Source organism: Populus nigra, chromosome 13 (assembly GCF_951802175.1).
Source record: "Populus nigra chromosome 13, ddPopNigr1.1, whole genome shotgun sequence".
NCBI classification, from domain to species: Eukaryota; Viridiplantae; Streptophyta; class Magnoliopsida; order Malpighiales; family Salicaceae; genus Populus; species Populus nigra.
In genome coordinates, this window is record NC_084864.1 from 1 (window position 1) to 71128 (window position 71128).

A 71128-nucleotide genomic window follows, 5' to 3' on the forward strand; every position below is an offset into this window, starting at 1 on the left:
ACTCACATAATAATATTAACCGGAAAAAAGTGTTTTTTCCTTATTTTTTTTAATTTATTTTTTATGAGATTATTTTATATTCATGACTCAAACTGCCATTATAATAGGTTGATTCAAGTTGCTGTCTCCATGTTAATTAAAAATATCTCATCTTAAATATTTAATTTAAATTAAACTATATTTTTAATTGTTTTTTGTGTTATCTTTGGACCCGCAAAAATAAACGAGTTATATTAAATTAATTCCCACACGATTAAATTTTTTTTTTTACTAGAAATATATTATCAACGCCTAGATATTTTTTTTTTTCGTTGAAAAAAAAAATTCAAGCCGCTACATAATGCAAACCAATATTCTAGTCTATGTCTTATACATCTATCTATCTACATGTATAATAATAATGAAAATGAAGGACAAGATTATACAAAGAGCTTATAATTCTTCCAGCCAAATTTGTTTAGTACAATTATTTATTTAAGGATATCAATTATGTTGTCAAAATTTGATGAGAACATCAACATTAGATCGAACACATAGAGGTTCTTGGAATCTTAAGATTTTCCTCCATACGAAACCTCCACATGTAGTTAAAGCTTGTATAGATATATTTGCAATATTTTTTTGCATTATATAAAATTTATTCTTAAATTTAAATTAGTTGTTTAATTACATTGTGAAATTGTTTGATAACATTTTTTTTTAGAAAAACCAATTTGTTTAAAAACCGATGAAAATCCATTGATCAGTGATTAACATTTTCATTAGAGAATTACAGAGAGTTATTTAACTATTTTGGTGAATACTGATAAAAATTCCATCGGTAAATAATCAATTTTTTTTTGGAGAATTACAGAGAGTTGTTGAGTGTTCCAATACACACCCCGATAGAATCACTGACCAAATATGTTGTCAATTATTGTATCGGCAAACTCGTTGATGAGACAGATATATTGACAATGGGCTTATCTGTCAGAAATCCAATGGCAATATATTGGTGATTTTTAAACCAACAAAATTAGTGTTTCTACACTGACAAAATATTCCATCTGTTATGCTTATTTTTGTGGTGGAAGTTGTGAAAACCTCATATTGAATTTAGGCTTTCCATGACAGTGACTTCGGTTGAAGGTGACTATCCTGCAAAAGGTTAACCGGAGATAGTATAAGAAATGTTGTTTATTGGAGAGAGAGGGTTGCGTAGATGCAGGGTTCGGTTGGACCGAAGCTGGAGAGGGTTCGGTTTGACATGCCCTGGAAGGGGTTCGGTGATTGAATTTTCTCCCCCCTCCTTTATTTCCTACCTTCGGTTGTGTTTGGCCAAGAGAGGATTAGGTTGGACATTGAGAAGAGAGGGTTTGGTTGGAAGATGAGGAGATGGTTAGGTTGGGCTAAGGAGATGAGGTTTTGGTCCTTCTTTCTTACCTTGTTTAGGCATCAGTTGGGCCATTAACAAGCACTCTCAGTTGGGCTTTTTAGAATTTTTTCTTGGTGCAGCATCAATTTGGAACTGGTCACCCTCGTAGATATGTAAATTAATAACTCTTAGTTAATTACAACCTGAATTTACTTTAATATGCAAATATATTTTGGTGATTATTCCCTCCATATTAGTTTTTGATAGCTAGGCTGTTGTTCATTGTTGTAGATACACAACTTCTGAAATTATGGCTCCGCTAGTTCCATGACCAAGTTAAAAAAAAACAACACAGAGTATTAGTGCTACTTGCCAGAACCCATCATTCATCATATTTTCTCCTTCCTTGAAATAAATGACGTTGCTCGAATTGGTGCAGTATCAAAAAGGTTCAGACAACTTTTATCTCTCGATAATCCTTTAATTTTGTGCAAGCAATTTAAATAAATGCGGTTTCAAAATATTATTTATATTATTTTTTTAATAAATATAATTTGACATGAAACTTTCTGATTTAGTCTTTACCTAGCCTATATTTAATATTAAATCATGTGAGAATTGATTCTAAGTAATATTATTTACCTGGCCGGTACAAAGGCATCCCGACTGCCCAGAAAAAAATATAAGGATAAAAATAAGAAAAAAAAATAAAATTAATAAAAAAGACCTTTCAAATTATTTTTTTATCTAGCTTAAGTTTAAAATTAAACTATATAAGAATTGTTTCAACGTAACTCATTCAACTTGGCTAGTACAAAGATAGCCCAGGCAAGCAATAAAGAAATTTGAAAATGAAAATAAGAAAAAATTGATAAAATTAATTGGAAAAAACTTAATTTAAATTAAATATGTAGAAGTTGTCTTGATATGATTTAGTTGACTTTGCTTGTGCAGAGGCAACACAAATGGCATGGCTTCATCAGAACTGTCATACCGTCAAAATAATCCATCTTGACATTAGCTCAAAATGCATATTACTTGATCAGAACTTCCAGCCCAAGTTATCAAATTTTGGAGAGGCAATGCTCATGAGTTCGACCTGCGCTTCCTCCGTAAATAGTGAGTTTTGGGAGATGGCATTTGTGAAGGAAGATGTGCATGGATTTGGAGTTGTGCTTCTTGAGATGATTACTGGGGTGGATCCTAGCAACATGACTGGTCCCTCAAACAATGTTCTTAATGAATGGATTGGTCATCTTTTGAGCAGTTCGGATTTTCATGGCGCGATAGACAAGTCTCTGATCGGGCAAGGATTTGACGCTGAGATCGTTCAGCTGCTTAAAGTTGCATGTACCTGTGTTGATCCCATTCCAGATCGAAGACCGATAATGCTTCAAGTGTACGAAGACATAAAAGCAATAAGGGAGAGATGTGACCTAGTAGATGATTCATCGATGCTAATGCAACCTGAGATTTGCCCTGCTAGCTACTTCAGAAAAATCTGTGGAGATTGAAATGGCAGAATTCCAATGAAAACAACAGGACAAACAAAAAGCAAGTCTGCATTTTCTAGTTTCTATCATGCTTTGGTATAATTAACCAATATTGTACACAATATGATAGCTTTTGAGAATAAATCTCCAGAAATGTTACAGTGGTTGATTAACGATTTCAAGCAGAAGTTCAAAATATTATATTTGAGAATAAATTACAGTAGCAATAATATTTAATCACTAAAATATAACAACAGATAGGGACGAATTTTTAACATTAAATCATATGGAAGCATGCACCCAATCTCGCTAGTAGAGACCTGCTGTGTGTTCCATGAACTTGGATTACAGGAGACTTGCTTTTTGACTTGAAGAAACAGGCTGTCTAATCTTTATTTATTTCCAAACTTGTCGTTTATTGAAGAAAAGGGCTTTCAATTGTTTTTAAATATTATTCTATTCTTTAAAACACGTTGTGATTGCTGTGTATATAAATTTATTGTAGTTTGTACTCTGAACAACGTTGTAAATATTATTTTTTCTATTTTTTATTCTAAAAATAAAAAGGGCTTTCTTGTTTTTAAATATATTATATATGATTTCCCTAGTCGATTCTGCTTAAATTGCATCTTTTTTTCATGGAATATTCAGCTAAAATTATTATACAAAAATCTCATTTAATGTTTGCTAAGCAGTGGTCAAGTTAAGAAATATTGAGTGCAAGTTTTTTTAGTGTAACAGTTTATCATAAATGAGGTGTTCTCACCCTAACAATTTTTTCTCTAATTCTAAATCATTAAAATTTTATTTATTATTAATGACTTATTTATTTATTTATATATATAATTCTTTATTTATTTAATTAGATACTTGTATAATTTTTTTATTTACACTTGAAACTTTCTATGTAAGAAAATACATTGAAAAGCTTCATAACCAATTATTTTGTTGGAAGAAAAAATATATGAGCCGCGGAGGATTGCGAGTGAAATAACTAATCAATTTTTTGTGGGCTCTAATTTATTTCAATGGCAATATAATTGTAAGGCATTTTGAAGTTTTGAGATTCAAAATTATATAATCCATACCCATCACTACTTTAAGACTCTTAAATTAAATACAGGGAACGTTTTTATAACTAGAGGGACTAAAATGAATTTCTGCCACCTTTAACCTCTATGCTCCAGATCCATGAATAGTACCCAAAACAGGTTTTGAAGCTGTGGGTTTTGGTTTCGAAGCCCCAAAATTCTTTCCAAAACATAGAGCACAACATGTCATGGATGAAAAGAATTGGGTCATTTTAGACCTGGAGGGGAAAGTTTTAATACCCATCAAGTTTGCATACTTTATTAATCGACTCCCAAAACTTATTTTTCATTCAATTAAGTCCTGAAAACTAAGTTTTCACAGAATCTATGTTTATGTACATATAAGAAAGAAAAAGTTACTTGTATGATACTATAAATGGAATAAATTAATCTAATATAAGAATTAATGGTTGGTAAACCAAGACTTCCTATGGCTCAACAATTGAAATTAATTAGCATAAAAATAAAATAAAATTGAGGTTTCAATTTAAAAAGCTTATAACTGAAGGGCTGCGTGTATCATTTAGCCCCATTTTCAAGAAAATGTATACTTTTATTTCTAATCAAATTTATATCATTCTCAATTTCCATCTTTGCTTCCATTTATTTATTTTTTTTCTAAAAAAACAATTTATCTTTCAATTACTGGGATTAATTGTGTTATACGTGACATGAAATGCCATGGTTTTTCTAAGAATACACGCAACACTTGTTTAATTTCCCATTTTATTTCTCAAGAAAACCAAAATCACATCTGAGATGTCATGATTTCTTGGTAAAGAAACTTTTTTTTTATACTGATAATATTACATTAATTTAGATTAACACAAAAAAAAAATTGAATCTAAAAAAATAGAAGGTTAGAATTCTTACAAATTTATTTACTTTAAAGTGCTAAATTAATCTAAATATAAAAAAATATAGAAATTAAACTAAAAATATTATTTTACATTTAATAAAAAAATATTATTTAACAATATTATAATTAAAATCACTTGTTGTTGGGATTCTTTCAACGTCAGCTCTCAATTTTATATCTCTTTTCTTTGACAGTATTTGGTAATACCATTAGAATTATATTTTTTTAAAATTTAATTTTTTTATTTTAAATTAATTATTTTTTAGATAATTTTTATGTAATGATATGAAAAATATTTTTTAAAAAAATAAAAAAATATTTTTTTAATTTATTTCAAACAAAAAAAAACAATTTCAACCACCACTAACATGCTTCCAAACATCCAATAATTAAATAAATTAGATCTGACGCGTTTTCGAGTCCTTAATTCCAACTATTCCTTCTTGAAACACTACAAGTCAACTTAGACTGGAATTGTCCACTGGGACAGGATGACAAAGACTTTGCAACTTTGGACGCGGTGCGTAGTTAATAGTCAAATATAACTTTGAACGATCTCTTGTTATTTGCTGCTGTTTTGCTATCCACAAATGGCTCTTGATGCAAAACTTGCTCTTCTTTTGATTCATATCCTTAGTGTAGCCGGCAATGGATACAGTTCTTTACAAGAGAACAACTACGGGAGTGAAGATGAACACAGGAAAAAGTTGGCTTCTTCTTTCAAAAGTGGGTTTGCAACAGGTTATGCATTTTCTTCAGTTTCCATTTTAACTATTTTCATGTCCTGTTGTGTGCCTTGGGCTCGTCTTAACAAGAGGAAGAGGAACAAGATGATGATGAAGACACCAATGATGACTTCTTTGATGGAAAGGCGAGAGAAGAGGATAAAAGAAGCCAACGAGCAGGTATCCCCATAAGACTTTCATTCCAACAATTTTTTTTTTATCTTTTTGATGAAGAAGACGATAGAGTTGCTTTTATTAAGGATATATCCATATTCTTCAGTTGCCAAGACCATGAAGAAGATGGATCATCGCAAACTGAATTAAATAGACCACAAACCAAAACATTAATTCATTACAGAAATTAACAAGCAGAAAAGAAGAGACCTCGAGTTCATGTCCTTAAAGTAGTACCTAAGCCTCAAATTAAAACCAAGCTATGAGATGTTCAACTCCTTGCTTTGACAATTGACCAGCAACGAGAGACGTTTCTCTAGCTGAATGAATAATGAAAATGACTGCACTAAATAAGAAATCAGCATGCTAATAGAACTCATAGTAGAGCTACACTAGCTACATCTCGACAGCATTAGAAGTTTATTACAAGAATGCAGTAAATAAAGCAACTGGCAGTGATCCCACTCTGGATCTCCTGCGGGAAGCAACGAAAGAGTTGCTTCCTCATGTGAAGAATCCGTTCCTTTTTAATATCGGGTTTTTATATATATATAATATTGTTTCATTTCTTCATCTTCCACAGATTTGTATGTTGGGGAATATTGTTAAGAGATTGAGTTTCGCAGGCATCAGCAAGGCAACAGCAAATTTTAGCCAAGCCAACAAAATTGGATTGGGACGAATGGGAACCATGTATATGGCTATCCTTCCTGATGGTAGGTTCCTTTCAGTGAAGAGGATAGTTGACTCTCAACAGTTTGAGGAACAGATAGTTTCTGAATTGAAAACATTGGGTACATTAAAGCATAAGAACTTACTGCCCCTGTTCGGATTCTGCGTAGAATCAAATACAAGGCTTCTGGTGTACAAGTATATGTCTAATGGAAACCTTTTTGATTGGATACATCCAGTGAAGCACCGGAGGAAGACTCTGCAATGGCCTTTGAGGTTGAAAATTGCGGTTGGGGTAGCAAGAGGCCTGGCAAGGCTCCACCATGGCTGCAGAGGTCAAGTGGTGCATCTCAACATAAGCTCAAAGTGTATTTTGCTTGATAAGAATTTCGAACCCAAGCTATCGAATTTCGGAAAGGCGATGCTGATCATGAGTATGAGTAACAGTCCAGGAGTGCATAATGAGTTTTGTGAGATGGCGCTTGTTAAGGAAGATGTGCACGGATTTGGAGTTGTACTGCTTGAGCTGATTACTGGGATGGATTGTAGCAAAATGAATTTTTCCTCAAACAGCATTCTTAATGAATGGATTGGTCATCTCTTGAGCACTTCTTATTTTAATGATGCCATGGATAGGTTTCTGATTGGGCAAGGATTTGACGATGAGATCTTTCAGCTGCTTAAAGTTGCATGTAACTGTCTTGATTGCACTCCAGATCGAAGGCCGACAATGCTTCAAGTGTACAAGGACATAAAGGCAATAACCAAGAGATGTGAAGTGGTTGATGATTCAGAGATCCAAATGCAGCCTGAAATTTGCCCTGCTACTTCTCAAGACTAATCTGTTGCCAGCAAAAACGGGACCGAAGTTATCATATCTATATTTTCCTGTTTCTATCATGTTCATAAACCAGTATGTGAGAAGCAATATTGTATAGAATATAAAATAAGTCGCCAGCATTTGACGTTTTTATTCAAACAGAAGATCAATCTGATCAAAATACTCCGATGAGTGAAAATGGTTTGGATAATACTTCCTGGTCTTGTGTTGTATGTCAAGATCAATGGATTCAATTCTTCCAGCTTAGAATAACCAATTGAATTTGTGTTTAAATGTATATTATACAAATATTATCAGAGCTCTGTGTCAGATGGTATCACCATGCTTCTTAAGAAGAGATTGTTGTTGCATCTCTTGTATGTAGAAAAGTCTCAAGTAAAAAACATAAGCTTATCAAGATCAACTATCTATCTCATGCAAATAAAATAATTGCCGTAGGTGACGGGTAGCAGTAGAGTCACAAACCTTTACTACAATTGTCTACTGCCTTACTTTTAGCTTGTGTTGATGGTCAATATTAACTGCGAGGAAGCATCATCCATAATCCATTTTCACTTGAATTTTTTTCTTACTAGAAAATTGTGATCTATTGGTCATATATATATATATATAAAATCCCAATTCAAATTAATGTGTTATCTGTTGCTTTCCCTTTCTTCTGAGACACGGCTTTCAAGTTTAATAATTTCCAACCTAGGTAGCTTGAAAACTTCAAAGCAGCCTCAAGAGTCAGAACAGAACTCTCTCATTGAATTTTGTGATACCCTTCACTCATTTCCACCTATTGATGTGGCTTCTACTTTGTTTTTCTGTTCCTTTTCATTTTACCTTAAGTAAGATCAGTGCTAGCTACAAGCTCTCCAAGAATGGCCACTAGTCAGAACAGAGCTCATTCAGTACTGATCTTTGTCTTGTTTTGTATATTTAGTGTAAGCAGTGCAACTGATCCTGATGCTTATTGCTTGAAATCTATTAAAGATTCCTTGGAAGACCCTTACAATCACTTCTCTTCATGGGACTTCGCCAATCAGACTGAGGGTTTCATCTGTAGGTTTGCGGGAGTCGACTGCTGGAAGCCTGAGGAGAGCAGAGTCATAAATCTAGCACTTTCTAACATGGGGCTCAAGGGCCAGTTCCCTCCTGGCATCGAAAACTGCACAAGCTTAACTGGTTTGGACCTTTCAAGAAATGAGCTTCAGGGACCGATTCCATCTGACATCTCTAAAAGGCTACCATACATCACTTACCTTGACCTATCCTTCAACAACTTTTCTGGTGAAATCCCATCAAGTATTGCCAATTTATCTTACTTAAATGTTCTAAAACTAGACCATAACCAACTAAAAGGAAATATCCCACCACAAATTGAATCGACTCAGGAACTTCAGTGTTGCGGACAATCTGTTGTCAGGTCCAGTGCCAGAATTTGTTAAAGCAAATTCTACAAATGTGAATTATACAAACAACCCTGGCCTATGTGGAGGGCCTTTAGATCCTTGCAAAGGGCAGAGCAACGAATTTTATTCTTCTTTCAGAACTGGGTTTGCAGCTGGTTATACCGTTTTATCCAATGGAAGGCCAGGCAAAGATCATGGAATGGACTGTGAGGTTTAAAGTTGCAATCGGGTTGGCAAGAGGCTTGGCATGGCTTCATCAGGACTGCAGTAGTACTATCCGAGTTTTCCATCTTAACATAAGCTCAAAGTGCATCTTACTTGATCAGGATTTCGAGCCAAAGTTGTCGAATTTTGGGGAGGCGATAATCGTAAATCCAACTAACACTTCCCCTTTGAATGGTGAGTTTTGGGATACAGCATTTGCTAAGGAAGATGTGTATGTATTTGGAGTTGTGCTCCTTGAGCTGATTACCGGGGTGGATTCTAGCAGAATGACTGATTCCTCGAACAGTCTTCTTAATGAATGGATTAGTCATCTTTTGACTAGTTCCAAGATTTATGATGCCATTGATAAGTCTCTGGTTGGGCAAGGATTTGATGATGAGATATTTCAGCTGCTTAAAGTTGCATGCCACCGTGTTGATTCCATTCCAGATCGAAGACCAACAATGCTTCAAGTGTACAAAGACATAAGAGCAATGAGGGAGAGATGTGACCAAATTGATGATTCTGAGATTCTAGTGCAGCAGCATGAAATTTACCCTCCCAGCTCAAAGGGCAAATCTGTTGAGAATGAAATGGCATAGAGTCAATGAAAACAGGAAAAACAGGACAAATTAAGGCAACTCTATCATGTTTTGGTATAATAAACAAGTATGTAAGAAGCAACGGTGCTGTTTGAGAATAAGCTTGAACTATCTATCCAAATTCAAGGTACTGCAAAAGTAACTACAAATATTTCAAACTAGTCTCTTTTCTGGGGACTTGAAAAAAACCTCAGGATACTGCTTAAAGTTTTGTATACAACTACGTCCAAATCGTCCCAAAAGTCTTGTATGAGGTTTTCTCACCTTTTCCCTAAATTTAAATAATTAAAGTTCTTATTTTAATTATCATCATCAAATTAAATAAAATAAATCTTCAAAACATAGATGTAAGAACTTATAAATCAGGACTACATATTGTGTATTCAATTGACTCTTCAACAAGGGCATATTGCAACCTTGTAGACCAACAGCAACATTTTTCAACCATTTTGTTTAACAATAAATTAATTTAAGAACGTTAGCAAAAAACATGGCTAGTGATCATAGAGTTGGTGGTGAGGAAGTGATGAGCAAGAAGCAAGTGATTCTCAAGTGATGAGCAAGAAGCAAGTGATTCTCAAGGACTATATATATGTGAGTGGCTTTCCAAAAGAATCAAACCCGTACGTACGTACGTGACGACAAGTAGCTAGCATCAAACTAGAAGCACCAGAAGAAGAAAGTGGAGAAGATGCTGTGGTGGTTTACAATGTCTGCTTGTCTTGTGATCCTTTCATGCGTGGAGGCATGCAGAAAGATCTACCACCTGGTAAACAACCTCATGTTTTGAGTTCCAGCCAGCGCTGAAACTGCACCGATCTGTTGATCAGCAAGGTTCCTAAGAATTTGGATTTGTTTTCAAATAATTAAGAAAACAAGTAGCAAATTGACGCGGATGAAAACAAAACCAAGGAAAACAACAAGCACAAGCAACACCAGCCAATATTTTATCTGCAGGCAGTCAAGGTTGCCCAGGAGTGATCCGTCTTTCATTGCATATCTTCTGGCCAATGCCATTTTGTGTCATTAGCACTAGCTGTAAAACTAACAATATCCCTGTGTAGGAAACCAGTACAGATATATGGCGGCCTCATTGCTAAGAGAGGAATAACGTGGTCTGTTGATAATTCAGAGATTCTCCTCGAGAAGAATCTGTTGTGTGAAATAGCAGACAAACAGGATAAACATCTTCGATGCAGATTGCAGTATGAAAATATTTTGTCGGTTAAACACGAAGGAAGGGGTACTGGACTCCTACAACCATTTGATATGACAGGTCCATCTTTATAATCTGTAAGTCTCGATTTATTTGATAGGCCCATGTTCTCAAAATTTTGAGGCCCACCTTTCAAATCGATAATATTCATCTCATAAATTTTTTTGATATTGTTTTTATAATTGTTCTGATTTTTTTTATCAAGATAAATTTTTTTATTTTTTTATTGACATATATCTTGTTTATCTTAATATGAATACTAGTTTTATAACTTGAATAATTGTTTTTATTAAAAAAAAATTTAATGTTTATTAAAATAAGTTAATAAAAAAGTATTAAAATAATATGTTCATATTTTATGTGTGATTCAAAGTTAAAAAATCCTTAAATGTGATAAATCATGTTTAAAATCTATTTATAAAATTTAAGAATAATTTTTTTTGAATCTATTAGTATTATTAATAATAAAAAAAAAAGACTGACAAAGCTTTTTTTGACTTGAATAAAAAGACTAACAAATCAATGCATCTTTAATTTCTTTGTGGACTCAAGGTGTTCAATAACGAAATGAAAAATAAAGGTTATGAAAATTTTACTTGATTTTTAAGAATTTTCTCACCCTAACATGTTTTCCCTAAATTTAAATCATTAAAGTTCTTATTAATACTTATTTTAATTATCATCATCAAATTAAATACAAATAATTCTTCAAAACATAGATAAAACATAGATGTGAAAACCGACAGAGTTTTTACTTTAAATTATATGGAAGCAATCATTAAAAGGAGAATGGAAGTTGAGGAAGTTTTCCTTCCTTCTTTGTTTTTTTTTTTTTTTAGTTTAAACTTCGAAACTACAATGGAAAAGAATTATTAAATATACTAAGTATTATTAAAATTGCTCGGATTAAAAATTTAATCTCAATTAACTGACGTGCAAATACTTCTATTGAAAAAAAGAAAAAGAAAAATAAGGCTAGACAAAGAAGTTATAAAGCAGGACTTAACCTTTTTTTTTTTTACAAATATTTTGTTTTCCCACACTTTCGTGGAAATTGTAGTCCTATAGGGCCATCCATTCTCTCTTGACGTACTGTCCCATCATGAACTTGGAATTTGATGCAGGAGACTTGGCTTCTTGACTTGAAGAAATAGACTAACAAATCAATGCATCTCCTCAACGTGTTCAATTAATGATCATCTCTTTTTATCTAACAAAATGCTGTAGAAAATTAAGAGCTTCTAGACTTTATTGTTAGCTTAAACTTTGAATGATCTCTTGTTATTTGCTGCTGTTTTGCTATCTACAAAATGGCTGTGGGTGCTGCAAAACTTGCTCTTCTTTTGATTCATATCCTCAGTGTTGCCGGCAAGGATACAGTTCTTTACAAGAGAATGACTACGGGAGTGATGATCATGAACATCGGAAAAAGTTGATATCTTCACTCAAAAGTGCGTTTTTAATAGGTTATGTCTTCTCTTCGGTTTCCATTTTAACTATTTTCATGTCCTATTGTGTGCCTTGGGCTCGTCTCATGAAGAGGAAAGGGAATGAGGTGATGATGAAGACACTACTGATGACATCTTTGATGGAAAGGCAAGAGAAGAAGAGAAAAGAAGCCAACGTGCAGGTATCTCCATAAGATTTTCATTTCATATAAAAAAAAATCTATGAAACAAAAGTAGAAAATAATTAAATTAATATAAGAATCAAATATTTATTACAAATTTAAATATTTATAAGTTCAAATACAATTAATCTAAAATAAAGACGTTGGAGGAGAAGGAGGAAACGAGTCTTCTTCGGGACTATGGGGCTAATAAAATGGAGCATATGTACCACCCATATGTGATTTTATCTCCATTACCAATTGATGGAGTTCAGTTGTCTCAGCACTAAGTCGTGCATAATCAGTAGTAAGATTGGTTGTTTGAGCTTGTACTCATTGGTCTAAAATCACCTCGAACTTTAGAGTTTAAGTGCTTAGAACCGAGTGCGAGCATCTAACGATTGAAACACTGTAAGCCATTTGCAAGTCTTTGGTCATAGTGTTAAAGAGACCATACACCTGATTTTTATCGGTTCCACTGGACAATCCTGCTTTCAATCAAAAATCTGGATCAAGATCCAGATGGTTTGAAGGATCGTCTCTGTATCTTTTTTCAACCAGATGTTATATGTATCTTGAAAAAAAGTTAGCAAATTAAAAAAAATAATAACTTAAGAAAAAAATAGTTGAGAACCAACATCCACAAAGTGCTAAGCTTGACTATCGACGAGCTGCTGCACCCTTTTTTGATGATCATCACTCTGCACGTGCATTTCCACAAAAAGCTCCATCGAGCTTGACTCGCGTCCAAGAACCGTAGCCGATAAGAGAAAAGTGTTGTTGGTTAAATATATTTATAAAAAATAACAATTAAAAAAAATAGATATAATAAAAGAAGAATCTTACCATGAGCTTTGAATGCGAAAAAAAAAGGGAATGGAATCGCCGGTGTGCGTGGTAACGAAATCGTGAACATGTTTGTTTCGGTTCTCCACATTGGACTATGATTGCCCTACAAAATGCTCTCACATCATGTGCTCAATATATATATTTCGCCCATACAGCCTCCGAGACATACGATAATCTGGCATCCTTCCAAACCGCCATGTCCTTCCAGCCTGAAAGCTCTCTTTCTTTCGCATATTTTTTTGGCTTTCTTTTGTACCTCGTACCAAAAATCACGCAGCCTATATAGTACAAATGAATTATCTGTTAGTAAATAAAAAATAAAATTGAAGAAAAGAATTAAAAAAATTTATTTTGATTTCAATTTTACCTATTAGCAACGTGATTCTCCTAAACCCTCATGGCAATGAAGTTGTCAGCTCTATCCCATTCAAATTTTTTTGTGCAGTTAAAATTTGTAAGAGAAAAGTTTCATTAATATTAATAAACTAACAGAATTAACATAATAATAATAATAATATTTAAGTTAATACTAACCTTAAACCTTCCACTCCATGCATAAATCATAGGTTTCCATTCATGATGTTTGGAAACCTGACTCTATTGAAACAATGGAATTTTCATTGACGATTTCATCATCGATGTTATGGTTCTAACAGTCTCTATGTTTGTAAACTTGAAATTACATTCGTTAATTGAAATTAATTTTTTAAAAAAATCATTAACATGTCGTTGTGAAAGGAAAACAAACTTAGATTGAAAGGTCATTTTTCCACTGAGCCTGGTACTTCTGGATAAATGGATCCCGTTATGAAGGGACCACCCTAACTTGTCTGTAATTCTGTATGTAAAAGTGACACGTCATTGTATTTTTTTATTTTTTTTCAATTGTTTTATTTTTCACTATAATTCCTTCGATATATACCAAGAGAATATTTCTGTCAGTGTTTATCGATTGATACGAGGGAATAGCCTGTCGGTAAAGTTCATTGCAATCTATCAACAAAATTTTTTTGTTAGTGTTTTTATTTGTACTTGTTAATTTTTTGGTAGTGCTAAAAAAATATTTTAAATTCTAAACAGTAACTTCAAGTTAGGTGGAAATCAACCCTGGACTTAGTGGTAGGCCTTCAAAACCCTGCCAAGGACACATAAAAGAATTTTGTTCCCGTTCAAAAGTGGATTTGTGGTTGGTTATGCATTATCTGCTGTTTCAATCGTAATTGTTTTTGTATCGTATTGTTTGCCTTCGATCCATCTAAAATAAGGGTAACGCAATGCCAATGAAGATAGCTGATAAATCAAGAGATTTATAGGAATGTCATGTCGGTGATATGATAGTCTAGGTGCTTACTCTTGTAATTTGGAAAAGGATGAGCAGATTTTTTATAGGAAAGTTCTCGAGACATTTTCATGAGGCTTCTAGATCTAGGGAGAAAGGCAGTGATGATAGAAAAATCTGGATTGTAGCTTTTAACATTACCAGCTGTGGAGCTCAGATATGGAGGCAGCAAAGTGGTCAACTCTCTCATTCTGTGCATGTAAACTGTACGTTGAGATCATTTTGCACTTTGTTATGGCTCATTGACAAATGACAATCTTACGAATAATTCTAATTAGCAAATTTTGTGTAAAATAGCGTTGTTCATCTTTCACTAATTCTCATCGGTGATTTCATCAACAGAATTCGGAGTTGGAGAAGAAGGTTACAAGAACAAGTTTCGCGGCACTCAATATTGCCACTCGCAGTTTTGACCAAGACAATGTCATCGGAGTCGGAAAGATGGGGACAATGTACAGGGCAGCGCACCCTTATGATTGTTTCACTGCAGTTAAGAGATTACATGACTCTCAACCTTTAGGGAAACAGTTCAGGTCTGAGCTAACAATTCTAGCCAAGTTCATACACATGAACATAATTCCACTACTGGGATTCTGCATAGAATCCGGGGAAAGGCTTTTGGTGTCCAAATATATGCCAAATGGGAACCTTCATGATTGGTTACATCCTGTGAAATGCAAGGCTGAAAAACTGGATTGGCATGTCAGGGTTAAAATCGCCATCGGAGTAGCCCGAGGCTTGGCATGGCTTCATGATTTTAACAACTTCCTAATAGTTCATCTTGACATATGCTCAAGGAGCATCTTGCTGGATAAATATTTTGAACCGAAGATATCAAATTTTGGAGGGGCAATGCACAGGAGCTCAAATGACAAGGGCTTAATTGCAAGTAGTAAGATAGGTGAACTAGAATTGATCAAGCAGGATGTCTATCAATTTGGTATTCTTCTTCTTGAGCTAATTGCAATTCATGATCTTGACCATAACAGTAAATCATCTCACACTCTAGAGGAGAATTTGTTTGAACGAATCGCTCATCTATCGAGCAGTTCTTCTGGCCTCTATCATGCTGTTGATAAATATCTTCTTGGTCAAGGATTTGATGGTGAAATACTTCATTTTCTGAATATCGCATCTAGCTGTATTCATCCCATTCTAGATCGAAGGCCAACGATGCTTCAAGCATTCCAAATGTTAATGGTTCTCAGGGAGGGAGGGAGAGATTCATCGAAAATCCTAAGCTATTGGCTCAACTGACTAGTCGCTACTAATTAAGGTGATGATAGCATTGAGCTGGAGTCAGCAGAAACAAAGTGAGACAGCAGATGTGTGTATGCTATATAATATCGTTGTTTCTGGTTTTGGAAGTGAAACAATACAGATATGGCCTCATTGCTAAAGCACTCTTTGGGAGTGTTATTGGAAGGCATTTTTTCAAATTCGTAATTTTTTTTTATATAAAAATTTCAAATTAATATTTTTTTATTATTTTAATATATTAACATTAAAAATAATATATAAAAAATTATTTTAATATATTTTTAAACAACGTAACACCAACTTTACCATTATCTCTGTCAAGCTATAAGATAGCAAATCTATATTTTCCTGTTTCTATCATGTTCATTTGCTGCTGTTTTTCTATCTACAAAAACTTGCCCTTCTTTCGATTCATATCCTTAGTGTTGCCGGCAATGGATACAGTTCTTTGTACGATAAATAAAAGAAAACATTTTATAATTATTAAAACAAGTTAATAAATTTGTGGACTTTTTCTTTTGTGGACTAACAAATCAATGCATCTTTTATTCGTGGACTCAACTTGCTCAATAAAGAAATGAAAAATAAAGGTTATGAATATTTTAATTGATTTTTAAGAATTTAATTCCTAAATCAGTGATAAGGAATTAAATTTAATGACTTTGCACACAATCTTTTATCTCCCATTTAATGGAATATTCAGCTTAAATTAATACACAAAACTCCCATTTAATGTTTGCTAAGCATATCGTCAATAAATAAAAAACAAATTGAGAGGAAAATCATCTTTCTCATTATCATTGGAGCCTTAAGCTACATTTTTATCTAGAGAAAAAAGTACTCATCTAGTAAACTTTTTAATTTTTTTTCCCTTATGACTAAGAACATCATGTCTACTAATGAGTTCTTTACTTAATTTATTTATCTTTTTTATTAAAGCTTTCATTATTACCTTCAACTTATCTCATCTTTTTACAAGATCTCTTATAAATCCATAAGACCGATATATAACCTAATATTAAAAAAATAAAATAATTATGAAGCACGATTCTCAAAACAGAAGGATAAAATTAGCCCAAAAAAACAAAAAAATATAAAATTGGGATGGTGAAGTGTGAAATAAAAAAAAGAAAACACTATCAAAATGAATAGTGTTATGTAGGTGTAGCTAAATAAGTGTTTTGTTAATAAAATGAGCCATTTCATGATTTGGAGTAATCATTTAGGGATCTAATTCTAAGAACCTTTTTTTTATTATAAGGACTAAACTATAGATTTAATAAGAAACAAGAATAAAAGAAAATAAAATAAATACCAATTAGTAAATGAAAATAAAATATAGAAGCTAAAATAATTTTTAAAGAAATTACAAGAACTAAAATGAAACCTTATTTTTTAAGAAATTTTACAAGAACTAAAATCAATTTTATATCACTTTTCTTTGACAGTGTTTGGTAATGCTATTGAAATTATATTTTCTAAAAATTTAAAATTTATTTTAAAAAAAAAATAATTATTTTTTTCAGATTATTTTAACGTGATAATATTAAAAATAATTTTTTTAAAATAAAAAAATATTATTTTAATTTATTTTAAAAAAACACTTTAAACCGCAACGTTAGTGTATTTTAAAACATCCTATAATAAATAAATTATATCTGACGCGGTTTTGGAGTCACTAATTCCAACTAATCCTTCTTGAAGTTAACTTAGACTAGACTTGTCCACTAGGATAAGGATGACAAAGACTTTGGAACTGTGGACGCGATACATAGTTAATAGTCAGTCAGATATATCCTTGTCATTTGCTGCTGTTTTTCCATCTTCAAAACTTGCTCTTCTTTCTATTCATATCCTAGAAGAAAACATTTTATTTTATAATTATTAAAACAAATCAATAAATAATTATAATTACGCGACCCATAAACTTGGAATTTGACGCAGGAAGACTTGGCTTCTTGAATTGAAGAAATAGACTAACAAGTCAATGCATCTTTTCCCTGTGGTTTCTTTATTTCCATAGCAATATATAATCCATACCAATCACTTTTAGATAAATCTTGAATTAAATACAGGGAACAAAGAAGATGTTTCTATAACTACAGGGACTAAAATGTGTTTCTGCCACCTTCGACCTCTACGCTCCACATCCATGAATACTACCCAAAACAAGTTTTTAATCAGTGCAGGTTAGTTTTTCTTAAAAAAAAGAAGAAAAAAAACTATTTTTTTGTAAGTTTTTTCATTTTAAAAGTTTTTAAAATTAATTTTGTTTTATATGAGTTAGTATATTTGTTTCAAATTGATTTCTAATGTATGTCTGTATAATATAGTGTTTGTTAGTAACTTGTCCCTTTATTTAAAAAATTCTGGCTCTGCCACTGCTCATCTAATAGACATTTTAATTTATTTTCTCTTACAACTAGGAATATCATGTTTACTAATCATTTTATTACTCAATTTATCTATCTTTCTCATCAAAACCTTTATTATTATCTCCAACCTATCTTGTCTTTTTAGAAGATCCTTTTTACAAATATATAAGACCAATATATAACCTAATATATATAAAAACAATTATGATGTACAATTCTCAAAATAGAAGGAACTAAAAAAAAGAAGAAGATTGGGATGGTGAAGGATTAAATTAAAAAAAAAACTAAATAGAAAAAACAAAAAAAAAAAACACCATCAAAAAAATAAATGGTGTTTTGTGGGTGGGGCTAAATAAGTGTTTTGTTAATAAAATGAGCTATTTCATGATTTGGAGTGATCATTTAGGGATCTAATTCTAAGGACTAAACTATAGATATAATAAGAAACAACAATAAAAGAAAATCAAATAAAAACTAATTTGTAAATGAAAATAAAATATAGAAGATAAAATAATTTTGAAAGAAATTACAAGAACTAAAATGAAACCTTATTTTTTAAGAAATTTTACAAGAACTAAAATCAATTTTATATTACTTTTCTTTGACAGTGTTTGGTAATGCTATTGAAATTATATTTTCTAAAAATTTAAAATTTATTTTTTTTAGAAAAATAATTATTTTTTCAGATTAGTTTAATGTGATAATATCAAAAATAATTTTTTTTAAAATTTAAATTATTAAAGTTGTTAATTGTTAATACTTATTTTAATTATCATCATCAAATTAAATAAAAATAAATCTTCAAAATATACTAAGTATTATTAAAATTGCTCGGATTGAAAATTTAATCTCAATTAACATTTAGGTTGACTGACGTGCAAATAATTCTATTGAAAAAAAAAAGAAAAAAAGAAGAAAAATAAGCCTACATTAATTGACAAAAACTTATAAATCAGGGCATAATTAACCTTTTTCGTGGAAATTATAGTCCTATAGGGCCATATTCCATTAATTCTCTCTTTAATTACGTGTCCCATAAACTTGGAATTTGATGCAGGAAGACTTGGCCTCTTGAGTTGAAGAAATAGACTACCAAGCCAATGCATCTTTTCTTTGTGGCTTCTTTATTTCCATACCAATCACTTTAAGATAAATCTTGAATTAAATACAGGGAACAAATAAGATGTTTCTATAACTACAGGGACTAAAATGAGTTTCTGCCACCTTCGACCTCTACGCTCAAGAATAAATGTTCTCTATGGAGATTTCAGAAACAAAAAGAGATTTCAATTCAAATATCCTTTTAAGTAGGTATTTATGATTCTTATTTCTCATTTTTGGTCATTCCAACCATTCCATTGTAGTCTTACTCTGATGAACTCTCAAATCCAAATGGCTAATTTATTTTTTATCTACTCTTTTATGTTCTCCTTGTTAGCTACTTTCACCGTAACTAGTGCTACCGAGACTGATATTTCTTGCTTGAAATCTATTAGGGATTCTATGATAGACCCTAATAATTACTTAAACACCACATGGAATTTCGACAACAAAACAGAAGGTTTCATCTGTAGATTTATGGGAGTCGAATGCTGGCATCCTGATGAGAACAGAGTCTTAAACATCAGACTCTCTGACCTGGGGCTCATGGGCCAGTTCCCTCTTGGATTGGAGAACTGCACGAGCTTAACTGGTTTGGACCTTTCACATAATGAGCTTCAGGGACCAATTCCATCTAACATGTCTAAAAGGGTACCACCATTCATCACTAACCTTGACCTATCCTTCAACAACTTTTCTGGTGAAATCCCATCAAGTATTGGCAATTTATCTTTCTTAAACGGTCTAAAACTCGACAACAACAATCTAGCAGGTCATATCCCACTAGAAATTAGCCTTCTCGATCGGATCAAGGTCTTTACTGTTACTAACAATCGATTATCAGGGCCAGTGCCAAATTTTACAAGTTCTAATATTCCAGCAGACAGCTTTGCGAACAACACAGGACTCTGTGGGAAGCCTTTGGAAAGCTGCTCAATTCATCAAATGAAGTTTGGTTACGCATTCAAAAGTGGTTTTGTGATTGGTTATACAGTTTTTTCAACTTCAGTTGCAATTTTTTTTACATCCTGCTGTGTACCATGGGTGTATATTGGGGAGAAGAAAAAAAAAATCACAATATCAGAAATGATGATGTTGATGGTGAAGAGGAAGCATAAGATAACAGATGATGATCAAGCAGGCAGCTCCCCAACAAGAGGTCTCTTGGAGGAAGGAATTAAAGAGGTACTACTCTTTAAGATTGATATCTTTTTTGTTTTAGTTTTGTTAGTTTTTATTTTTTAATTCCTTATTCAAGTTTTGAGCGAGAGCAGTTCAGTTTTTACTTCCAATTACAGGATGCTTATCTACACAAGACCCTGAACTCTTGAAGCTGGTTCAATTGCAATGTATATGTATGTTCTTCAGTACTAATATATTTAGAGTTGTGTCCACAGATTTCCATGTTGGAGAAGAGGGTTACAAGAATGAGCTACGCAGATCTTAATGATGCCACCGATAATTTCAGTGAGAACAATGTCATCGGACAGGGAAAGATGGGGATGCTGTACAAGGCATCATTGCCTAATGGTTATGTCGTTGCAGTGAAGAAGTTGCATGACTCTCAGTTCCTTGAAGAACAATTTATATCCGAGTTGAAGATACTTGGTTCATTGAGACATATCAACGTACTTCCACTGTTGGGGTTTTGCGTTGAGTCAAACCAAAGGTTTCTGGTTTACAAATATATGCCAAATGGTAACCTTTATGATTGGCTACATTCCATGGAAGAAGGTCAGGAAAAAGCTATGGGATGGGGTGTGAGGGTTAAAGTCGCCGTCGGATTAGCAAGAGGCTTGGCATGGCTTCATCAGAACTGTCATACCGTCAAAATAATCCATCTTGACATTAGCTCAAAATGCATATTACTTGATCAGAACTTCCAGCCCAAGTTATCAAATTTTGGAGAGGCAATGCTCATGAGTTCGACCTGCGCTTCCTCCGTAAATAGTGAGTTTTGGGAGATGGCATTTGTGAAGGAAGATGTGCATGGATTTGGAGTTGTGCTTCTTGAGATGATTACTGGGGTGGATCCTAGCAACATGACTGGTTCCTCAAACAATGTTCTTAATGAATGGATTGGTCATCTTTTGAGCAGTTCGGATTTTCATGGCGCGATAGACAAGTCTCTGATCGGGCAAGGATTTGACGCTGAGATCGTTCAGCTGCTTAAAGTTGCATGTACCTGTGTTGATCCCATTCCAGATCGAAGACCGATAATGGTTCAAGTGTACGAAGACATAAAAGCAATAAGGGAGAGATGTGACCTAGTAGATGATTCATCGATGCTAACGCAACCTGAAATTTGCCCTGCTACCTACTTCAGAAAAATCTGTGGAGATTGAAATGGCAGAATTCCAATGAAAACAACAGGACAAACAAAAAGCAAGTCTGCATCTTCTAGTTTCTATCATGCTTTGGTATAATTAACCAATATTGTACACAATATGATAGCTTTTGAGAATAAATCTCCAGAAATGTTACAGTGGTTGATTAACGATTTCAACAGAAGTTCAAAATATTATATTTCATGGTAAATTACAGTAGCAATAATATTTAATCACTAAAATATAACAACAGATAGGGACGAATTTTTAACGTTAAATCATATGGAAGCATGCACCCAATTTCGCTAGTAGAGACCTGCTGTGTGTTCCATGAACTTGGATTACAGGAGACTTGCTTTTTGACTTGAAGAAACAGACTGTCTAATCTTTATTTATTTCCAAACTTGTCGTTTCTTGAAGAAAAGGGCTTTCAATTGTTTTTAAATATTATTCTATTCTTTAAAACACGTTGTGATTACTGTGTATATAAATTTATCGTAGTTTGTACTCTGAACAACATTGTAAATATTATTTTTTCTATTTTTTATTCTAAAAATAAAAAGGGCTTTCTTGTTTTTAAATATATTATATATGATTTCCCTAGTCGATTCTGCTTAAATTGCATCTTTTTTTCATGGAATATTCAGCTAAAATTATTATACAAAAATCTCATTTAATGTTTGCTAAGCAGTGGTCAAGTTAAGAAATATTGAGTGCAAGTTTTTTTAGTGTAACAGTTTATCATAAATGAGGTTTTCTCACCCTAACATATTGTTTTTCTCTAATTCTAAATCATTAAAATTTTATTTATTATTAATGACTTATTTATTTATTTATATATATATTTATTTATTTATTTAATTAGATACTTGTATAATTTTTTTTTAATTTACACTTGAAATTGTCTATGTAAGAAAATACATTGAAAAGCTTCATAACCAATTTTTTTGTTGGAAGAAAAAATATATGAGCCGCGGAGGATTGCGAGTGAAATAACTAATCAATTTTTTGTGGGCTCTAATTTATTTCAATGGCAATATAATTGTAAGGCATTTTGAAGTTTTGAGATTCAAAATTATATAATCCATACCCATCACTACTTTAAGACTCTTAAATTAAATAGAGGGAACGTTTTTATAACTAGAGGGACTAAAATGAATTTCTGCCACCTTTAACCTCTATGCTCCAGATCCATGAATAGTACCCAAAACAGGTTTTGAAGCTGTGGGTTTTGGTTTCGAAGCCCCAAAATTCTTTCCAAAACATAGAGCACAACATGTCATGGATGAAAAGAATTGGGTCATTTTAGACCTGGAGGGGAAAGTTTTAATACCCATCAAGTCTGCATACTTTATTAATCGACTCCCAAAACTTATTTTTCATTCAATTAAGTCCTGAAAACTAAGTTTTCACAGAATCTATGTTTATGTACATATAAGAAAGAAAAAGTTACTTGTATGATACTAAAAATGGAATAGATTACTCTAATATAAGAATTAATGGCAATCAAGACTTCCTATGGCTCAACAATTGAAATTAATTAGCATAAAAATAAAATAAAATTGAGGTTTCAATTTAAAAAGCTTATAACTGAAGGGCTGCGTGTATCATTTAGCCCCATTTTCAAGAAAATGTATACTTTTATTTCTAATCAAATTTATATCATTCTCAATTTCCATCTTTGCTTCCATTTATTTATTTTTTTTCTAAAAAAACAATTTATCTTTCAATTACTGGGATTAATTGTGTTATACGTGACATGAAATGCCATGGTTTTTCTAAGAATACACGCAACACTTGTTTAATTTCCCATTTTATTTCTCAAGAAAACCAAAATCACATCTGAGATGTCATGATTTCTTGGTAAAGAAACTTTTTTTTTATACTGATAATATTACATTAATTTAGATTAACACAAAAAAAATTTGAATCTAAAAAAATAGAAGGTTAGAATTCTTACAAATTTATTTACTTTAAAGTGCTAAATTAATCTAAATATAAAAAAATATAGAAATTAAACTAAAAATATTATTTTACAATTAATAAAAAAAATATTATTTAACAATATTATAATTAAAATTACTTGTTTTTGGGATTCTTTCGTCAGCTCTCAATTTTATATCTCTTTTCTTTGACAATATTTGGTAATACCATTAAAATTATATATTTTAAAAATTTAATTTTTTTATTTTAAATTAATTATTTTTTAGATAATTTTTATGTAATAATATGAAAAATATTTTTTAAAAAATAAAAAATATATTTTTTAAATATATTTCAAACAAAATAAACAATTTCAACCACCAATACTAACATGCTTCCAAACATCCAATAATTAAATAAATTAGATCTGACGCGTTTTCGAGTCCTTAATTCCAACTATTCCTTCTTGAAACACTACAAGTCAACTTAGACTGGAATTGTCCACTGGAACAGGATGACAAAGACTTTGCAACTTTGGACGCGGTGCGTAGTTAATAGTCAAATATAACTTTGAACGATCTCTTGTTATTTGCTGCTGTTTTGCTATCCACAAATGGCTCTTGATGCAAAACTTGCTCTTCTTTTGATTCATATCCTTAGTGTTGCCGGCAATGGATACAGTTCTTTACAAGAGAACAACTACGGGAGTGAAGATGAACACAGGAAAAAGTTGGATTCTTCTTTCAAAAGTGGGTTTGCAACAGGTTATGCATTTTCTTCAGTTTCCATTTTAGCTATTTTCATGTCCTGTTGTGTGCCTTGGGCTCGTCTTAACAAGAGGAAGAGGAACAGGAAAATGATGAAGACACCAATGATGACATCTTTGATGGAAAGGCGAGAGAGGAAGATAAAAGAAGCCAACGAGCAGGTATCCCCATAAGACTTTCATTCCGTCATTTTTTTTTCTTTTTGATGAAGAAGACGATAGAGTTGCTTTTATTAAGGATATATCCATATTCTTCAGTTGCCAAGACCATGAAGAAGATGGATCATTGCAAACTGACCACAAACCAAAACATTAATTCATTACAGAAACAAGCAGAAAAGGAGAGACCTCGAGTTCATGTCCTTAAAGTAGCACCTAAGCCTCAAATTTAAACCAAGCTATCAGATGTTCAACGAGAGACGTTTCTCTAGCTGAATGACTAATGAAGATGACTGCACTAAATAAGAAGTCAGCATGCTAATAGAACTCATAATAGAACTACACTAGCTAGATCTCGACAGCATTAGAAGTTTATTACAAGAATGCAGTAAATAAAGCAACCGGCAGTGATCCCACTCTGGATCTCCTGCGGGAAGCAACGAAAGAGTTGCTTCCTCATGTGAAGAATCTGTTGCTTTTTAATATTGCATCAATTAATTAGTCTTTCCAGAACTTAGAATGCCTTTTCATTTGATGCAGCCGTTAAGGGTTTTATATATATAATATTGTTTCATTTCTTCATCTTCCACAGATTTGTATGTTGGGGAATATTGTTAAGAGATTGAGTTTCGCAGGCATCAGCAAGGCAACAGCAAATTTTAGCCAAGCCAACAAAATTGGATTGGGACGAATGGGAACCATGTATATGGCTATCCTTCCTGATGGTAGGTTCCTTTCAGTGAAGAGGATAGTTGACTCTCAACAGTTTGAGGAACAGATAGTTTCTGAATTGAAAACATTGGGTACATTAAAGCATAAGAACTTACTGCCCCTGTTCGGATTCTGCGTAGAATCAAATACAAGGCTTCTGGTGTACAAGTATATGTCTAATGGAAACCTTTTTGATTGGATACATCCAGTGAAGCACCGGAGGAAGACTCTGCAATGGCCTTTGAGGTTGAAAATTGCGGTTGGGGTAGCAAGAGGCCTGGCAAGGCTCCACCATGGCTGCAGAGGTCAAGTGGTGCATCTCAACATAAGCTCAAAGTGTATTTTGCTTGATAAGAATTTCGAACCCAAGCTATCGAATTTCGGAAAGGCGATGCTGATCATGAGTATGAGTAACAGTCCAGGAGTGCATAATGAGTTTTGTGAGATGGCGCTTGTTAAGGAAGATGTGCACGGATTTGGAGTTGTACTGCTTGAGCTGATTACTGGGATGGATTGTAGCAAAATGAATTTTTCCTCAAACAGTATTCTTAATGAATGGATTGGTCATCTCTTGAGCACTTCTTATTTTAATGATGCCATGGATAGGTTTCTGATTGGGCAAGGATTTGACGATGAGATCTTTCAGCTGCTTAAAGTTGCATGTAACTGTCTTGATTGCACTCCAGATCGAAGGCCGACAATGCTTCAAGTGTACAAGGACATAAAGGCAATAACCAAGAGATGTGAAGTGGTTGATGATTCAGAGATCCAAATGCAGCCTGAAATTTGCCCTGCTACTTCTCAAGACTAATCTGTTGCCAGCAAAAACGGGACCGAAGTTATCATATCTATATTTTCCTGTTTCTATCATGTTCATAAACCAGTATGTGAGAAGCAATATTGTATAGAATATAAAATAAGTCGCCAGCATTTGACGTTTTTATTCAAACAGAAGATCAATCTGATCAAAATACTCCGATGAGTGAAAATGGTTTGGATAATACTTCCTGGTCTTGTGTTGTATGTCAAGATCAATGGATTCAATTCTTCCAGCTTAGAATAACCAATTGAATTTGTGTTTAAATGTATATTATACAAATATTATCAGAGCTCTGTGTCAGATGGTATCACCATGCTTCTTAAGAAGAGATTGTTGTTGCATCTCTTGTATGTAGAAAAGTCTCAAGTAAAAAACATAAGCTTATCAAGATCAACTATCTATCTCATGCAAATAAAATAATTGCCGTAGGTGACGGGTAGCAGTAGAGTCACAAACCTATACTACAATTGTCTACTGCCTTACTTTTAGCTTGTGCTGATGGTCAATATTAACTGCGAGGAAGCATCATCCATATTCCATTTTCACTTGAATTTTTTTCTTACTTGAAAATTGTGATCTATTGGTCATATATATATATATATATATATATAAAATCCCAATTCAAATTAATGTGTTATCTGTTGCTTTCCCTTTCTTCTGCGACACGGCTTTCAAGTTTAATAATTTCCAACCTAGGTAGCTTGAAAACTTCAAAGCAGCCTCAAGAGTCAGAACAGAACTCTCTCATTGAATTTTGTGATACCCTTCACTCATTTCCACCTATTGATGTGGCTTCTACTTTGTTTTTCTGTTCCTTTTCATTTTACATTTAAGTAAGATCAGTGCTAGCTACAAGCTCTCCAAGAATGGCCACTAGTCAGAACAGAGCTCATTCAGTACTGATCTTTGTCTTGTTTTGTATATTTAGTGTAAGCAGTGCAACTGATCCTGATGCTTATTGCCTGAAATATATTAAAGATTCCTTGGAAGACCCGTACAATCACTTCTCTTCATGGGACTTCGCCAATCAGACTGAGGGTTTCATCTGTAGGTTTGCGGGAGTCGACTGCTGGAAGCCTGAGGAGAGCAGAGTCATAAATCTAGCACTTTCTAACATGGGGCTCAAGGGCCAGTTCCCTCCTGGCATCGAAAACTGCACAAGCTTAACTGGTTTGGACCTTTCAAGAAATGAGCTTCAGGGACCGATTCCATCTGACATCTCTAAAAGGCTACCATACATCACTTACCTTGACCTATCCTTCAACAACTTTTCTGGTGAAATCCCATCAAGTATTGCCAATTTATCTTACTTAAATGTTCTAAAACTAGACCATAACCAACTAATAGGAAATATCCCACCACAAATTGAATCGACTCAGGTACTTCAGTGTTGCGGACAATCTGTTGTCAGGTCCAGTGCTAGAATTTGTTAAAGCAAATTCTACATGTGGTGTTTTTTGCCCAATCGGTGGTTTTTCTTCATCCACAAATGTGAATTATGCAAACAACCCTGGCCTATGTGGAGGGCCTTTAGATCCTTGCAAAGGGCATAGCAACGAATTTTATTCTTCTTTCAGAACTGGGTTTGCAGCTGGTTATACGGTTTTTTCCGTTTCAGCCATTGTTGGTTTTGTGTCTTGCTGTGTGCCATGGGTACATGTCAAAAAAAGAAATAAGAAACAAACGATGGTAATGCTGATTTTGAGGAAGAACAGGAAAGAAGCTGATCATTTAAGTGCTTCGCCATCGGTTGAGAACATACATGGAGGAGGCAAAGAGGTACTGACTATATGATTACGTGCATGTCAGCTTTGAGTGGTTTGCTTTTGAAATTGATTGCAGGACTTTTTGCTTTTCTTTTTGTCCTGTTCTTAGACATTTCTAATTATCTCTTATGAGTTAACTATACAACTGCAGTTACATGATGTCTTAATTTACAGATAGTCCTAAATTCTTTAACCTGCTTCAATTTCAAGGTAAATACTTGTGTTTCTTCAACAATTAGTGAGTAATGGATTGGGAATCTCTGTCCTCAGATTTCTATGTTGGAGAAGAAGGTTCCAAGAATGAGCTATACAGATCTTAAAGATGCAACAAATAATTTCAGCGAGAACAATGTCATCGGGCAGAGGAAGATTGGGATGCTGTACAAGGCAGCGTTGCCTAGTGGTTATCTCTTTGCAGTGAAGAAATTACACAACTGTCGAATCCTCGAGGAGCAATTCGTGTTAGAATTGAAGACACTTTGTTCATTGAGGCATGTCAACTTACTTCAACTTTTGGGATTTTCAATCACATCAAAACAGTGGCTTCTGGTTTACAAATACATGCCAAATGGTAACCTTTATGATTGGCTACATCCAATGGAAGGCCAGGCAAAGATCATGGAATGGACTGTGAGGTTTAAAGTTGCAATCGGGTTAGCAAGAGGCTTGGCATGGCTTCATCAGGACTGCAGTGGTACTATCCGAGTTTTCCATCTTAACATAAGCTCAAAGTGCATCTTACTTGATCAGGATTTCGAGCCAAAGTTGTCGAATTTTGGGGAGGCGATAATCGTAAAGCCAACGAACACTTCCCCTTTGAATGGTGAGTTTTGGGATACAGCATTTGCTATGGAAGATGCGTATGGATTTGGAGTTGTGCTCCTTGAGCTGATTACGGGGGTGGATTCTAGCAGAATGACTGGTTCCTCGAACAGTCTTCTTAATGAATGGATTAGTCATCTTTTCACTATTTCTAAGATTTATGATGCCATTGATAAATCTCTGGTTGGGCAAGGATTTGATGATGAAATATCTCAGCTGCTTAAAGTTGCATGCCACTGTGTTGATTCCATTCCAGATCGAATACCAACAATGCATCAAGTGTACAAAGACATAAGAGCAATGAGGGAGAGATGTGGCCAAATTGATGATTCAGAGATTCTAGTGCAGCAGCATGAAATTTACCCTCCCAGCTCAAAGGGCAAATCTGTTGAGATTGAAATGGCATAGAGTCAATGGAAACAGGAAAAACAGGACAAATTGAGGCAACTCTATCATGTTTTGGTATAATAAACAAGTATGTAAGAAGCAACGGTGCTGTTTGAGAACAAGCTTCAACTATCTATCCAAATTCAAGGTACTGCAAAAGTAACTACAAATATTTCAAACTAGTCTCCTCTCTGGGGACTTGAAAAAAACCTCAGGATACAGCTTAAAGTTTTGTATACAACTACGTCCAAATCGTCCCAAAAGTCTTTTATGAGGTTTTCTCACCTTTTCCCTAAATTTAAACCATTAAAGTTCTTATTTTAATTATCATCATCAAATTAAATAAAAATAAATCTTCAAAACATAGATGTAAGAACTTATAAATCAGGACTTAACCTTTTTCTTTTTTTTTGACTAATTTGTTTTCCCGCACTTTCGTGGAAATTGTAGTCCTATAGGGCCATCCATTATTCTCTCTTTAATTACGGGTCCCATAAACTTGGATTTTGATGCTGTAGACTTGGCCTTCTGACTTGAAGAAATAGACTAACAAATCAATGCATCTTTTCTTTATTTATTTCCATAGTAAGTTCACTTTTAAAATCTTATGATTTTATAAGTTAAAAGGTATCTAATATAATTTTATAAGTTAAAATGTATCTAATATATTAAATTAGATTAAAATTAAAAAGTTAGTAAAATTAATCAAACTCAATAAAATCAAATCAATTTTACAAGTTTTAAAAAATTATAAAATTATGTATTCTAGTAAATATATCTTAACATGTTCATTGTTTGAAATTTATATCTTGCAAAATTTATGTAATTTAATAATTAAGGACTTGATTTTAACTATAATTATTATAATTTTTTTAAGATACAAATTATTTATGGATTTTATTTTTGTAAAATTAAAATACTTATTCATTCTTCACTATTAGTATATAAACTATTAACATATCAACATATAAACTATTTAAGTGTGTTTTATATTAAGGTGGTTTTTATGGTTGTGATTCAAAAATATGATTTTTTTAAAAAATTATTTTTAATTATGTTTTTGAAAAAAGATAATTTAAATCATTAAACTTCTTATTAACACTAAATTTAAATCATTAAAGTTCTTATTAACACTTATTATAATCATCAAATTAGCGTGGCAGAGCTTTTAAACCCTTAGTTTCAGAAAAGGTTAGCATTTCGTCGATAAAAATGAATCTTCAAAACATAGATGTGAAAATTGATAAGGTTTTTATTTTAAATTATATGAAAGCAATCATTAAAAGAAGTTGATATAAAAGTTGAGGAAGTTTTCCTTTTTTGTTTTTTTCTATTTTAGTTTAAACTTCGAAATCACAATAAAAAGGAATTATTAAATATACTAAATATTATTAAAATTCCTTGGATTAAAAATTTAATCTCAATTAACATTTAAGTTGACTGACTTGAAAATACTTCTATTGGAGAAAAAACAAAAAAGAAAAAAAAGAAGAAAAATAAGTCTAGACAAAGAAGTTATAAATTAGGACTTAACTTTTTTGACTAATTTGTTTTCCCACACTTTCGTGGAAATTGTACTGTCTCATCATGAACTTGGAATTTGATGCAGGAGACTTGGCTTCTTGACTTGAAGAAATAGACTAACAAATCAATGCATCTCCTCAACGTGTTCAATTAATGATCATCTCTTTTTATCTAACAAAATGCTGTAGAAAATTAAGAGCTTCTAAACTTTATTGTTAGCTTAAACTTTGAATGATCTCTTGTTATTTGCTGCTGTTTGTTGTATATCTACAAAATGGCCGTGGGTGGTGCAAAACGTGCTCTTCTTTTGATTCATATACTCAGTGTTGCCGGCAATGGATACAGTTCTGTACAAGAGAACAACCACGGGAATGATGATCATGAACATCGGAAAAAGTTGATATTTTCACTCAAAAGTGGGTTTGTAATAGGTTATGTCTTCTCTTCGGTTTCCATTATAACTATTTTCATGTCCTATTGTGTGCCTTGGGCTCGTCTCATCAAGAGGAAAGGGAAAGAGGTGACGATGAAGACACCAATGATGACATCTTTGATGGAAAGGCAAGAGATGAAGAGAAAAGAAGCCAACGTGCAGGTATCCCCATAAGATTTTCATTTCATCATCATATTTTTAGTTTCTTGCTAGCTTTATTATTATTATGAAGACGATATATGTAGCTGCTTTTATTAAGGATAAATCAATATTCTTCAGTTGCCAAGACCATGGATTGTTGCAAACTTAATTGAATAGATCACAGACCAAAACATTAACTGATCATTACAGAAATACCCAAAAAAAGAGAAACCTCTAGCTAGTTCATGTCCTTAATCAAAGTAGCACACAAGTGACACAAACAAAACAACACAATACTGTATAAATAGCAAGCACAGGAAACATAAAATTTTGTTGAATAAGGTTACCATACAAAAAATTTAATTTGAATTTTTATTACTCAATAATTTTTTCTAATCAAAACTCCATATTATACCTTTTCTCTAAATTGCTTATAGACTAGGAAAAACATACTGAATATAACTGAAAAAAATAAAATAAAAATTATAAATTAAATAGGATAAAAAAATCATAAATCAACCACACTACTAGAATTTTTAAATTCATTGATGGAATTTTCGGTTGGTATTTATACTCTCAATCTGCCGGTATGGATTTTACTGACAGTCTCATGGATGAAAACATTTCGTTGAAAATACTTTCGTCGGTGATTTGTTGTATGTAGGTAATATCATTACCAATGGGTTTATTGAAGGCAAAAGCACGCAAAAATTTAAAATTACCCGTTTCATTCCGTTAGTATTTCTATTGGTGAATACGACATATCACTGATAGAAAAACCGTATATAATTTCATCGGTGCTGTTTTTTCATTGTCGGTATTTCTCTAGGCGAAATTTATATGTAACTGATAAAACGATCATATGCAATTCTGTCGGTGATTAAACAGTGGTAGTTACATTTGCAATATTTTTTTTCAAACTTTTTGGAGTATACCGATAGACTTAATACGTTAGTAACACCATCAGTAATAATTTAATTTTTTTTAAAAAAATTATGAAACAAAAGGAGAAAATAATTAAAATAATATAAGAATAAAATATTTATTATCAATTTAAACATTTATAAGTTCAAATACAATTAATCTAAAATAAAGGTGTTGGAGGAGGAGGAGGAGGCGAGTCTTCTCTGGGATCGTGGGGCTAATAAGGGGGGGCACATAGACCATTCATGTGTGATTTCATCTTCATTATCAATCGATGGAGTTAGGCTGTCTCAGCACTAAGTCGTGCATAATCAGTATTCTAATCCATTTTTAAGTCCCCGCACAAAAAAATATAAATATAAATATAAATATATGGACGGAAGAAATTGGAAAGATAATAATAACAGTAGGAGGCTGGAGCGCTCAGAAAATGGTCAGAAAAATTGATTAAGGAGGTTCAAAAATACAAAGATTGAAATTTTGACAATATATACTTAAATGATGAGAGTCCTGTTGGAAAAGAAAATTTAATTTGAGGAGAAAAGTCCAAAATTAAAAGTTTATAGACTCAATTAGATTTTATTGAAGGTTTAATTGAATTTTATAGAGGGTTTGATTGCAAGAAAAATTGATTTTAAAGTCAATTTAGGCTTTAATTGGAAGAAATTAAAGTTTAGGGGTTAAATTAAAATTTTAAAGAGTTGATTTGATCAAATCAGAGGCTTAATTGCATGAATATTGAAGTTTGATGGCCAATTAGGGACTTCATGGCATAAATCCAAAACCAACGACCAAACTGGAAAAGGCAGGTCAATATAGGGACTGAAATTGATCGAATCAGGGACCAAATTGAAGAAATTTAAAGTTTTTTAATCAATTGAGGGTCAAAATGCACAAATTCAAAACCAAGGACTAAAGTGAAAATGGCGGCTAACTATAGGGGTGACGATTGAAGTTGGCAGGGATACAATTGAATTGATTCTTAAAATCAAAATTACATTTGAGGACATAAATGAACAAAGGATAAATTAAGGACTGATTTGAAAGTTGACATGTTGGCGCCATAGTTAAATGAAATGGCGCGTTTTGTCCAAAACGACATCGTTTCATGTTAAAAAAAAAAGAGAACAGAAGGGTTTCGTTTTGAGCGACAATATTCCTCCTTCTTCTTCCCTTAGACGTGCAGCAGGGGAAGAATGAAACTTTTGTTTTTTTCCTATGTAATTCTTCCTGCCTCTCTCCCTCCCCGCATGCTCTGTCAAAACGCACGCCCTCTCATAATGAGAAGCCAACAAAGCCGTCCCTGCAAACCACGCCCATTGGCCACCTAGCCCGGCACCGTGGCAAGGTAGGAAGGCTCTGCTTCCCATGCACAGTGATAGGGCAGCGATAGGGACACCCCCGCTCCCCTTTGCCCTATAAATACTGCTATCAACACCAGCATAAGAGGAGAGGAAAAAAGTGAAACTGAGAGGAAAAAAAAAGAAAATAAAGGAGACGATAGAGAGAGGAAGGAAAGAAGACGGGGAAGTTTGAAACAGGGGAGAGGGACTGTGAGAGCTAAGTGAAAGGGACGATACTGAAACAGGAAGAGGAATAGGAGGTGAAAAACAGATAGAGAGGAACAAAAAGAAAGGGAAACGTGGTAGAAGAAAAGGAAAGAAAACAAAGGAGAAGGGAAGACCAGTAACCTCTCGCTTCGCCGTTTGTAATAGCAGCACCGCCACTCGAAGCTTCTTTCCCCTCTACTTTTATTTCATTTTCAGCTTCATCTCCTCCTGCATGCAGAACGATATTTGTTTTGCATGCAGGATGATGGGAGAGGGAAAATAATTCCCCTCCCCGTCTTTACTTCCTGGGCCAGGCCGATTCTGGCCCAGCCCTGATGTCTAGGTCGGGTATGGCCCAGATCAAAAGAAGCAGAGAGAACTTGGCCCAACACTTTTGGGTAGAGTCCGACCTAGTTAGCTGGGCCGGCCTAGCCCATATATATATATATATATATATATATATATGAAAAAACAAAAAATTAAAAATTCTGAAAAATCCTTAAAATTTTTTTGTTGATTTTCCTGTATATTTTTATCAAATTTGCTTAATACTGGTTTATATTTTTATACCATAAAGATACAAATTCGGTATTAAAATATTTGGCATCCAACGGTTGAAACACTGTAGGCCATTTGCAAAGTCCTTAGTCGTAGTGTTAGAGAGACCATACACCCGATTTCTATCGGTTTCACTGGACAATCCTGCCTCTAACCACAAATCTGGATCGAGATCCAGATGGGTTGAAGGATCGTCCCCGTATCTCTTCTTCAACTAGGTGTTATATATATCCTGGAAAAAGAGTTAGCAAATTAAAAAAAATTAATAACTTAAAAAAAAAATGGTTGAAAACCAACATCCACAAAGTGCTAAGCTCAGCTATCGACGAGTTGTTACACCTTTTTTTGACGATCATCACTCTACACGTGTGTTTCCATAAAAAGCTCCATCGAGCTTGGCTCGCATCCAAGAACCATAGCCGGTAAGAGAAAACTTTTGTTAGTTAAATATATTTATAAAAAATAACAAATAAAAAAATGAATATAATAAAAGAAGAATATTACCATCAGCTTCGAATGCGAAAATAGAAAATGGAATCACCGGTGTGTGTGGTAACGAAATCGTGAACATATTTGTTTCGGTTCTCCACATTGGACTATGATCGCCCTACAAAATGGTCGAACATCACGTGCTCGATCAATATATTCCGCCCATACAGCCTCTAAGACATATCACAATCTAGCATCCTTCCAGTTTGGAAGCTCTCTTTCTTTCGCATATTTTTTTGGTTTTTTTTTGCACCTCGTACCAAAAATCATGCAACTTATATAGTACAAATGAATTATCCATTGGTAAATGAAAAATAAAATTGAATAAAAGGATTAAATTTTTTTTATCTTGATTTTAATTTTACCTAATTACAACGTGATTCTCCTAAACCCTCACAGCAATGACGTTGTCAGCTCTATCCCATTCAAAAATTTCCATGCAGTTAAAATTTGTAAAAGAAAAGTTTCATTAATATTAATAAACTAAAAAAATTAGCATAATAATAATAAAAATATTAAAGTTAATATTAACCTTAAACCTTCCAAACCATGCATGAATCAAAAGTTTCCATTCATGATGTTTGGAAACCTGACTATATTGAAACATTGGAATTTTCATCGACGATTTCATCGCTGATGTTATGGTTCTAACAATATATATGTTTGTAAACTTGAAATTATATTTGTTAATTGAAATTTATTTTTTTAAAAAATTATTAACATGTCGTTGTGAAAGAAAAACAAACTTACATTGAAAGGTCAATTTTCCATTGAGCTTGGTACTTCTGGATAAATGGATCCTGTTGTGAAGGAACCACCCTAACTTGTCGATAATTCTGTATATAAAAGTGACACGTCATTATATCTTTTAACTTTTTTTTTCAATTCTTTTACTTTTCATTATAACTCCTTCGGTATATACCGAGAGAATATTTCCGTCAGTGTTTATTGATTGATACAACGAGGGAATAGTCCATCAGTAAAGTTGATCGCAATCTACAGACAAAATTTTTTTGTTAGTGTTTTTATTTGTATTTGCTATTTTTTTGGTGGTGCTAGAAAAATATTTTAAATTCTAAATAGTAACTTCTAGGTGGAAACCAACCCTGGACTTAGTGGTAGGCCTTCAAAACCGTGCCAAGGACACATAAAAGTATTTTGTTCCTCGTTCAATAGTGGATTTGTGGTTGGTTATGCATTATCTGCTGTTTCAATCGTAATTGTTTTTGTATCGTATTGTTTGCCTTCGATCCATCTAAAATAAGGGTAACGCAATGCCAATGAAGATAGCTGATGAATCAAGAGATTTATAGGAATGTTATGTCGGTGATATGATAGTCTAGGTGCTTACTCTTGTAATTTGGACAAGGATGAGCAGATTTTTTAGAGGAAAGTTCTCGAGACATTTTCATGAGGCTTCTAGATCTAGGGAGAAAGGCAGTGATGATAGAAAAATCTGGATTGTAGCTTTTAACATTACCAGCTGTGGAGCTCAGATATGGAGGCAGCAAAGTGGTCAACTCTCTCATTCTGTGCGTGTAAACTGTTGAGATCATTTTGCACTTTGTTATGGCTCATTGACAAATGACAATCTTACGAATAATTCTAATTAGCAAATTTTTGTGTAAAATAGCGTTGTTCATCTTTTACTAATTCTCATCGATCGGTGATTTCATCAACAGAATTCGGAGTTGGAGAAGTTGGTTACAAGAACAAGTTTCGCGGCACTCAATATTGCCACTCGCAGTTTTGACCAAGACAATGTCATCGGAGTCGGAAAGATGGGGACAATGTACAGGGCAGCGCACCCTTATGATTGTTTCACTGCGGTTAAGAGATTACATGACTCTCAACCTTTAGGGAAACAGTTCTAGCCAAGTTCAGACACATGAACATAATTCCACTACTGAGATTCTGCATAGAATCCGGGGAAAGGCTTTTGGTGTACAAATATATGCCAAATGGGAACCTTCATGATTGGTTACATTCTGTGAAATGCAACGCTGAAAAACTGGACTGGCATGTCATCAGGGTTAAAATCGCCATCGGAGTAGCCCGAGGCTTGGCATGGCTTCATGATTTTAACAACTTCCTAATAGTTCATCTTGACATATGCTCAAGGAGCATCTTGCTGGATAAATATTTTGAACCGAAGATATCAAATTTTGGAGGGGCAATGCACAGGAGCTCAAATGACAAGGGCTTAATTGCAAGTAATAAGGTAGGTGAACTGGAATTAATCAAGCAGGATGTCTATCAATTTGGTGTTCTTCTTCTTGAGCTAATTGCAGTTCATGATCCTGACCATAACAGTAAATAATCTCACACTCTAGAGGAGAATTTGTTTGAACGAATCGCTCATCTATCGAGCAGTTCTTCTGGCCTCTATCATGCTGTTGATAAATCTCTTCTTGGTCAAGGATTTGATGGTGAAATACTTCATTTTCTGAAGATCGCATCTAGCTGTATTCATCCCATTCTAGATCGAAGGCCAACGATGCTTCAAGCATTCCAAATGTTAATGGTTCTCAGGGAGGGAGAGAGAGAGATTCATCGAAAATCCTAAGCTATTGGATCAACTGACTAGTCGCTGCTAATTAAGGTGATGATAGCATTGAGCTGGAGTCAGCAGAAACAAAGTGAAACAGCAGATGTGTGTCTGCTATATAATATCGTTGCTAAAGTTTCTGGTTTTGTAAGTGAAACAATACAGATATGGCCTCATTGCTAAAGTTCTCTTTGGGAGTGTTATTGGAAGGCACTTTTCCAAATTCGTAATTTTTTTCTTTTAATAAAAATTTCAAATTAATATATTTTTTTTATTTTAATATATTAATATTAAAAATAATATATAAAAAAATATTTTAATATATTTTCAAATAAAAATACCCCAATTTTTACCATTATCTCCGCCAAGCTCCAAGAGAGTAATGATATGATCTTTCGATAACTTCGAGATTGTCCTGAAGAGAAGAGTCTGTTGTGAGAAATGGCAAACAACCAATGAAAACAGAAGAAAAAAGTTAATTTAAAAAATGTCTTTAATTAAAACTGTTCTAGGATAGATTTTTATATGTATAATTTAAACATATTTAATTTAGCTTGTCAATTATGCAGATTAGGAGGCAGTGCTTGTTTCTTGATGGCACGTACATTTCATTGTTGATGAAATTATAAATAATTGTTTTATGCGAAACCATCATTCCTAAACAACATAAATGCATATTCCTGAAAATAAAGGAGGGGCACTCACTGAACATCTCCTCACAAAATAATTTTAACATGAAAAAAGTGTTTTTTCCTTAGTTTTTTTTTCTAATATATATATATTTTAAATTTTATTTCTATTCTTCAACACTAGGTTAACTGAGAATTCAATTTCATAAATTTTTTAATTTATTTTTTATGAGGTTATCCTAAATTCATGACTCAAACTACCAGATAGGTTGACTCAAATTGCCGTCTCCAAGTTAATTAAATATTTAATTTGAGTCAAATCATATTTTTAACGGTTTTTTGGGTTGTCTTTAGACCCGTAAAATTAAACGAGTTATATTAAATCAATTCTCACACGATTTAAATTTTTTTTCTACTAGAAATATATTATCAACGCCTAGATATTTTTTTTTACGTTGAAAAAAAATTGATCCGACCCATAGCATAATACAAACCAATGATCTAGTCTATGTCTTATACATCTATCTATCTACATTTATAATAATAATGAAAATGAAGGACAAGATTATACAAACAACTTATAATTCTTCCACCTAAATTTATTTAGTACAATTATTTATTTAAGGATATCAATTATGTTGTCAAAATTTGATGAGAACATCAAACATTAGAACACGTAGAGGTTCTTTGAATCTTAAGATTTTCCTCCATACGAAACCTCCACATGTAGATAAAGCTTGTATAGATATATTTGCAATATTTTTTTTGCGTTATATAAAATTTATTCTTCAATTTAAATTAGTTGTTTTATGTTATTTAATTTCATTATGAAATTGTTTGATAACAATTTTTTTTTTTAAAAAAACCAATTTGTTTAAAGACCGACGGAAATCCCATCAATCAATGATTAACATTTTTATTAGAGAATTACAGAGAGTTATTTAACTATTTTGGTGAACACCGATAAGAATTCCATCGATAAATGATCAACCTTTTCTTTAGAGAATTACATAGAGTTGTTGAGTGTCCCAATATACACTCCGACAGAATCTTGTTGTCAGTTATTGTATCGGCAAACTTGTTGGTGAGACAGATACATTGATGGAATTACCTACAGATATAACATCAGCAATGAGATACTTTATGACATGTTTTTATTGGCAAATCTATTGGTGATTTTTATACCGGTAAAATTAGTATTTTTACACCGATAAAATATTCCATGTTATTCTATTTTTTGTGGTGGAAGTTGTGAAAACCTCATATTGGATTTAGGCTTTCCATGACAGTGACCTCGGTTGAAGGTGACTATCCTGCAAAAGGTTAACCGGAGATAGTATAAGAAATGTTGTTTTTTTCCTACCTTCGGTTGTGTTTGGCCAAGAGAGGATTAGGTTGGAAATTGAGAAGAGAGGGTTTGGTCGGAAGATGAGGTTTTAATTGGTCCTTCTTTCTTACCTTATTTAGGCATCAGTTGGGCCATTAACATGCACTCTCAGTTGGGCTTTTTAGAATTTGTTTTTGGTGCACCATTAATTTAGAACTGGTCACCCTCGTAGATATGTAAATTAATAACTCTATGGTTTTGTTATCCCTTAGTTAATTACAACCTGAAATTACTTTAATATGCAAATATATTTTGGTGATTATTCCCTCCATATTAGTTTTTGATACCTATTTTTTCATTGTTGTAGATACACAACTTCTGAAATTATGGCCATGACCAAGTAAAAAAAAACAATAGTGCTCGAATTGGTGCGGTATCAAAAAGGTTCAGACAAATTTTATTTATAGATGGTACTCTAATTTTGTACAAGTAATTTAGGTGAAATTCAAAAATATAATTTATATTATTTTTTTAATAAACATGATCCGACATAAAATTTCTGATTTGAGTCCTTATCTAGCCCGTGTTTAATATTAAACTATGTGAAAATTGACTTTAAGTGATCTTATTGATTTGGCCGATACAAAGACAATCCGACTGTCCTGAAAAAAAGTATAATTAAGGATGAAAATGGGAAAAAAAATAAAATTGACAAAAAAAAGAACCTTTCAAACCAACTTCTTGTCTAACTTAAGTTTAAAATTAAACCATGTAAAAGTTGTTTAAACGTAACTCATTCAACTTGGCCAGTGCAAAGATAGCCCAGCCAATCAATAAAGAAGTTTGAGAATGAAAGTGAGGAAAAATTGATGAAATTGACTGGAAAATACTTTTCAAGCCAACTTATTGTCTAGTCTGGATTTAAAATTAAATGTGTAGAATTGTTGTCTCAATATGATTTAGTCGTTGATGATTGTTAAAAAAAAATCTAAAAAGATGAAATAAAAAAAAAGAAAAAAAAAGAAATAATAATAATAATAATAATAATAATAATGAGAGCTGAATTGAAAAGAAAAAGAAAAGGAAAGAAGAGGAGGAGGAGGAGGTTATAATTTTTCCCAAGTTAGAAGGTAATATTGAGCCAGCTAACTCTAATATATATATTTTTTAACGATAACGGTATCCTTAGTTATATTTATTAATCAATCGAGAATATATATTTTTTATCATTTTAAGAATACACCCCCATACAATAATTAAATATGTTCAATCTATGTATGTGTGTATATGTGCTAATGACCAAATATTTATGTGGGCATAAATATTTCAAGTTGTGAACTTTCCTAATTAATTCAGCATAGTTTTGGACTAATTAACTATAATTATAGTGAAAGTCATTGTGTCATGGTATGTACTAAACATTCAACTCTCTTCTCACCTGAATGCGAAATTGCAAGTACAGCACAAACAAATAGAATGTTAAATAACTATTCCAAGCATATACTACAGCCGCATAATTTCCCTGTAGCATATGATGGCAAATCTATGTAGGTCCAAGTTCATGCTGAGATTACGTACCATTAATATAAAGAGACTTTAACTTATGGCTTAAGCCGAAGAAATTGGACTCTAGGGCTCTAGCTCCTTTAAATTTGTGATCAAGAATGAGGAGTGATCGACTTGTATAATCATTCAAGTTCACCACATGGGGATTTCTTCTTCAAATGTCTAGTTAAAAATGAGATTCATGCATGTGAATATATTCTGTAATCTCAGTGGATGATAAGGTATTTCATTTACACACACATATTGATGAGGCATACATTTATACATGGAAGAACATGCACGAACAATTTCATGAGCAACCGATCCTTGGAAGTTTATTTGGTGAACATTTATACTGTTAAAGTTTATTTAACTATTCAATTATAGACTTTTTCTGTATGAATCGACGTTCGATTGCTTTCACTCCTTTTTTTTATTAGAAAAGAAACGAGAGATGGATAAGGCCTCAAATATGCGTGAGCCATTTCAATTATTCAAACTTCTTAGCATGAAAACCCAATTCACCATGACTTAATTGTTCGAGACTTGGATCGGGTTAGATCAGTTGGTCTAAGAGTTGGCAAGTACTTAATATCGCTTCAAGAATTTTGTTTTTTAAAATCAAAATATTTAAAATAAAAAACAACATTGATAAAAAAATTGATTTAACAAAAAACCCAATTTGATTTTATAACTATGCTTTTTAGTATATCAAGTCTTATCACTCTGCAAATCACATAAAACTAATGAAGTTAGCTAATATCTTTTAAAGTTTGAACAAGAATTTGACAGTTATGGGGACAAATATAAGTGGAGTCAAGATAAGATGCAAACTTTGATTTCTCTTTTTAACCGTCTTCGATATTGGAACACAAGACAAGAAACCCCATGTGGAAAGCTTGTTACATAGGTTGGCCTGCTCCGATCCATGGGGAGGTTACTTGTCACTCTGAGTTAGTTGAAAACAGTTTCAAGTCTGAAATCAGCTATATTAATTTGACAAGAGAAATTGACTTAATGATAATCACGTTACTGATCTCTTGACCTCCTAGTAGGTTAAGTCATTTTGGATTGATTTATTAAAGTTAGGCAAGAATAGGGACCAAATTAAAAGTGGCTACGCACATGCTTTACAAGTTGTTAGTCTTCAAAAAAGGTTGATATATGAACATCGAGTAAGCTACGAACAGCGCCTTTCACACATCAAACATTGTTGCCCATGCATGTGTTTGTGTGTGTGTTCTGAAGACAAGCACTAAAAACACACCAAAAGGCCATTCCTTGTCCGTCTATTGTTCAGGCTGATCAGGCAGGAATTTTGGTTTCTGAACTATATATGCATGTGATTGCACAACAACCTTAATTATTCCAAAATTTAAATACTAATTAATAAATATTCAGAACCTGTCCCGAGCATCTTGCCGAAAATTCATGAAAACTATTAAGCCACCAAAGCCGTGAAAAGAAACATGCATGGGGATAAGGAGAAAAAATGGTTAGTGAAGGCTGCACATATGCTCATTGGTTATTGATTGGTTCGGTCCCAACTTCCAACCCATAGACTTACAACCCAACTTCCATATGCAATATGTAAAGTCGAAGTAGAATATGCTAGTTTAAAACAGAAACCAATGGATTTAATTTCAATATTCAAAAGAAGTTTGAGTAAATTATTATCTATTTCCATATGTTTGGCCTCTTGTTGTTTTTAAGTATACTTGGGACACAAGAAATAAAGAATTAACAAATGTTTTAAAAAAACAAATTAAAATTGGTTAACAAGAGTTAATGGACAATGCTATAGGATACTATGAAATGTGTTATTTTATAGAAAATATTATAATTACCTTGTATAGAGTTATTATATATAGTATAGTCTACATCATCATTTATATGTTGCCTTGACAGAGAAAGAGAGGAACGCTACATTAGGTTAAGCCTTTTATTTTACACAATATTATTTTATTATTATTTTTTATGAGTAGAATAATTTAGACAAAAAAAAAAACCAAAAAGCTAATGCGATTTCAAATGGGAACAAAGGAAATAAAAAGTATACTGTTTCCATTTAGGCACATATAAAAACCGATGCCATCCCTTGCAAGAAGAGAAAAAATTGCGAGATTAAGGCCATGATTTTTGGGTAATAAGAACTTAATTAAAAGATGAATATGGATTTCGCCTTATATTTTCAAATACCCAATAATAAATCTCCACATGCATTCTATATCCAAACTTCCTATAAATACCACCTTCAGCTGCTTCAGATTCCCATCTCTCCATTTCAACTACTCATCACTTGCATCAATTCAAATAATATCCGATACCAAAAATATCAATGGCAGGCCTTCCACTTCCACTGATCCCCCATCCTATTACCCTTTTCTTCATCATTTTCTTTGCGTTCTCACCTTTAGCAAAGGCAGCACAATATAGTGTGTTAAGCTATGGTGCCAAACCTGATGGAAAAACTGACTCAACCAAGGCCTTTGCTGCTGCTTGGGCACAGGCATGTGCCTCAGCACAACCAGCCACAATTTCTGTTCCTAAAGGGAGTTTCTCTTTAGGTCAAGTGAGGTTTCAGGGTCCTTGCAAGAACCGTGCTATCTTGGTACGTATAGATGGTACCCTAGTCGCCCCATCAGATTATAAGGTCATTGGTAACGCTAAAAATTGGCTAATCTTTGAGCATGTTAATGGGGTTACTGTATCTGGAGGGACTCTTGATGGCCAGGGTGCTGGACTGTGGTCTTGTAAGAATTCCGGCAAGGGTTGCCCCAGAGGCGCAACGGTATGATAATAAAGCACATGCATGCATGGCATTAATCATCTTACAATATTTTGGTCAGTAGAGTAAAGATAGATATTATATTTTCAAGGTCTTAATTTTTCTTGTTAATTTATTTACTGTGCAGTCACTTGAGTTTTCCAATTCAAACAATATTGCAATTACCGGATTGGCATCATTAAATAGCCAGTTGTTTCACATTGTCATCAATGGTTGCCAAAACGTCAAAGTGCAAGGAGTCAAAGTCTCTGCCGCCGGAAACAGCCCTAACACGGATGGTATTCATGTTCAATCATCAACCGGTGTCACCATATTGAATTCTAGGATTGGAACAGGTGACGACTGTGTATCGATTGGCCCCGGTACCTCAAGTTTGTGGATTGAAAGTGTGGCTTGTGGACCTGGCCATGGAATCAGGTAAATAAGAAATTATAACATCAACTATAAGTTTATATCAATTATCATCTGCTCCTATTGTTTAATGTGTTGCTAATTATGGGAACTGAAATGATGTGTATATGGTTGATATTGTAGCATTGGAAGTTTGGGCAAAGAATCCCAAGAGGCTGGTGTGCAAAACGTTACAGTCAAGACCACTACATTTACCGGTACGGAAAATGGACTGAGAATTAAGTCTTGGGGAAGGCCTAGCAATGGTTTTGCTAGAGATATTCTTTTCCAACATGCAGTCATGAATAATGTCCAAAATCCTATTGTAATAGACCAAAACTATTGCCCCGGCGAGAAGAATTGCCCTGGCCAGGTACACGTCAAATCTATTGTCTATACCGTTCTTTTCATTTTGAAAGCTAACATCCAAAACATACATAAATCTTGCTGTACATTAAACAGGTTTCTGGAGTGAAAATAAGTGATGTGACCTACCAAGACATTCATGGATCATCAGCTACAGAAGTGGCGGTCAAATTTGATTGTAGCAAAAAATATCCATGCACTGGGATCAAATTAGAAGATGTAAAGCTCACTTACAAGAATCAGCCAGCTGAAGCATCATGCAGCAATGCTGGTGGAGTTGCTTCAGGACTTGTTCAGCCCACTAGCTGTCTATAAGAGCCTAATTAATGAGGGGCTATATATATAGTTGATCAAGCAAAAATAAATAAATTATTACGTAACAGATATAGTATATATACATATACAAATGGGATATTTTCTCTCTGTCTTAGCTTAAAAACAATGTAATACGTCCTTAGCTCATGAAGCGAGTTTATTTGCTTGATCTTGTGGCACGTCTCAGCCCGACGACGATTGCAATTATAGTACAATGGAGGAAATTAATGCTGGTGGAGTTGCTTCGGTTAATGTTTTTTATACATTTGAGACTTAATACGAGTTAATTGTTTTTGTTAAATAAATTGTTTGGCGTGAGCCAGCTACTTGAACCTATCCATCTGGTAAAAATATTTACGTGCGGAGAAGAAATCAACATGAACCAATACAATATCTCTATTTGCGGAGAAGAAATCAAACAACGAAATTCCATGGAATGTTTATGTTGCGATGTCGCGGTCGCACAAATTAATTACCCTAGCTTCAAACACAACACACAAGATAGTATAGAGCAAGCAAGGGGTCGATCCCACGAGGAAGATTCAAGTCAGATTTTTATGCTAGATGATATGCAATTTGGGGGGGGGGTTGGACGTTATCTAGGCTAAAGCAAAAGAAAACAGAAAACAGAAAACTAAATTTAATAAAATCAGAAAATTATCAAGAGAACAAACCTTGGTCACAAGCACACATCCACCTACAGAAATCAGAACTGATCATGGAAACGAAATATCAATTTATATTCTGAATATTTATCTCTTCTTAACATTGGTTAGTTAACGGATCCGCCGTATAACTAGCCCTAACCATCAAACAACCACAGTGTCCGCACTAGTAATTTAATTCAATGGCAGCCTTAAGAACTAGATAAGTTGATTAATCAAGAAAACATAACTGTCCGCAGTCTATGTTTGATTTGATTGAATATTCTCCCTAAGATTAATAATGTAGATCCGCCACAATTATTAAACTCAGTTGCTTCACAAGTTCATATACCACAACTCCGGTTTTGATATCAAACTTAACAATAGATTGTCTACAATAATAACTTAGAGTCCGCTCTAGCAATTAAAATAAACAATCATAGGAAAAATAAGCATAGGAGAACAAACATATTTATCATATAAACTGAAAAGAAAAGGTAAAATAAATCTCACAGTTCTTGAAATCCGAAGGTTTCCGTGTCCTTGCAACCAAGAAAAAGTGTTTAGCCTTGCATGTTTGTTGAACAACTAATCAAAAAGAAGAAAGAATGCATAATTTAGGGTTTCTTAGAGGAAGGGGGCGTTTTTCTCTCCTTGGCTGGCTGCTCCCCTTCTCTTCTCTCATTCTTTTTATATCCTAGGAAACCCTAGGTCTCTATTTTACAAAATAGTCCTCCATTAAGTAGACTGTTTACATTTAAGTACTTCAATAACTATTTTCCTAAAAAGGAGAAATAACCTTGCATGAAATCTTCAAGCTTTGATTTAGAGGAGCTAAATTGCTGAAATAAAAACTTGGATATCGGTTTAAATGCTTCGGAATGTCATTTGGACTCGTTTCTTCACGAAACCTGTTTGCTGGCAGAATTCAGATGTCATCTTTGAAAAATCATATCTCCCTCATATGACATCTTTTTTGGCTGAAAATTTGAGATTTTATATAACTTTGAGTCATGAATCCAAAAAAATTGAGTTTGCATCAATTGGACTTCTGTAGCTCCAGATATTCAAGTTGGAATGGCCGAAGGTCAACACTGGCAGATTGCGAGATTTGACTTTGAAGGCTGCGATTTCCATGCTCTTCCTTATTTTATTTTCTTGCCTTAGATGTCCAGAAAGGTATGGATGTTACCCTTTTAATTCCACTGGAATCACTTCATTTCAACCTCTAGAGCTCACGCTCTGCACAAAACATCGACTGAAGGTCAAATCTGCCAATTATCTCCAATTTACTCCTTTTTGCATCTTTCATCCAAAAGTGCCTTCAAAACATAAAACAAAGAATATCAAGGCATTTTATATATAAAACATAGGCAAAACACTAGTTAAATGTGGGTGAAACTATTGAATAATATGGTTGCATCAAATACCCCCACACTTACCTCTTGCTCGTCCTCGAGAAAGGATAGGTAAAACCAAATTGAAGTTAAATTAAATGAAATCACTATGACTAATCTTCTAATCTCTCATCAATATCCAAGAATATATGCATTATAAACAAGAACACAATTAAGAAGGATAAAGAGTATAAATTTTCATGAATTTATTTACATGCAAACTTCAAAACTTAATTAATCATCGGGATTTAAATGAAATCTATGCCATGCCAAAGTGATAGGTCCTCTCATTGATATACACTCCAACACTCACGTGTTTAGGGCTTATGTGTTTAAATCTCTCAAATTCAATCAATGAATATGTTCTACTATAAGCTTGCTCTTCAATCTCATCTCCATTAATAACATATTACAAACAATGCATGAATCAAAAGGTCTTATTTTCTGGTTGTAATGGGGCTAAGGTAAAGGTGAGGTAAAAGAGAGTAAAAGAAAAAGGTTCAAACCAAAGAAAGTAGAGCATTCTGAAAAATGATATTTCAAACAAGATATTCCATCGAAGCACATAAATTTTCCATCTTTAATCACCAATGCTTAACTTCTTTTGATTTCAAGCTTTTTCAATATAAAATCTTAAGAACATAAAGGAACACTTTTTTCTTTTTCTTTTTCTTTTTTCTGTTTTTTTTTTTTTTTTTTTTTTACCTTTGGCAACTTTGCCCATCTTTTCATCAAACATCACTTCTTCTTTCTTTTCACATAATTTCCAACCATAATTCCATGAAATATCACTAGTATATGCTCTACTAATCCTTGGCCAAGGGAAAAGGAAAACATATATAAAGTTAAGGCTTATACATGGATAAAGCAAAGAAAAGATAAACAAGCTCAAAAGGGGTTTACTAAGGATAATATGCTTTAGGTTGGCTTTTTGGCTCAAATGGTTAAAATTCCTAATGCCTTTATCATCTTCATGTATGTATGTAATATGAATGTAATCTCAACAAGATATGAAGCAAGTTCTAAAGATACATATCATTGAAAGAAGGCACAATCAAAGAATATAATGTTGAAGGCTCAAAAGCTTGCATTGGTATAACACTATAAAGTCAACATGGCATATTCTCAAAGTCAATCCCTAAACCAATTAAACCTTAAAACTTGCATGCACACTCCTTCATTCGATTTATATCTTCATCTATCTCAACTAATTCTCATACATAATACTCATATTCTCAAAAACCAATGGGAGTTCAAAAGATCAAACATAATTTTTTTTTATTTTGAAAAATAACAAAAAAACCAAAATTAGAAAACCAACATTCTCCCAATACCCCCACACTTAAAACATAACATTGTCCTCAATGTTAAAATAAAAGAAAAGGAATATTGGAGAATGACAAAAATAAAGTAAAATGCGAAAAATAAAAGACAAGGGAAAAAGAAAGCAAATCTGTTTTTTTTTTTTTTGTGCTGGGTTGCCTCCCAGTAAGCGCTTTTGTTTTATGTCATTGGCTCGACATGTTGCATGCTTATTCTTCATAGATTGGTTCAGCTAACTCCGCAGAAGCGGTGAGTTCTGTCGTCCAACCTTCATAGAAAGGTTTCAAGCGATGCCCATTGACCTTGAGTACTTTGTTGGTTTCTAAACTTGTAATTTCAACTGCACCATAAGAAAAAACATTAGAAACAACAAATGGTCCAATCCAACGAGAGCGTAACTTTCCAGGAAAAAGTTTCAAACGCGAATGATAAAGAAGGACTTTGTCTCCAACATTAAACTCTTTTCTTGTAATCATTCGGTCATGGAGACTCTTAGTCTTTTCTTTATAAATCCTTGCATTCTCGTAAGCATCATTTCGAATCTCTTCCAACTCTTGCAATTGCAACTTTCTTGCAATCCCAGCAGCATCATAATCCATGTTACATTTTTTAATGGCCCAAAAAGCTTTGTGTTCAAGCTCCACCGGTAGATGACATGCTTTTCCATAAATCATCCTATAAGGTGACATTCCTATAGGTGATTTGTAAGCAGTCCGATAAGCCCAAAGTGCATCACCAAGTCGTAGACTCCAATCTCGCCGGTTAGGTTGCACTGTCTTCTCCAAAATGGACTTGATTTCTCGATTTGAAATTTCAGCTTGGCCATTCGTTTGAGGATGGTATGCTGTGGAAGTTCAATGAGTCACATGATATTTGCGTAACAATGCTTCCATTGAACGATTGCAAAAATGAGTGCCACGATCACTAATGATAGCTTTAGGGATTCCAAACCTATCAACTATGTGAGTCCTGACAAAATCTAAAACAACCTTAGCATCGTTAGTTCGTGTGGCTTTCGCCTCAATCCATTTGGACACATAATCAACAGCAAGAAGGATATAAAGATTGCCAAAAGAAGAAGGAAATGGACCCATAAAATCAATACCCCAAACATCAAAAATTTCACTCACAAGAATATTTGTTAAAGGCATTTGATTCTTGTGAGTGATATTACCTGTTTTTTGGCATTTTTCACATGATTTGCAAAAATGATATGCATCCTTAAAAATAGAAGGCCAATAAAAACCACTTTCAAGTACCTTGTGGGCCGTTCTTTTTGCTCCAAAATGCCCACCACAAGAATGAGAATGACAAAAGGTGTCGCGGGGTGCGCGACGTCGCGGCGATCGTCCTCCCTCAGGTGTTGTGATGGGGGGTATATATCTAGTAAATATGGTGAGACAAGGAGTTCTTTGTCTCTTAGCAGTGAAAAATGGTGTGGGAGTCGCCACCTAGTATCTTGGTCACTAGGAACCCTAACTGGTCTCAGAGATCGGGCACGGGGACTGGTTGCGTAAAGGGAAGGTATTAGCACCCCAAATACGCCCTACCTAAGGTAAGCTGCATTGTTTATTTGTCTGATAAAATTCAAGGTCTCGTTGTGTTTCCTAGTTGTTGGGCCGTCCATGGTTCAAGAAAAGTCCTCCTCAATAAGGAGGTCCTTATCTTATCGGGTAAAACCTAACCGTTCTAATGTCTATGTAAAAAAGCTATATTTTTAATATCAGGAATACATTTTATGTATAAATTCTTAATCCCAAATACTAAAAGAAGACAAAAAGATTTTTTTAGAATTTTTGAAATATTGGCCTAGTTCTCATGGCTTGAATAAACAGGTTATTAAAGCCAAAATGCATGCTAATACATATATTGATTTTTGAAATTTCCTTTGTTGTGTGAAAATATGCTGTTATAATATTTATATATATATATTGGAGAGACTAGGCCGTATTTTAAAGCAAAACATTTTTTAATTATGTATATTTTTTGACGCAAATCGGGTATTTTAATACTGGGTTGGTATCCTTACGGTATAAAAATACCACCAAATATTAATCCACTTTGATAAAAATATGCAGAAAAAATAAACAATATTTTTAAAAATATTTAGGAAATTTTTGAAAGCAAAAGACATTTTTTATTTTGAAAATCTTTGACGTTTTGATGAAAACCAGGTATTTTAATACCGGATTTGTATCTTTACAGTATAAAAATACAAACCAATATTGATCAAAATACAGTAATACAATTACAGAAAAATCACATATTCTTTGAAATAATTTTTGAAGAATTTTTATTTTTTTTTATTTTTTTGGGCCGGACCCAGCTCGGCCCATGTGGCTGGGCTAAACCCAGCAGGCCTTACCAGGTCACGAATTATATTTCACGTGAACAGTGAAATAGCATTTCACTGTTCACGTGAATTATATTTGATATGAACAGTGAAATAGCATTTCACTGTTCAAGTGAATTATATTTCACTTGAACAGTAAAATGCGTGAAAATGGTCTGTGCACAGAGACGAGAAAAGGGGACAAACCTGGTGGCGGAAACAATGTTGAAGACGACGGCGAACACTCCTAGTGATGCTGATGGCGGTGGTGAGGCAGCCGACGAGGTCTTCCGGTGGTTCCAGGCGGCGGCTTCTCCTCTGTTTCTGCTTTTCCTCTGTCTGTTGCTTCTTCTGCTTCTTCTCACGGTACAGGGCTGTTATCAATGACAGGGAGGGAGGCAGCAGCTGGTAGTGGCTCTAGGGTGGCGCTGGTGGCGGTTTCTGACCGGAGGATGGCCGGGAGGGTGGTCGGTGGCTGGGGAGCCCGATGACAGCAGCTGTTCTTTCTTCTTCTTCCCTGTGCAGAGGTGCCCACCTCTGGTTTTTTTTTTCTCTGTCACTATCTTTGTTTCATCTCCCTTGTCCCAAAGTCTTCTCTCCTTCTGGTCCGTTTTACTGTCTCTCTTCTTTCTTTTCTCCTCTGTTTTTTCGTTTTTCCTCCCCCTTTCTTCAGCGTTCTTGGCCTCTATTTATAGAGGCCAAGGGCGCTGCCTTTTACAACTCTCATGGGAGCAGCCGGCTGGTCGGCCATTGGGCGTGACTGCCAAGGTTCGGTGGGTGGTGCGCGGTGGGTGGTCGGCCATTGTGTTCGGTCGGTGGGCTCCAGGCGAGAGAGAGAGGCCGGCAAAACATTCAAAAAAAAGCAACCCTTTTCTCCTTCTTCCCCACTGCATGTTCGGGGGGAAGAAGAAAGATGAACAGTGTCATTCAAAACGACACCGTTCTGCTCTTTTCCTTTTTTTTTTTTTTTTTTTTTTTGAATGCATGAAACGACGTCGTTTTGGAGAAAACGCTCCGTTTCATTTAAATGTGGCGCCAGAACGCGCCAAATTACAAATCAACCCTTAATCATCTTTTCTTCCTTCAATTGCATCCCTGCCAATTTCGGTCTTCGCCCCCATAGTTGGCCGCGTTTTTCACTTTAGTCCTTGGCCTCTGATTTATGCAATTTAGCCCTCAATTGATCAAATAACTTCCAATTTCTTCAATTTAGGCCCCTGAATCAATTAATTCCAGCCCCCCTACTTGCGCGCCTTCTCCAATTTGGTCCCTGGTTTCAGATTTCTTCAATTAAGTCCCTAATTGGCCCTTAAACTTCAATATTTATGCAATTAAACCCCTGATTTGACCCAATAAATTCCTAAAAAATATATTTTGGCCCCCGAACTTAAATTTCTTCTAATTAAAGCCCAAATTGACTTAAAAATCAATTTTTCTTGCAATCAAATCCCCTATAAATTCAATTAAAAATCCAATTAAGTCCATAAACCTCCAAATTTGGGCTTTTCTCCTCAAATTTCAAATTTTCCTTCTCAACAGGGCTCTCATCCTTCAAGAATATACTGTCAAAAATCCAATCTTTGTATTTTTAACCTCCTTGACTGATTTTTCTGACCATTTGTTGAGCGCTTCTGCCTCCTGTTATTTTTCTAACCTCCTTTGGCTATTTATTTTATTTCATTTATTTGGGGACCCAAAAATGGGTTACAACAGATGCCCCCTCTTTATAAAGCTTATGGAGCAGAGGTTCTGCGCAGTAAGTTTTATAAAGATAAACCAAAACTGAGCTCCCGAAACTGATTTAGTCGGAGCTCGATTGCTCTGAAACTTTGTCCTTACAACAATCCTCATTAACCCAAAAACTATGATCAAAATTTAGTCATCTCGAGATCCCTTCTGGTGATCTCCTTTAACCCCAAAAACTTGGAATCTCATCTGGCGATTCCTTTACCCATAACCAAATACAAAAACACGTATGTGGTCTCATTATGACGGGTGACCTGCCCGAATGGGAAAAGGAAAGAGTGGTCTCATTATTATGGGTGACCTACCCAGGTAAAAAAAATGAAGAATGGTCTCATTGTATGGGTGACCTACCCAGGAAAAATGATGGTCTCATTGTATGGGTGACCTACCCACGAAAAATGATGGTCTCATTGTATGGGTGACGAACCCAAGAAAATGATGGTCTCATTGTATCGGTGACGAACCCAAGAAAAATGATGGTCTCATTGTATGGGTGACTAACCCAAGAAAAATGATGGTCTCATTGTATGGGTGACAAACCCAAGAAAATGATGGTCTCATTGTATGGGTGACTAACCCAAGAAAAATGATGGTCTCATTGTATGGGTGACTAACCCAAGAAAAATGATGGTCTCATTGTATGGGTGACTAACCCAAGAAAAATAATGGTCTCATTGTATGGGTGACCTACCCAAGAAAAATGATGGTCTCATTGTATGGGTGACAAACCCAAGAAAAATGATGGTCTTATTGTATGGGTGACGAACCCAAGAAAAATGATGGTCTCATTGTATGGGTGACCTACCCAAGAAAAATAATGGTCTCATTGTATGGGTGACCTACCCAAGGGGAAGAATTCTTAGTAAACTCCATGCTTTTCTAAGAAATAGTTTCAATACGAGGTCCCTTCTAGCGACCTTCCTTGATGAATGTCGAAGTACGAGATCCTTTCTGGTGATCTCAAATAACTTGAAATCCCATCGGGCAATTCCTTTTACCTCAGCTAAAACATGAAGTTCCTTCTGGCGACCTTCATCGAAATACAAGATCCCTTCTTGCGATCTACTTTATCCAAACAACTTGGAATCCCATCTGGCGATTCCTTTTATACAAAAGCTGAAATTTAAGGTCCCTTCTGGCGACCTCCATCGAAATACGAGATCCCTTCTAGCGATCTTAACAACTTGGAATCCCATTTGGCGATTCCTTTTTACCGAATGCTATCGATGTCGTTCTTCCTGCTGGCATGGTTTGAAAACCATTATCTTATCTTCTTGTTGTTCTAGAATCAACTCAATGATTCTTTCTTTGTCCATAATCTTGTTGGAATGCGCTAAGATCTCCTTCTGTAACGATCCAAAAAAACATACATGCAATGATTTATGATTAGATGCAATGCATGCATTCGTACCTGGTTTTGAAACATAGGCCCCATCCTCTTCTTCTAGTTCATGAGACTCCCTCTTAACATGAACTTTACTTTTGAAGTCGTATGCTGAATTCATCTCTCGTGTTGCCTATCATATTCTTGGAGAAGAAGTCTTTGACTTTCTTCAAGTAGTCCTTTTCTCAAAATGTATGACTTGTATTTGCCTCTTTGTCATGCTTTTGTCAAATGCTTTAGCTTGATTTTCAAAACTATGGGCTTCCCACCAATTTTAAACACGTAAAACTTTTCAAAAAACAACTCGTTTTGCCCCTAGTGCAGGGGTGTGATCCTAGTCTGGGCTTTTATTCATTCAGCCAATGATAAACTTTTTTAGTGCGTGAAGGGATAATGATGATTTTTTTTTCAAAATGCACATTGTTATGGTTGATAAAGACAATTACAGATGATTATAAAGTGACCACTTAATCATTTATCCATTCATTACGCTATCAGAGGTAGGGATGTACTTTAGGGTTAGCTTTTCTTAAATTTCATATTAAACCATTTTATGATATAACCACTCAAACTTGTTCAAAAAGTGCATAATCTCATCATTTATTAAAAAAAAAAATAGGCTCAAAGACAAACATAAAATCTGGCTGAAAACATGAGCCCTGATTGCTAAATAGAGAAAATAAAAGCAATGACAAAAGCAAATGACAAAAACATGCTAAGGCAAATAAAGTTGTTTTACATTTTGAAAACTACGAGAAGTTATTGGGTCAACCCGTTCTGGAAAGTCAACCGAGGCAATGCTTCATCTTCCTTCCCCACTTGCGTTTCCTTGTCTTCTCCTTCGATCTCGCCTTCTTCATTATTGACGATTCTTGACCAAGGTTTTCCAACCCTTTATCCCCTATTACTTTTGTCATGACCAGGCAATGGATTTGAATTGATATTGGGTGTGTCTTCAAACGACACCCATCCTACCTTGATGAGCTTCAACAACATGTTCTTGAAAGCATAGCACGTTTCAAGACAATGTCCGGGAATACCAGCATGGTACTCGCAAGTCAACTCGGGCTTATACCAGATGGGGAATGGTGGTTGTAGTGGTAATGTAGGGATAGGAGCTATTTGTCCAATGCTCAGTAGTTTGGCATACATTTCCTTCAAAGGCATGGGTAATGGCGGTAGTTGTTCTGCAATGTACCTTGTATTTGGTCTTTGGTAGTTGTTTTGGTTGTTTGACTGGGTATTTACTCGATTAGAGGAAAATGGTTTGTTAAAGTTTATGTGGGCAACATGAGAGGTAGGTATTTGTGGGTTGAGTGAATCCACTATATTGCCCTTGGACCCACATTCAAAGTTGTAAATGTGACCTTCCATTTTTCTTCCAATAAAACCCTTCGCCTCCAATGGCTCAACTATACGTCCAGCTTTAATCCCTTGCTCTATTCTTTCAGCTATGCGTACCGCATCGTAGAAATGCTGAGATGAGCTACCCATTAGGTGCTCATAATATGGTGTTTTAAAGGTATTGGCAAACAAGGTCACCATCTCCGTTTCTATCAAAGGGGGTTGGACATGCATTGCCTCATCCCTCCACCTTTGCGCATAGGCCCTTACCGACTCTTGGCTCCTTTTCTCCATTGACATTAGACTTGTTCGATCAGGAGCGATTTCCATGTTAAACTTGTACTGCTTAAGGAAAGCCTCCATCAAGTCTCTCCAGCTCCTGATCCTGACACTGTCTAACCTCATGTACCAACTCAAAGCGGATCCTGTTAGGCTATCTTGAAAGAAATAGATTAGCAATTTATCGTTATGGATTACTTCCGCCATTTTGTTGCAGTAGGATCGAAGGTGAGTGTTTGGGCATTCCAAACCGGTATACTTAATGAATTCTGGTATCCGGAAATCTTTTGGCACCGCAATGTTTGGTACCAAACATACTTCGGATGCTCGTATAGGGTTAAACCAGTCATTACCCTCAACTGCCCTTAATCTTTCTTCCAAAGCAAACAGCTTGTCTTGGTCCATCAAACTAGGAGACCTATTATCCGGGATTCCCTCCGCTGTTAAGTCCACAGTGATTGGAGCGTGAGTTGGCTGGATAGGGGTGATAGGCACAAAATGTTGTTCATTGGCCGAGTTTGCCCCCTGGTTTTGAGATGCTTGAGGGATGTGAGCTACTGGCGCTCCTTCATGTTGTGCTGATGTTCCCTCCCCATTCTTAGCTCTTAAAAGCTGCTCGAGTAAGTCGGTTAGCCGAGAAACTTCATTTTTTACGGACTCCAACGCGGTCTGATAATGTGACTCTAAGTGAGCTCTTTCTTCGTTCTCCATTCTTGATCTAGACCGGGTGTGGTGGACTTTGGATGTGGGACCTATGTTTCACGATCTGGCGTGCGTGGAAAAATGTAAAAGAATGTATGATAAAGAACAATGCATGATGCATATATGATGTGAGCTGAAAAGACCTGAAAACCAAATGCCTTATGGTTAGGTTTTGTCTTATGCAAAAATATTTTGTGGAGCATACACCCTATAGCCGGTTCTAATTCTTTTATGCTTGACGAGGGTAGGTTGGCTATTCAGTCTCTAAAAGGGTCTCTTGCTGTCCCAGTGATTGCCCTCGTGGAGGCAATATGGGGGCTTGTAGGCAATGAGATGGCACATGTACCAACTATTACCAGTCTAAGCACTCAGCGAAGAGTTGGGGTTTACACAAACTTAAACCTTGACTAACAGTCGTAAGGTAAGCTGCTAGTCCCCCACTTAACTTTAAAGTTTGTGTGTGCTCTCAATAATCAAAGTATGTAAGGCATGTAACAGTTCTATAAGATGTATGAGACAGTTCTATACAAATGCATGAACAATGTGTAAAAATATTTAAAGCATATAAGCAGATAACAAAAGGAAAGGCATATTAACAATAAACACACGAAAACAAAAACAAATCAGACAAAAACAAAGCTTAGTCCACAAGGTCCCCAGTGGAGTCGCCATTCTGTCGCGGGGTGCGCGACGTCGCGGCGATCGTCCTCCCTCAGGTGTTGTGATGGGGGGTATATATCTAGTAAATATGGTGAGACAAGGAGTTCTTTGTCTCTTAGCAGTGAAAAATGGTGTGGGAGTCGCCACCTAGTATCTTGGTCACTAGGAACCCTAACTGGTCTCAGAGATCGGGCACGGGGACTGGTTGCGTAAAGGGAAGGTATTAGCACCCCAAATACGCCCTACCTAAGGTAAGCTGCATTGTTTATTTGTCTGATAAAATTCAAGGTCTCGTTGTGTTTCCTAGTTGTTGGGCCGTCCATGGTTCAAGAAAAGTCCTCCTCAATAAGGAGGTCCTTATCTTATCGGGTAAAACCTAACCGTTCTAATGTCTATGTAAAAAAGCTATATTTTTAATATCAGGAATACATTTTATGTATAAATTCTTAATCCCAAATACTAAAAGAAGACAAAAAGATTTTTTTAGAATTTTTGAAATATTGGCCTAGTTCTCATGGCTTGAATAAACAGGTTATTAAAGCCAAAATGCATGCTAATACATATATTGATTTTTGAAATTTCCTTTGTTGTGTGAAAATATGCTGTTATAATATTTATATATATATATTGGAGAGACTAGGCCGTATTTTAAAGCAAAACATTTTTTAATTATGTATATTTTTTGACGCAAATCGGGTATTTTAATACTGGGTTGGTATCCTTACGGTATAAAAATACCACCAAATATTAATCCACTTTGATAAAAATATGCAGAAAAAATAAACAATATTTTTAAAAATATTTAGGAAATTTTTGAAAGCAAAAGACATTTTTTATTTTGAAAATCTTTGACGTTTTGATGAAAACCAGGTATTTTAATACCGGATTTGTATCTTTACAGTATAAAAATACAAACCAATATTGATCAAAATACAGTAATACAATTACAGAAAAATCACATATTCTTTGAAATAATTTTTGAAGAATTTTTATTTTTTTTTATTTTTTTGGGCCGGACCCAGCTCGGCCCATGTGGCTGGGCTAAACCCAGCAGGCCTTACCAGGTCACGAATTATATTTCACGTGAACAGTGAAATAGCATTTCACTGTTCACGTGAATTATATTTGATATGAACAGTGAAATAGCATTTCACTGTTCAAGTGAATTATATTTCACTTGAACAGTAAAATGCGTGAAAATGGTCTGTGCACAGAGACGAGAAAAGGGGACAAACCTGGTGGCGGAAACAATGTTGAAGACGACGGCGAACACTCCTAGTGATGCTGATGGCGGTGGTGAGGCAGCCGACGAGGTCTTCCGGTGGTTCCAGGCGGCGGCTTCTCCTCTGTTTCTGCTTTTCCTCTGTCTGTTGCTTCTTCTGCTTCTTCTCACGGTACAGGGCTGTTATCAATGACAGGGAGGGAGGCAGCAGCTGGTAGTGGCTCTAGGGTGGCGCTGGTGGCGGTTTCTGACCGGAGGATGGCCGGGAGGGTGGTCGGTGGCTGGGGAGCCCGATGACAGCAGCTGTTCTTTCTTCTTCTTCCCTGTGCAGAGGTGCCCACCTCTGGTTTTTTTTTTCTCTGTCACTATCTTTGTTTCATCTCCCTTGTCCCAAAGTCTTCTCTCCTTCTGGTCCGTTTTACTGTCTCTCTTCTTTCTTTTCTCCTCTGTTTTTTCGTTTTTCCTCCCCCTTTCTTCAGCGTTCTTGGCCTCTATTTATAGAGGCCAAGGGCGCTGCCTTTTACAACTCTCATGGGAGCAGCCGGCTGGTCGGCCATTGGGCGTGACTGCCAAGGTTCGGTGGGTGGTGCGCGGTGGGTGGTCGGCCATTGTGTTCGGTCGGTGGGCTCCAGGCGAGAGAGAGAGGCCGGCAAAACATTCAAAAAAAAGCAACCCTTTTCTCCTTCTTCCCCACTGCATGTTCGGGGGGAAGAAGAAAGATGAACAGTGTCATTCAAAACGACACCGTTCTGCTCTTTTCCTTTTTTTTTTTTTTTTTTTTTTTGAATGCATGAAACGACGTCGTTTTGGAGAAAACGCTCCGTTTCATTTAAATGTGGCGCCAGAACGCGCCAAATTACAAATCAACCCTTAATCATCTTTTCTTCCTTCAATTGCATCCCTGCCAATTTCGGTCTTCGCCCCCATAGTTGGCCGCGTTTTTCACTTTAGTCCTTGGCCTCTGATTTATGCAATTTAGCCCTCAATTGATCAAATAACTTCCAATTTCTTCAATTTAGGCCCCTGAATCAATTAATTCCAGCCCCCCTACTTGCGCGCCTTCTCCAATTTGGTCCCTGGTTTCAGATTTCTTCAATTAAGTCCCTAATTGGCCCTTAAACTTCAATATTTATGCAATTAAACCCCTGATTTGACCCAATAAATTCCTAAAAAATATATTTTGGCCCCCGAACTTAAATTTCTTCTAATTAAAGCCCAAATTGACTTAAAAATCAATTTTTCTTGCAATCAAATCCCCTATAAATTCAATTAAAAATCCAATTAAGTCCATAAACCTCCAAATTTGGGCTTTTCTCCTCAAATTTCAAATTTTCCTTCTCAACAGGGCTCTCATCCTTCAAGAATATACTGTCAAAAATCCAATCTTTGTATTTTTAACCTCCTTGACTGATTTTTCTGACCATTTGTTGAGCGCTTCTGCCTCCTGTTATTTTTCTAACCTCCTTTGGCTATTTATTTTATTTCATTTATTTGGGGACCCAAAAATGGGTTACAACAAAAGGTAAGAATGGAATGAAATTCATCTTGTGGTACACATCTCCTAACTACTTGATCCACACAAAATTTCCACAGATAAGGAGTATCCCAAAAATAATATTTAGCATCAGCTCGTAACTTGTCTTTTTGGGATGTAGACAAACCTGGAGGGAATTCTTTGGTGACTAAATAGTTCACCAAATCAGCATACCATGGTCTTGTAGAGGAATGTAACACATACAACTGCTCATCGGGGAATGTCTCTCTTATTGTTTCGGTTTGTATATCCTCAGTCCTTAGTCGGCTCAAGTGATCAGCCACATGATTTTCGGCACCTTTTTTGTCTTTGATCTCAAGATCAAATTCTTGTAAAAGCAAGATCCACCTAATCAATCTTGGTTTGGACTCCTTTTTCTTCAAAAGATACCTTAAAGCTGCATGATCAGTAAAAACAATGACTTTTGTACCAAGTAGATATGACCTAAATTTTTCAAGAGCAAACACCACTGCAAAAAGTTCCTTCTCAGTTGTATGGTAATTGCATTGTGCACCGTCCAACATGCGGGAAGCATAGGCGATAACATGCAAATTCTTCCCAATTCTTTGCCCAAGGACAGCCCCTACCGCATAGTCACTTGCATCACACATTATCTCAAAAGGCTCATCCCAATTTGGTGGTTGGATGATAGGGGCAGATGTGACACGCCTCTTAAGCTCATCATGGGCATCTTTACATGCTTGATCAAACACAAAATCCACTTCTTTGGCTAATAGTTTGCACAAGGGTGCTGTAATCTTTGAGAAATCTTTAATAAAACGTCGATAGAAACCTGCATGGCCAAGAAAAGAACGAATTTCCCTCACGCAGGAGGGGTAAGGCAATGATGAAATAACGTCTATTTTAGCTTTATCAACCTCTAATCCACGTGAAGACACAACATGCCCAAGAACTATTCCTTGTTCTACCATAAAATAACACTTCTCATAGTTTAAGACAAGGTTAGTTTCAATGCACCTTTTCAAGATCAAAGATAAATTTTCTAGACATTTATCAAAAGAATCACCATACACCGTGAAATCATCCATGAAAACCTCAATTATTCTTTCAACATAGTCAGAAAAAATACTCATCATGCATCTTTGAAAAGTTGCAGGTGCATTACAGAGACCAAAGGGCATTCTCCTATATGCATATGTACCAAATGGACATGTAAATGTAGTCTTTTCTTGATCCTCAGGATTAATAACAATCTGATTGTATCCACTATATCCATCAAGAAAGCAATAAAAAGACTTACCTGCTAGGCGTTCAAGCATTTGATCCATGAATGGTAATGGAAAATGATCTTTGCGTGTAGCAAGATTTAGCTTTCTGTAATCAACACACATTCTCCATCCACTCGAGATGCGAGTAGGAATGAGCTCATCATTTTTTTTTTCACCAACGTGATTCCGGTCTTTTTAGGCACCACATGGATTGGCGCAACCCATTTACTGTCCGTGATGGGATAAATGACTCCTGCATCTAACAGTTTTAAAATTTCAGCTTTCACTACCTCCATCATAGGCGGGTTCAACCTCCTTTGCATTTCCCTTGTTGGTTTCACATTGTCCTCCAATAGTATGTGATGCATACACATTGAGGGACTAATGCCCTTGATGTCAGCTAAAGTCCATCCAATGGCCGTCTTGTGATCACATAACAATTTCACAAGTTTTTCCTCTTGCGTATTTGTCAAACCTGATGCTATAATAACGGGAAGTGTATTGTTGTCGCCAATGAATACATACTTCAAATTATCGGGCAAATGTTTCAATTCTAACTCGGGTGCCTGTAAAATAGATGGCAAAAGCTTTTTATGTGAGAGTACTAAATCAACAAAGACATTACCATGGGGAACAGTTTGCAATGATTGCAAAGCCAATGCTGATTCGTGCACGTTTTGGGGAACACATATGTGCCTCTCCATCTCTTCTATCTCGGTAAAATCATAGCCATAGCTCAAAGCTACGCTTAATCCATCCTCACAATCAAAATCAAAAACTTGCTGCACACACTTATCAACTTGGTCATAACATGTGATAGAATAAACATTGCTATAAGGATATTTCATTGCATCATGAAAATTAAATTCAATCTTTTCATCTCCTACTTTCATAGACAAAGTATCCTTACCACAATCTATCCTTGTATTGGCAGTTTTCAAGAATGGTCTCCCAAACAATATAGGAGTGCTGTTTGATGAATCACAAGAATCATGTTCCATATCAAGAATATAAAAGTCGCATGGAATGACCAAACTATCAATCTTAACTAGGACATCTTCTATCACACCAAGTGGGTAAACAAAACTACGATCCGCAAGTTGTATTACAATGCTAGTTTTATTCAAAGGCTCAAGACTAAGAGAATCATAAACATGTTTGGGCATAACACTAATGGATGCACCTAAATCGCATAAAGCTCTTTTAAAAATAGCATTACCAATAACACATGGGATAGTAAACGCACCTGGGTCTTTTTGTTTCAAAGGCAGATTCTTTTGAACAATGGCAGATACAACTTCACCCATACTTACCGTTTCATGACCTTTCAGTTTGAAAGCTCTCTTAGTAGTACACAACTCCTTCAAGAATTTTGCATACTTGGGAATTTGCTTGATAGCATCAAGCAAAGGAATGTTGAGTTCTACTTTCTTGAAAACCTCTAAAATCTTTTTTTCTTTGTCCTCTTTCTTTGACCTAGAAGAACTCACAGGAAAGGGTGGAATTGTTTTAAAACTAGAAGTCATTGATTGAGGACTTACCTTTAGAGTGTTGGTCATGGTTTCAATTTGTGAAGGAGAAGGATGTTTCTTTTTTGTACTCAATTCAGTTTCTATCTCTTCTTCTTCCTCCATCTCAATTTGTTTCGACCTTTTCTCTTCAAGTTCTTTCCCACTTCGCAGCATGATCGCACTAACATTCTCTTTTGGATTCAATGCTTGGGAGGGCAATTTTCCATTCATTTGTGCTTCCAATTTCCCCACACTTGAAGCTACTTGCCCCATTTGCTTCTCCAAGTTGTGAATACTTGACCTTGTTTCCTGTTGAAAAGACATGACATTTTGTTGCAAGGTCACAGTGTTAGAAGCCAAAGTTTTCATCATCTCACGAAGATCATCACTGGATGACGACCCCATAACATTGGAGTTTGTGAATGAAGGGGGTTGTCTTGCTTGATAATTCTGTTGGGGCTGAAATCCATGGGGATGGAATTGTCGGCCTTGATTGCCTTGTTGAGGCTGGTTCCCATACCGTAGGTTGGGATGATCTCTCCATCCAGGATTGTACATGTGGGAAAAAGGATCATACTTACGCTGAGGTTGTCCATTGAATGCTCCATCAACTGCATTAGCTTGTTCAATGTAATCTTCTTGCATTGTTGGGCACATATCTGAAGCATGTCCTTGTAAGGAGCATATGCTACAAACTTTCACCTGCTGTACATTGCCACAAGCCAAAGAACGCACAAGAGAAGTAAGATCATTAACTTTATTCTCAATGTTAGAAATACTTATCTCATTTACTCGTTTATTTGCAAAGTCTCCACGAGTGCCAAACTGTTTCGAGTTGGCTGCCATGTTTGAGATCAATTGGCGTGCAGCCTCGGGTGTCTTATCTACCAATGCCCCTCCACTTGCAGCATCAATGATACTACGGTCAGTAGGCATCAATCCTTCATAGAAATATTGAATGAGCAGCTGATCGGGTATTTGATGATGAGGGCATTGAATGCACAGTTGCTCAAATCTTTCCCAATACTCGGAAAGTGTCTCTCCATGAGATTGTCGAATCCCACATATTTCTTTCCTTATGTTGGCAACTCGAGATGCTGGGAAATACTTCTCAAGGAAGATCTTCTTCATGCCATTCCACGTTCCAATTGAACTTGGGAGAATGGAGAAAAGCCATACCTTTGCTGCCCCTTTTAAAGAGAAAGGGAAAGCTTTCAACTTAACCTGTTCTTCATCAACTCCATTCGGTTTCATGCCAACGCAAACCATATGGAATTCCTTGAGATGAGTATGAGGATCTTCTCCTGCAAGACCATTGAAAGTTGGTAGCAAATGTATAAAACCAGATTTGAGCTCAAAGTTTACATTATTGTCGATGTTTATGCACAATGGCTGATTTTCCACGTTAGGAGCAGCAAGCTCCTTGAGTGTTTGTTGTCGTGCAACAGCCATGGTGTTAAGGCGAGCTTCCTTTCGTAACCTGCGTAAAGTTTTTTCTATTTCGAGATCCAAATGCACTTGAATTTGATTAGTAGAACGGGTTACTGGCATAAATCATCAAGAAAATTCAAAATAAACCAACCACACAAGAGATCGAAAACAATGCAAATTGTACGAAAATCCTACGGTAGAAAACAAAAACTGCCTAAAAACCCTAGAAAACAGCGGAATTTGGCCTCGATAGGGTGGGGCTAGTGGTTTACCACTAGTCCTGTTTAGAACGTCGTTTCCCTTAAGGAAAAAAATGGCCGATACCTAATTCCACCAAAAAATCTGTTTTGAACAGTACCGCTGCCGTAATGAACAGTACCGCAGCAAACAAAAATTCTTTTTTTTTTCAGAAAAAGAAATAACAATCACAGCAAATAAAAATAATAGCACAAGAATCAACTAAAATTACTTCCCCGGCAACGGCGCCAAAATTTGTTGCGATGTCGCGGTCGCACAAATTAATTACCCTAGCTTCAAACACAACACACAAGATAGTATAGAGCAAGCAAGGGGTCGATCCCACGAGGAAGATTCAAGTCAGATTTTTATGCTAGATGATATGCAATTTGGGGGGGGGGTTGGACGTTATCTAGGCTAAAGCAAAAGAAAACAGAAAACAGAAAACTAAATTTAATAAAATCAGAAAATTATCAAGAGAACAAACCTTGGTCACAAGCACACATCCACCTACAGAAATCAGAACTGATCATGGAAACGAAATATCAATTTATATTCTGAATATTTATCTCTTCTTAACATTGGTTAGTTAACGGATCCGCCGTATAACTAGCCCTAACCATCAAACAACCACAGTGTCCGCACTAGTAATTTAATTCAATGGCAGCCTTAAGAACTAGATAAGTTGATTAATCAAGAAAACATAACTGTCCGCAGTCTATGTTTGATTTGATTGAATGTTCTCCCTAAGATTAATAATGTAGATCCGTCACAATTATTAAACTCAGTTGCTTCACAAGTTCATATACCACAACTCCGGTTTTGATATCAAACTTAACAATAGATTGTCTACAATAATAACTTAGAGTCCGCTCTAGCAATTAAAATAAACAATCATAGGAAAAATAAGCATAGGAGAACAAACATATTTATCATATAAACTGAAAAGAAAAGGTAAAATAAATCTCACAGTTCTTGAAATCCGAAGGTTTCCGTGTCCTTGCAACCAAGAAAAAGTGTTTAGCCTTGCATGTTTGTTGAACAACTAATCAAAAAGAAGAAAGAATGCATAATTTAGGGTTTCTTAGAGGAAGGGGGCGTTTTTCTCTCCTTGGCTGGCTGCTCCCCTTCTCTTCTCTCATTCTTTTTATATCCTAGGAAACCCTAGGTCTCTATTTTACAAAATAGTCCTCCATTAAGTAGACTGTTTACATTTAAGTACTTCAATAACTATTTTCCTAAAAAGGAGAAATAGCCTTGCATGAAATCTTCAAGCTTTGATTTAGAGGAGCTAAATTGCTGAAATAAAAACTTGGATATCGGTTTAAATGCTTCGGAATGTCATTTGGACTCGTTTCTTCACGAAACCTGTTTGCTGGCAGAATTCAGATGTCATCTTTGAAAAATCATATCTCCCTCATATGACATCGTTTTTGGCTGAAATTGTGAGCGTTTATATAACTTTGAGTCATGAATCCAACAAAATTGAGTTTGCATCAATTGGACTTCTGTAGCTCCAGATATTCAAGTTGTAATGGCCGAAGGTCAACACTGGCAGATTGCGAGATTTGACTTTGAAGGCTGCGATTTCCATGCTCTTCCTTATTTTATTTTCTTGCCTTAGATGTCCAGAAAGGTATGGATGTTACCTTTTTAATTCCACTGGAATCACTTCATTTCAACCTCTAGAGCTCACGCTCTGCACAAAACATCGACTGAAGGTCAAATCTGCCAATTATCTCCAATTTACTCCTTTTTGCATCTTTCATCCAAAAGTGCCTTCAAAACATAAAACAAAGAATATCAAGGCATTTTATATATAAAACATAAGCAAAACACTAGTTAAATGTGGGTGAAACTATTGAATAATATGGTTGCATCAGTTTAATTATTAACACTAAGGAAATTGCTTTCCATGGGACCTTTTGGTGCATAGATTATAACCGATTGGCCTTTTTTTTTCTCTCCAATATTGTATTTTAGTGACTCTCTCCGTTTTTTTTTTTAATTTCAAAGACTAAAATATAAAATAAATAAAGTTTATAATTAAAACTTGAAACCCTCGATATACAAGAATCAACGATGAAAAAATAAGAACTTTAAGGAGCAAATTATAGTTTTTTCATGCTTCATAAATAGTAAATAAAAGGCCATTTTTTGTTTCAGCATTAAAATTGGACCCTATTATTTAAATTTTCTCAATTTCAACATTAAAAAATTAGAAAACCTATTCAGAACCTGTAATCCAGCTATTTAAGAGACAGACCCATATTCTAAAATTGAGGCCGTCCTTTTCAATTGACAGGCCCATATTCTAAAAGAAAATCAACAGTACTTCGAATAATATCTTGTGAGGCAACTGGTCAGCACTTGGACCATGATTAACACTACCATCAGCACTTACATCATCAGCAAATCAACAGTACTTCGAATAATATCTGCCATCTTGTGCTTGCAATTGACTTTTCAACAAGATCTAGCTAATGCATGTCTATATAATGGTTTGCCTTTTGCAACCTTGTAGATCATCAGCAATATTTCAAATTAATCTAAGAACATTAGCATAAAGCATGGCTAGTGATCATAGTGTCGGTGGTGAGGAAGTGATCAGCAACAAACAAGTGATCCTCAAGGACTATGTGAGTGGTTTTCCAAGAGAATCAAACCTGTACCTGACGACAAGTAACATCAAACTCAAAGTACCAGAAGAAGAGAGTGGTAAAGATGCTGTGCTGGTTAAGAATCTCTACTTGTCTTGTGATCCTTTCATGCGTGGACGCATGCAGGGAGATCTGCCACCCGGTGAACCTGAACAATCTTCCTACTCCCTTGGCTCTGTATTGTTCTCAATCTCCCTCTTTAATCCATTGTCGAATTGTTATAATTTATATTACAATTATTTATGGTGATTTTATTGCTAGTTACTGTGAATTTACTTACTCTTGTTGGAGACATTGAGCAGCCAATTGTTGGATATGGAGTGGCTAGAGTTGTTGATTCCAGGCACTCTGACTTCAAGAAAGGTGATTTGGTCTGGGGAAGGACAATCGGCTGGGAAGAATACAGTCTAATAACAACACCTGAATACCTCTTCAAAATCAACCATACTGATGATATACCCCTTTCCTACTACACTGGAATTCTTGGTATGTAAGCTCTTGGCCCATATGATTTTCTTATGTGAACGTGTTTTGTTATGACTGTAATGAGCCATATTCTTGAATTTGTGCTTTTGCTCTCACAGGAATGCCTGGCATCACTGCTTATTTTTGCTTCTTTGACATTGGCTCTCCCAAGGAAGGAGACCGTGTCTACGTTTCATCAGCATCAGGCGCAGTTGGTCAGCTTGTTGGGCAATTTGCAAAGCTGATAGGTTGTTATGTTGTTGGAAGTGCTGGAAGTAAAGAAAAGGTCGAACTATTGAAGACCAAGTTTGGATTTGATGATGCTTTCAATTATAAAGAGGAGCATGACTTGGATGCAGCCTTGAAAAGGTTAGTGTATGAAGTCTGCATAAGAGACAATCTGAAATAGCACTCTCAAGCCTTACGGAACCTCTAGAAGTTCTGCAGCTTAATTAATCTGTGATTATGTGCTTTATTTTTTTTGTTTTTGAATGTTAATCTTGTGGGGATTGGCTCAAGTGGAAAAATGAATGATTGTTTCCATTGCCAGGTACTTCCCTGAAGGCATCGACATTTACTTTGAGAATGTTGGAGGAAAAATGCTTGATGCTGTCCTTCTAAACATGAGACACCATGGCCGTATTGCTTTGTGTGGAATGATCTCTCAATACAATCTCGAGCAGCCTGAAAGTGTGCAGAACATAATCGCTGTACTCTATAAGCATATCCGGATGGAAGGGTTTTCGGTTGCCGAGTACTATGACCAATACTCCAAGTTCTTGGATTTTGTTCTGCCTTATATTAAAGAAGGGAAGATTGTTTATGTGGAAGACATAACTGAAGGACTCGAGAGTGGCCCTGCTGCATTGATAGGCCTATTCAGCGGACGAAATGTAGGCAAGCAAGTAGTGAAGGTTGCTCAGGAGTGATCAGTCTCCCTGTACATGTCTTCTTGCCAATGCCATTGCTTGTCTTACATGCTTCATTAATACAAGGCAGAACAAAATCCAAGAACAGAAAATAAAATAAAATTGAGGTTTCAATTTAAAAAGCTTATAACTGAAGGGCTGCGTGTATGATTTAGCCCCATTTTCAGGAAAATGTATACTTTTATTTCTAATCAAATTTATATCATTCTCAATTTCCATATTTGCTTCCATTTATTTTTTTTTTTCCTAAAAAAACAATTTATCTTTCAATTACTGAGATTAATATTTGTGTTACACATGACATGACATGCCATGATTTTTCTAAGAATACATGTATCACTTGTTTAATTTCCCATATTGTTTCTCAACAAAACCAAAATCACATTAATTTCAACTTTTCTAAATCTAAACCTAAAACCCATTAAACCAATACTCCAGGCACAGTAAAGAAACCCCAAATAAAAAGATTTGTTTCTTGAGTTGCCATTACCTAAAACCCGCCTTGAGTTCTTCAGCTCTACACCAGGAAAACTTTGAAATTTATATGGAAGGGTAGATTTGTTCTTTTGTTTAAATTTTAAAATTTTATTGATTCGGGAAGTAAATTGTTGATTTTAAATTATGAATGGAGTCAAGATCATATAAGTGTCAAGGTATTTTTTTCTAAAAAAAAATTAATTTCAAACAACGACCCGCATGACAAAAAAGAAGAGAAAAAGAAAAATAAATCGACATCATCCGACTAATTTGTTTTCCCACGCTTCGTGGAAATCGTAGTTTAGAGCCATCCATTTCAGGGCAGAAGATGTAGCTCGTGAATAAATGCTCTCTTTGCTATACTGTCCTGTATTCTACTCTGATGAAATCTCAAATCCAAATGGCTAATTTGTTTTTTATCTACCCTTCTTTTTTGTTCTCCTTGTTAGCTACTGTCACTGTAACTACTGGTACCACTACCATAAACTTTATAAATAAAAACGTAAACATCGAGGGAATATTTTTGTTGGTAAATTATCGATGGATTTTATCGATAGAAATATTTCCTCGATATTTACCGAGAGAATTATAGTGAAAAAAAATAATTAAAACAAAACAAAAAAATGATAACGTGTCATTTTTACCAACAGAATTTATTCCGTCGATAAATCCGTCTATAATTCCGTCAGAAAAATCATTGGTAAATTGTCAATACTATTCATTATGTTAATTACAAAGAGAATTACCGACAGAACATTCAGTCAGTATTTTACAGAGAGCTCTGAAACTATTCACTCCAATTGCACTATTAATTACTATTCTTTACAAACAAAATCACTGATGGATTGAAAAGTTGTCGGTGATATTTGATGGTTTCTGAAATTTTTTTATTAAATTCAAAATTTAAATTAAATATTATAGACAGAATCACCGAGGGAATGATTAAAAATATTAATATTTAATTATCCGTCAGTAAACGCCTCAATAAATAGCCTAGAATCCCTAATTTCACAACAGACACGTCTCCTTTCTTCTTCTCTTCTCTCCTCAACTCCTTCTCTTTTCCTCTATGCTCATGTATGTCTTATTCTCCTTTCTTATTTTTTCTTCTTAGTTTTTTTTAATTAGTATACTTTACGAAATTTTTTTTTCTCTTCTTAGCTTCACTTGCAACTATATTATCTTTTTTTTTGTGTTTTATTCAATATATTTGTTTTTTATTTTATTTTTAATTGTTTTTGTTCTTAATAATTGTATGAATGTTGTTGTAGGATTTTTTTTTCATATGAGATCAATTTTTGGTTGATTTATTTATAGGATTTTTTAATTTTTTTTTCATATGAATTGTTTTAGTTTAATTTATTTTTTCGTCTTATTGATTTGTTGTAAATTTTTTTGTGTTGATTTTCTTCTTTTTTCCAAGTATTTTGAGTATTCTAAAGTGTTGATTAATATTAATTTAATTATTTTATAGCTTTTTGAAAATATTTTTAAATAATTATCGACGGAATTACATACGGTTTGTTTCCGAGAAAATTACCGACGGAATAAAAAAAAATTTTGCTCACTTTTTATGTCAGTAAATCCATTGGTAATAATATTTTTTTTATTACCAATAGACTTACCAACGGACAAAAAATTACTAACGAAAGATTCATCAACGGAGACTTTTCGTCGGTGATTTCATCGGTAATTTTTTTACCAACAGAATAGTAGTGAAAATATCGACGAAAAATTCCGTCAGTAAATCTAAAGATTTTGATAGTGTACTGCCACTGATGTTTATTGCTTGAAATCTATTAAAGTTTCCTTGGAAGACCCTTGCAATCACTTCTCTTCATGGGACTTCACCTATTAGACTGAAGGTCTCATCTCTACAGGGAATAAGATTAAAACATGTTTTGTAACCCTAAATTCTTCACATTTATTCAACTATTAAATTTTTCTTCACTAATCTAGACATTCAAATATCTTTTTATAATCAAGAATTCACCATTATCAGCATATTTAATGTCACTAGTATCTTCAAGTGTTGATATGCTTTTACTTTCAAATTCATCAATAACTTACTCTACTTCTTTATCATCTTTTAAAATTATAATCCTTTTATTTGGACAATTTGATGCATTATGCCCAACTCATTCACGCCTAAAACTCTTAATCACTCTCTTATGTTTCTATCAAACATTATTTCTTCTTCTTTTTCTATATTGTCTCAACTTGCTTTCTAACATATAAGAGTTCAACAACTTTAGACATTGCTATAGACTTTATTTGTGCATTACCATGTCTCTTGAAATTTAACATTCAACCCCAAGAGAATCCAAAATATTCATCTAGTCTTGCATTATTTTTTTTTCAATTGTTTTTCTATTTTGTAGCCATACACACAATATCTTCAATTTTTAAATAATGTTGCAATTCAACCACATTAGTAATATATCTATTTAAACCATTTAAAAATCAAGCCATTGTGGCTTCCCTATCTTCAAAAACATTATTTTTAATTATAGTTATTTCTATCTTTTTAAAATACTTGTCAACACTTTTAAAACCCTGATATAAAGATTGCAATCTATTATATACTTGTCAACATATTGTTTTTCTTTTTGTTTAAACTTTGAAATCACAATAAAAAAAGAATTAATGATTAAATATACTAAGTATTATTAAAATTTAATCTCAATTAACATTTAAGTTGACTGACGTGCAAATACTTCTATTGAAAAAAAAAACGAAGAAAAATAAGTCTAGACAAAGAAGTTATAAATCAGGACATAACTTTTTTGACAAATTTGTTTTCCCACACTTTCGTGGAAACTGTAGTCCTATAGGGCCATCCATTCTCTCTTGACGTACTGTCCCATCATGAACTTGGAATTTGATGCAGGAGACTTGGCTTTATGACTTGAAGAAATAGACTAACAAATCAATGCATCTTATCCTCAACGTGTTCAATGATCTCTTTTTATCTAACAAAATGCTGTAGAAAATTAAGAGCTTCTAGACTTTGTTAGCTTAAACTTTGAATGATCTCCTCTTGTTCTCTTCTTATCTAACAAAATGCTGTAGAAAATTAAGAGCTTCTAGACTTTGTTAGCTTAAACTTTGAATGATCTCCTCTTGTTCTCTTCTTATCTAACAAAATGCTGTAGAAAATTAAGAGCTTCTAGACTTCGTTAGCTTAAACTTTGAATGATCTCCTCTTGTTCTCTTTTTATCTAACAAAATGCTGTAGAAAATTAAGAGCTTC

General features: G+C 34.6%; 8 protein-coding genes and 2 pseudogenes across 8 annotated transcripts; all 10 read left to right on the top strand.

The window, feature by feature from the left end:
* The first annotated feature begins 2319 nt into the window (after window positions 1-2319).
* On the top strand, window positions 2320-2868 carry LOC133671417 (probably inactive leucine-rich repeat receptor-like protein kinase At5g48380). The gene has a single exon (XM_062092190.1). It carries the CDS (start codon window positions 2320-2322, stop codon window positions 2866-2868), a length of 549 nt encoding a protein of 182 aa, XP_061948174.1.
* Window positions 2869-5342: 2474 nt separating this feature from the next.
* Window positions 5343-7482, top strand: LOC133671086 (probably inactive leucine-rich repeat receptor-like protein kinase At5g48380). Its single transcript, XM_062091717.1, has 2 exons — window positions 5343-5702; window positions 6280-7482. Exons 1-2 carry the CDS (start codon window positions 5388-5390, stop codon window positions 7207-7209), a joined length of 1245 nt encoding a protein of 414 aa, XP_061947701.1. The 5' UTR covers window positions 5343-5387; the 3' UTR covers window positions 7210-7482.
* Window positions 7483-8075: 593 nt separating this feature from the next.
* On the top strand, window positions 8076-9412 carry LOC133671418 (probably inactive leucine-rich repeat receptor-like protein kinase At5g48380; annotated as a pseudogene).
* A 2526-nt stretch (window positions 9413-11938) lies between these two features.
* LOC133671419 (probably inactive leucine-rich repeat receptor-like protein kinase At5g48380) lies at window positions 11939-15682 on the top strand. Its single transcript, XM_062092191.1, has 3 exons — window positions 11939-12034; window positions 12169-12258; window positions 14768-15682. Exons 1-3 carry the CDS (start codon window positions 11939-11941, stop codon window positions 15680-15682), a joined length of 1101 nt encoding a protein of 366 aa, XP_061948175.1.
* Window positions 15683-19303: 3621 nt separating this feature from the next.
* On the top strand, window positions 19304-21658 carry LOC133670372 (probably inactive leucine-rich repeat receptor-like protein kinase At5g48380). The gene is made up of 2 exons (XM_062090861.1): window positions 19304-20346; window positions 20559-21658. Exons 1-2 carry the CDS (start codon window positions 19378-19380, stop codon window positions 21504-21506), a joined length of 1917 nt encoding a protein of 638 aa, XP_061946845.1. The 5' UTR covers window positions 19304-19377; the 3' UTR covers window positions 21507-21658.
* Window positions 21659-23969: 2311 nt separating this feature from the next.
* On the top strand, window positions 23970-26131 carry LOC133671076 (probably inactive leucine-rich repeat receptor-like protein kinase At5g48380). The gene is made up of 2 exons (XM_062091705.1): window positions 23970-24339; window positions 24929-26131. Exons 1-2 carry the CDS (start codon window positions 24025-24027, stop codon window positions 25856-25858), a joined length of 1245 nt encoding a protein of 414 aa, XP_061947689.1. The 5' UTR covers window positions 23970-24024; the 3' UTR covers window positions 25859-26131.
* A 602-nt stretch (window positions 26132-26733) lies between these two features.
* On the top strand, window positions 26734-29095 carry LOC133671421 (probably inactive leucine-rich repeat receptor-like protein kinase At5g48380; annotated as a pseudogene).
* A 1438-nt stretch (window positions 29096-30533) lies between these two features.
* LOC133670510 (protein STRUBBELIG-RECEPTOR FAMILY 8-like) lies at window positions 30534-37281 on the top strand. Its single transcript, XM_062091014.1, has 2 exons — window positions 30534-30961; window positions 36144-37281. Exons 1-2 carry the CDS (start codon window positions 30641-30643, stop codon window positions 36333-36335), a joined length of 513 nt encoding a protein of 170 aa, XP_061946998.1. The 5' UTR covers window positions 30534-30640; the 3' UTR covers window positions 36336-37281.
* A 5567-nt stretch (window positions 37282-42848) lies between these two features.
* Window positions 42849-44369, top strand: LOC133670738 (polygalacturonase-like). Its single transcript, XM_062091329.1, has 4 exons — window positions 42849-43301; window positions 43426-43715; window positions 43833-44061; window positions 44151-44369. The coding sequence occupies exons 1-4, from the start codon at window positions 42849-42851 to the stop codon at window positions 44367-44369; spliced, it is 1191 nt and encodes a 396-aa protein (XP_061947313.1).
* Window positions 44370-65842: 21473 nt separating this feature from the next.
* On the top strand, window positions 65843-67618 carry LOC133671113 (NADP-dependent alkenal double bond reductase P2-like). Its single transcript, XM_062091759.1, has 4 exons — window positions 65843-66181; window positions 66307-66490; window positions 66589-66838; window positions 67020-67618. Exons 1-4 carry the CDS (start codon window positions 65915-65917, stop codon window positions 67396-67398), a joined length of 1080 nt encoding a protein of 359 aa, XP_061947743.1. The 5' UTR covers window positions 65843-65914; the 3' UTR covers window positions 67399-67618.
* The last annotated feature ends 3510 nt before the right edge of the window (window positions 67619-71128 follow it).

Bases quoted from the DNA above. Each gene is read 5' to 3' on its own strand.
- LOC133670510 (XM_062091014.1), top strand. From the start codon at position 30,641: ATGGCCGTGGGTGGTGCAAAACGTGCTCTTCTTTTGATTCATATACTC. The intron at 30,962-36,143 runs GTATCCCCATAA...TTTCATCAACAG, and splicing joins GAAAAGAAGCCAACGTGCAG to AATTCGGAGTTGGAGAAGTT.
- LOC133670738 (XM_062091329.1), top strand. From the start codon at position 42,849: ATGGCAGGCCTTCCACTTCCACTGATCCCCCATCCTATTACCCTTTTC. The intron at 43,302-43,425 runs GTATGATAATAA...TTTACTGTGCAG, and splicing joins GTTGCCCCAGAGGCGCAACG to TCACTTGAGTTTTCCAATTC. The intron at 44,062-44,150 runs GTACACGTCAAA...TACATTAAACAG, and splicing joins AGAAGAATTGCCCTGGCCAG to GTTTCTGGAGTGAAAATAAG.
- LOC133671419 (XM_062092191.1), top strand. From the start codon at position 11,939: ATGGCTGTGGGTGCTGCAAAACTTGCTCTTCTTTTGATTCATATCCTC. The intron at 12,035-12,168 runs GTGATGATCATG...CGTCTCATGAAG, and splicing joins ACAAGAGAATGACTACGGGA to AGGAAAGGGAATGAGGTGAT. The intron at 12,259-14,767 runs GTATCTCCATAA...TTTCATCAACAG, and splicing joins GAAAAGAAGCCAACGTGCAG to AATTCGGAGTTGGAGAAGAA.
- LOC133671086 (XM_062091717.1), top strand. From the start codon at position 5,388: ATGGCTCTTGATGCAAAACTTGCTCTTCTTTTGATTCATATCCTTAGT. The intron at 5,703-6,279 runs GTATCCCCATAA...CATCTTCCACAG, and splicing joins TAAAAGAAGCCAACGAGCAG to ATTTGTATGTTGGGGAATAT.
- LOC133671417 (XM_062092190.1), top strand. From the start codon at position 2,320: ATGGCATGGCTTCATCAGAACTGTCATACCGTCAAAATAATCCATCTT.
- LOC133671076 (XM_062091705.1), top strand. From the start codon at position 24,025: ATGGCTCTTGATGCAAAACTTGCTCTTCTTTTGATTCATATCCTTAGT. The intron at 24,340-24,928 runs GTATCCCCATAA...CATCTTCCACAG, and splicing joins TAAAAGAAGCCAACGAGCAG to ATTTGTATGTTGGGGAATAT.
- LOC133671113 (XM_062091759.1), top strand. From the start codon at position 65,915: ATGGCTAGTGATCATAGTGTCGGTGGTGAGGAAGTGATCAGCAACAAA. The intron at 66,182-66,306 runs GTATTGTTCTCA...GACATTGAGCAG, and splicing joins CTTCCTACTCCCTTGGCTCT to CCAATTGTTGGATATGGAGT. The intron at 66,839-67,019 runs GTTAGTGTATGA...TTCCATTGCCAG, and splicing joins TTGGATGCAGCCTTGAAAAG to GTACTTCCCTGAAGGCATCG.
- LOC133670372 (XM_062090861.1), top strand. From the start codon at position 19,378: ATGATTCTTATTTCTCATTTTTGGTCATTCCAACCATTCCATTGTAGT. The intron at 20,347-20,558 runs GTACTACTCTTT...TTGTGTCCACAG, and splicing joins TGGAGGAAGGAATTAAAGAG to ATTTCCATGTTGGAGAAGAG.